The following is a 58423-nucleotide window of genomic DNA, read 5'->3' as shown; positions in this document are numbered from 1 at the left end:
TCGGCCTAGGGAGCGGTCAGCCAGCAGGCCCCTCTCGCGAGCTTTCCTGGGCTCTCTGCAGACCGAGGACACATCTTCTAAGGAAATGAGATGATTTTTCGTTTTTGATTTTTAAATCTAATATTTATTCAGAAGGAGGCATGTGTAACTGCATGTGTAACATCTTCACAAACGTACCCGATCTTGCAACCAACACGAAGATCAAGAAAGCATCTAACCAGCCCCCGAGGGCCCCGGCCGGCCCCACCAGGAAGGCTCCTCCCTTTCCTGCCTCCCTTCTCTCCTGCCTGGCTCGCGAGCCCTGGGCTTTGTGCGCCGAGGTTCAGCTGTGGCTGCCCCGAGCACAAAGCTTTCATTTTTCGCAGCTGTGTAGGGCTCTGGGGTGGGGGCGCCTTCCTTTCAGTCTTGTGCTGTGCCCCAGGCTGTGGGCTGTGGTGGGATCCCCCCTCCAACCCCCCCCCCACCTCACGGCCTGGGAGGCGACTCCCCGCCTTGGGGTGCACACTACAGGCCGCTGCCAGGCCGTGCCCATCAGGTCCACACCTCAGCGATGGGTCTTGCGCCATGGCACCATCACCTGCGCCAGGTGGGGGTTTCTTTGAAAAAGAAATGTATGCACGGCTCCCCCAGACTGCCTCAGCCTCGGCCACCCCGGCCGGGACGCTGCGAGCCCTCCTGGGCCCCCCAGAGTCCTGCAGGGCCAGGCCCTGCCAGGGACACCCCCGGGCCAGCCCCACCCGCTGACCCCTGGACTCCGGGGGCCGGACTGGGGCTGTGACGAGGCCCGGCCCGCGGGAGCTCCCGTGGTGGACTCGATCCGGTTCCGGATCCCCCCCAAAAGGCGCCCCTGGGGACCCCGGTGTCACCCGCGCCCCCCCCCTCCCCAGCTCAAAGGAAAACCCGAGACCCAGCCCGCCCTGCCGCGGGTGGGGCGGGGCGGGTTTCGCCCGCGGGGGGCTGCCGGGGGAGAGGCGCGTCGCCCCGAGTGTGACCTCCCCCCCCTTCAGGGAGAGGTTTGGGGGCCTCGCCCACTCCCAGCGAGCGCCTGCGCGCCGCCCCCACCCGGGCCGAGGGGCCAGCGGGGGCGCCCGGAGCCCGGGCAGGGGGCCGGGCCGGGCCGAGCGGGGGGGGGGGGGGGGGGGGGGGGGGGGGGGGGGGGGGGCCGGGCGGGGAGTCGGGCGGGGGGGCCGGGCGCCCGCGGCCCCGCCCCCGCCGCGCCCCCCTCGGGGCGGGATAATTGAACCGCGCGCCCGGCCCAGCGTCTGCCGCGGAGCGGGGGGACCCGGAGCCCGCGCCGCCCGCCGGAGCCGCCGACCCCGCGCCCCGAGCCGAGCCCGCGCCTTTGTCGCCCCGCCGCCCCATGGAGCGCCCCGCGCCCCGCCGCGCCCCGCTGCTGCCGCTGCTGCTCGGCGGCCTCGCGCTGCTGGCGGCCCCAGGTAGGGCCCCGCGGGGCGCCCCCAGACCCGCCGCCCCCAGACCCGCCGCCCGCGCGCCCCGCCTCGGCCCCCACGGCCCCGGCCTGCACCCCTCCCTTAGCCCGGGCCGGTCCCCGCGCTCACCTGGGGCTGCCTAGAAGGGCCCCCGCCCCCCCTGCCGCCCCCCACATCCTCCTGAGGCCGCCGGTGCCACCCGCCGGGCGGTTGGGGGCGCAGCGCCCCCGGAGGAGCCGGGGTGCCCAGCCCGCGGCCGCACCCTTGCCCGGTGGGCGCCCCCGCATCTGGTCGAACCCCCCCACTTCCTCCCCTCTGTGGGGGATGGGGTACCCGCTAACTGATGGAGAACTGAGCCTGGGGGTCTGGGCCGGGGTGGAGGCAGGGGTGGGAATGCCCGGGGTTCGCGGGGGCGAGCCCTGCCTGCCCTCCTGGGTCCGGGCCTGGCCGCGGCTCCATGCCCAGGGGGCTGGGCCGGGCGGGGACCTGACCCCCACCCACCCGCGGGGTCTCCCCGGGGCTCCCCAGGGCGGGGGTCTCCCCGGGCTCCCCAGGGCCCACACAGCCGGCCCCGCCTCCGGCTCCCTGAACCCTCAAGGCCCAGCCCCGCCCGGGGAGGCCCGGGAGGCTGCTCAGAACCTTAACCTCTGACCTCTCCACTGACCAGGGTTCATCCAGATAAGTGTCCCCCACCCTTGGAATGCAGGTCTTTATCTCTGGCTTAGTTTAGTTTCTTTTCAGCTCCCCGTGACCCCCCCTTGGCCAAAAGTTCGCCTGTCCCGGCTAATCCTGCAGAGGCCTTGGGGGTGGGGTGGGTAGGGAGACCCTGCCGGCTCCTTGGCTCCCCCCTGCAGCAGACTTTCCCGGAGCCTCCTGACTGCTCTGGGCACTGACTGTCCCGGGCATGCCCGTGGGGATGGCATGGGGCTCGGTGTTGGCTGCCAGGGCCATCCTGCCCCCTGGGGCTCTGAGAACTTTAACCCCTGGTGGCCCGGCTGGGAGTCACAGGGCTTGGGTAGGAGCTGGCCAGGCCCCTGGGACATTTGGGTGATGCTGCTGGAGTGGCCGCCCAGAGGGGGCTCCGATGCGGGGCGACACAAGACTCCTGTGGGGAATTGGGGGGACCCCAGAGCCGCCTGTATTTTGCAGCCAAGGGCAGTGAGGCCCAGAGAGCAGGCGCCGTTGAACTTTCAGGAGTCTGCCCCGGGGATCCTGAGTTGCTGGTCTTCTCTGCCGCTTATGCAGGAAGGGACCCCGCAGCTGGCAGTGTCTAGCTTGGCGTGAACCCCAGGACTTGCTTGGCTGAGTTCCAGGTTCACTGGAGGGTTGCAGCCACCCTCCTTCACGGAGAAGGCTCTGCCTTGAGCAGTGTGGGAGGACTCTCGGGGCTGCCTGCGTCCTGCAACATCTGCAGTGTCCCGGGCCCTTTGTTTCTTTTGGGGAGCTCTCTCTCTCAGTTTCAACAACTCTGGCAAGATTTGGGGTGGGGAAGTTAGAAGACTATCTGGTTCCTCCCCGCAGATGCAAATTGGAAGCTGCGAGGTTCCCTGAGGCTCTCGGGCTGGGGTGGCGCTGTCCCCCACCTCCGGAGAGTCTCGGGGTCCGCCAGGAGGCATGCAATTAAAGAGTCACAGGAAAGGCCACAGGAGGGTGAGCCCGCCAGCTCGTCTGCTGGCTCCCGAGCAGAAGGCTCTGATCTCGCGCCAAGGGATCTGTCCCGAGTCTGTCTGTCCTTTGGGCGCATGAGAGCTGGGGTGGGCGGGAAGGGAGGGTGTTGGGAAGGCACTTATGTTTTCTCCAAGACTTTCTTGGTCTCTGGCTCGGTTTCTGACTGATTACAGAGAGAGTTGCTGGGAGGGAGGAGGAACAAAGGCGAGCGAGGACTTGGCTTGGAGACATGTGGCCCGCGCTGCAGCTTCTTCTGGAAGTTTCCCAGGCCGGAGGCGGGAGGGCAGACAGGCTCAGGGGCTGCTACAGCTCCCAGTGCATGAGAATGAGACTGAGGGACAGAGCCGGGGCCTCTCCAGTAGCCCTGCCCCCCCTCTGGCACTGCCCGAGCCCCCACCCCGGGGCTGCTTAGACTCTGGACTATGATGGAGGGTGGGGAGCAAGGCTCACTCTCTTGGGGTCCCAGCAGCTGGGGAGCATCTCTGTATCGCAGATGTCTTTCCACGCCACCCGCAGCACAGGGGCGGCTGGCTTGGTGGTTTTCACATCTGCAAAATGGAGAGGGCAGAGGCCGGTGTCTTTGGTCGCCTTGGGGCTGGGGCAGGACACAGACCCGTGTTGGGAGCTCGGCCACTGTCACTTGTGGGCCCCTTTCCTGGGACTGGAGCACATCTGTCCCCCAGGGTTGCTCTGAAAGCTCTCCTATGGAATTTCCCCGGCAGGCCCGAGCCGGCAGCCAAGGTTGTCCAGGGGGGCCTCAGCTGGCCCGCTTAAGTGGCCCTTCCTCCCACGGGGTCACACCTCCCCACTGGGGCAATCCAGAAAATAGAGCAGATAATTACAAACCAACCTGACAGTCAGGGAGCCAGGAGGACTTCCCGAAGGGAGCAGCATGCAGCTGGGATGTGAAGAAGGGGGCTTAGCTAGGATTGTGGGGCCGGGAGGATGGGGGATGGGCGTTCCAGGCCGAGGGAGCAGCAGGGCATGGCCCAGGGTGCTGCTGGGAGTCCTGCCCCCCAGTGCCTAGGTGTGGCTGCGGTGGCTCCCCTCCCCCACCCCCACCCCCCCTTCAAAGGCCAGGCACTATGAGCTGCTGGCGCCCCCCCCCCTGCAGGTCAGGTTTTCAAGAAAACAGCTCTGCGGGGAGGCTGGTGGTTTCTGTTATAGTGACTGGGTGATCAGCAGCTCGCGGACCCCGTGGGGGGTCCAGTCTCCTGTGATGATCCCAGATGTGGCTGCGGAACTGTGTGGGTGGCAGGAACACCCACGAGGCCTCCTTCCCGGGGTCAGCGCCCTTAGCTGGGACGGGAGCTGGGCCTGGAGAGGTGAGGCCAGTTAAGCTCTGCCCTGTGCGGTGGGGGGGGGGGCGGGGGGGCGGGGGGGCTACAAGCCTGCAAAAGCCCAGAGAGTTCAGTGCTTGCCCGGCCCAGCGGACCCTGCACCTGCTCCCTCCACCGCCTGGCCTTGATCTTCAGGAGGGCGTGGAGACAGGCTGGCGGCACTTCCACCCCATCAGGAGAGCAGGGCGCTCGAGAGGCACCCTAGGAAGAGGGGTGTTTTCCCATTTGGGGAAGACCACAGCATCAGGAGCCACGGCCTGGGCCCCTGCGGGGCACCCAGCTGACCTGACAGGAGGTGACCCAAGGTGACGAGCCTGTCCTGTGCCAGTGGGGAGGCCTGGTGTGGCCCGACCTCTGGGACCCTGCCTCTAGGGTGGGGCTCAGGAGTCCCCCAGGGGACCTGGACTGGCAGTGTCCCCCTGTAGTTGGGGAGACGGTTTCTGGGGTGGTTGGTTTTGATTGCGGGACTGGCCATGGTCTGAGAGTGTGTGCTCGGGAGAGCTCCTGGCGCCTCTGCCCAGGAAAGCGTCCTGGCCGTCCCGCGTCCCGGCGCTGCGGGTGGCCGAGATCTGCAGAGGGCGGCCTGGAGATGGTTTAGGTCAAGTGCCTGCTGATCCCGCAGGATTCTGCGCCCGGCCTTGCCACGTGATCCTGCCGGAGGCCTGTGCCGGCCTGGCGGCTGGGGACGGGGCTCCGTGCTGGAGATTTCTTCGGGTCCTGCCCTTGGGGTGCTCTGGGGTCTGTGACTGCCGGCTGGGGTGGTTGCTGGGACTGTCCCTTGCTGTGGAACCCTGGGTACCAGCAAGGTGTGGGTGTCGCCAGGTTTTTTCCTTGCTCCCCTTTGGCAGCCTGGCCACACGCCCTGCGCGAGAGTGGGGCCCCCGCCGGGGAGCTCCGTTCTCACCCCCTTCCACCCGCAGCTCGGGGATCCCAGTGGGGGGTGGGGAGGTGGCGCTGGATAGGGCTCCTCTCCGTCCTCTCCAAAGCCCTCCCACCTTCCCTGGGGTTGGGGCTAGCCCCCCTCTGCTCCACGGCCCTGCCCCGCTCTGGGCGATCACCCTCCACGGTGATGGCCACTGGCCGCCGCCGCTTCCCCTGGTTCTGCGGCTGCTGGGGAGGGCGGGTGGGGGGGGCGAGCAGGCAGAGCAGGTGAGAGGCGCCGCCGGGTCCTCAGCCCCCAGCCCGGGGGGCCAGGCGGGAAGCTCTGGCCGAGCGCTGACCTGACCTGTCCCCGCGGTGGGGGCGGGGGTGGCGCCGGAGCAGGAGGCCGGAGCCCAGAGCCGGGTGGGCTGACCACAGGCCCCGCCTCCTCCTCTGTCCCGGCCCCGCCGGCTGCAGCCCCGTGGGAGAGTGTGGCCCGCGGTGGTGGTTATTTTTTTTACTTTTCAGTCACCTTTATTTTCTCGCGAAGCCGCAGTTGGCTCTGCTGCTGAGCGTCTTACCTGCCCGCTCCGCGGTGTCCGGGTGTGGCGTGGGACGCGTTGGGCAAGAGCAGGTTCCCGAGACAGTCGCCAGGCCGGGGGATCGGGCTGGGCCTCGCGGCTGCCAGGGGACTGGGGCGGGCGGGCGCCCAGCACGACGGAGGCGACGGCTGGCGGGGAAGGGCCGCAGCCCAGAGGGGGCCCGCGGCGGGGGTGCAGCCGTCCTGGCTGGTGTGAGGTGGACACGGCTGTCCAGGGGGACGCGACCCTCACGTGACCCAGTGCCATCTTGTCTCCTGTGTTCCGTGCTCGGCCAGGGAGAGACGGTGGTGACGGAGCACGCGGCTCCCAGGGGGCTTGACTTTGTTTTTGTTTTTTTTTAAAGATTTATTTATTTATACAAGCACTGGGGTACAGGCCAGAGGCGTGGGGGTGGTGAGAGGATTCACCAGAGCCAGAGCGGGGAGCAGAGCAGGCAGAAGGACCGAAGACACTGCTGAGGGGAGCAGCGGGGAGACAGGAGGGGTCTGCTGCGCCATGTGGAATCGAACCCGCGGTGCGGAGGCTGCGGACAGCTTCACGGCTCTGCGCTCAACCCGCTGCGCCAGCGGAGAGGCCCCGTTTTTAATTTTTTATTCTCTCCCCTTAAACCCGTCTGCCCTCTCTGCTCCCCCAACCCCCTTAGCCTCAGAAACCTCATTTCATTCATTAGTGTCTCTTGCCTTGTGGACTCGTCTGCTGGCTGAGTGTCCAGCGCTCCTGTCCTCTGACGCGCGGCCCCTCCGCGTGGCTGTAGGGGCGGGTCTGGTCTCCCCCGGGGGGAGCCGGCTCCCCGGGGTGGACAGTGCGTCTCCTTGGTCCCCGCCGCGGGCCCCTGGGCGGCCCCGTGGCCTCACTGCTGTAACCGGCGCCGCCGTGACCACGGTGGACACGCAGCCTCCCGAGCCGGCGGCTCCGCGTTCTCTGGGTGATGCCCGAGGGCGGGGGTGCGGGTCCTGCGGTGTTTCCCGTTCCAGTTTTCTAAGGCCGGTCGGATCCTGCCCCTCACGGCTGCAGCGGCTGAGCTCCCCGCCGGGGCTGCCGCCGCCCGGGCCTGTTTGGCGTCCTTCCGACGTGTGGTAGAGGACGCTTTACAGCCCGTGGCTCATGGCCGTGCTCTGTCTCCTCTGGCTGTGTGACCCTGGGCGGGTGATTGGCCTCTCTGATTCTCAGTCACTTGGTCTGTGACGCAGAGTGCAGTCCTGCCTCGCAGCTCTGGACAGTAAATGACCGGACAGTAAATGACCGGACAGTAAAATGAGCCGAACTTTGCTCCCGGCGCAGGGTACGCACTCAAGAAGCGCCATCTGTTACTACTTTTACTATTGTTGATGTTGCTGCCAAAAAAAAAAAAAAAAACTAAAATAAGTAATGTTAAAAAATTGTGCTAAAGGGCCTCCCCGGTGGCGCAGCGGTTGAGCGCTGGGTTGCGAAGCTGCCCGCGGCCTCTGCGGCGCCGGTTCGATCCCCGGCTGCTCCCCGGCCACCGGAGGAGGGTCCCCCATGGCGCGCGGACCTCTCCTGCCGCCCGCTGCTCCCCTCAGCAGTGTCCTTCGGTCCTTCTGCCTGCTCTGCTCCCCGCTCTGGCTCTGGTGAATTCTCTCACCCTCCCGCGCTTCTGACTGTACCCAATGCATGTATAATCAAACAAACAAACAAATAAATAAATACATAAATAAAAATACATGCCTCTTTAAAAAAAAAAAAAAATTGTGCTAAAAAGTGAGGATGCTGGGACCGAAGCCCGAATCGTCTGGGTCCAGAATGAAGACATGGAACCGTGAGGTTTTTGGAAAGGGGCGGCACCACCCTCGGTCCCCGCGTTTCCCAGGCTCGGTGCTCGCCATGCGATTTCCTCGTGGGTCCCGGGGCCCTGGGGGCTGCCGCCACGGCAGTGTGAGGCGTGTGGCTCGGGGTTGGGAGGAACAGAAGCAGGGGCGCTCACAAGAACCCCATGGTTTGGTGGTCCAAGCTCCGCTCACAGGAGGTGCAGACGGACAGTGAGCCGCAGCGCTCAGACGCTGCCTGGGCCGAGGCTGCCCCCACTCCCACCCCGGGGCCCCTGGAGCTGCCCCACACATTTCAGAGGCACCTGCACAGGCCGAGCGCCCTCTGACTTTAATCTGGGCACCCAGCTCGCTGGCCGTGACCAGAAGCCCATCAACTCTGGCCGGCCGCCCCTCAGCAAGGCCCTCAGCCTAACAACCCCCTGTCCTGCTGCCCCAACCCCCCTGTTCTTGGTAGCCGAGTGGCTTGTTGTAGCCGAGGCCCCCAGGCATGTCTTCCCCATCCTTGGCTGGCCCGCGTTGGGGTACCAGCCCTCCCAGCCACCAGTCTCCCCACCCCTGCTCTTCAGGGACACAAACCATCTCTGACCCCCTGTGGGATGGGCAGCGCGTGTCCTGGACACTCTGACCACTGAGATGGACGGCAGCTTAGCCTCGCCTCAGTCAGCCACTCCCGTATCTCCTGCCCTCGGGACCAAGAAGGCAGGACCCCTCAGGGCAGGGCCCATTGGAGTTGCTGCATGTGCCTCCACAGGGCCTGGGTGCTGAGCTGAGCTGGGAGGAAGTAGTGGAGGCCCCAGGCCTTCCAGGAAGGAGGACGGGTCACTCCCGGCCCCATTCAGCAGTCTCAGTGCGTGTGTGTTGAGCGACTAAAGGAACCCTGTGGGAGCCACAGCCCTTTCGGGCCTGCTGCCGGGGCAGGGACCTTGGGACACAAAACGTGGCTGGGAGGGAGGTCCTGGCCGCCCCAAGAAGACTGGGGGACAGGGACCTGGTGTGGGGTGAATGGGGTCGCCCGCTACCAGCCCCTCCGTCTCCTCCTTGCATAGCGGGTGCAGACGTCCCGATGGAGACCTGCTGTGCTGACGGACACCGGATGGCCACGCAGCAGAGGGACTGCTCACAGCCGGACCCCTCGGGCTCCAGGGAGTGCAGGTGCGTGTGCGGGCCCGCCACAGCCGGGCGTCTGTCTCCCCACATCCTTCGTCTTCTGGGGACGCTGCCCCTGGGGGCTGCGGGGTGTCGAGCACACGCCGCTGCCTGCCAGCACGGCGGGGGACGTACATCCCAATTTACGAAATTCTTAGAAAGTCCAAAGCATCATCGGACAGAGAAGGGGGAACAGGAAGGTCGGTGGTTTGAGTTGCCCGGGAGACTCCACGGGGTTTCGGGAGATCTGGGGAGCGTTGGGAGAACTTTGGTCCCCAGCGTGGCCCCAGCAGCTTGTGGGCAAGGCTGGGCCTCGGGCGCGAGGGCAGCAGACTGACAGTCACCACTCCCAGCCCTTGGCCCCCTGCTGCCCACTGCCCCCTCCTGCCTCCCCTGCACGCTGTGCTGGTGCTCAGCTAAGGTGGGGGTCGGGATCCCTGCGGTCAGAGACCAAGCCTCTCCCATGGGCTCAGAGCGAGACCAAGTTCCTAACAGCCCAGGCAGGGTTCAGCCCGCGAGTCCCTCCTTCCCTCCCGGCCCCAGGGACCCTCTCCCTCGTGGAACACGGCTCCTCCGGGGCCTCGCGCAGGAGCTCGCCAGGGTTTGCCCTCTTGTGCCGGCTCGTGTCCCGCGATGCCCGCACGTCCAGCCACGTGGCCACGGGCTCAGAGCTCCGTTCTCAAGGCTGAATGATATTCTGGGGCGTGGCTGTGCCTGTCCAGGCCTCCGTGGGGGACGCCGGCCCCCACCTTGCAGCTGCCGTGGCTCACGCCGTGTCTGTGGGTGGAAAGGGGACGCACAGCGGCACGGGCCCCCGTCTTCCTGGGGCTGCTGCGCCCGGGTCTGTGTCCCCCCAACGAATCCCCCCTGAAGGCCTGTGACCTTGACCCGCGGCCTCTCCCGCAGGATGGTCCGGGAGCAGTGCTGCCACAACCAGCTGGAGGAGCTGCACTGCGCCACGGGCATCAACCTGGCCAGCGAGCAGGAGAGCTGCGACCCCACCCCTGGCGGCCAGGCCGGCCTCGAGGCCGTGTATGTGAAGGTGAGGACTCAGCCGCGCCCAGCCGGCAGCCGGGGCCTGTCCCCGCACCCCCTGCCCGGGGCCACCATCCCTGTCCCGCCGCACAGACGGGCGCCCACCCAGCACGGGGAGGGCGTCTCCTCCGGTGCAGTGGGCGGCTCTGGAGGTGGCCAGTCCAGCACGGGAGACGTGGCGGGCTCGGCCTTGCTCTGAGGACCCCCACCCCGTGGCTTTAAGCCAGGGCTCAGAGGTCAGAGCTGGGGTTCTGTGGGCTCTTCCCTCTCAAGGTAGACGCCCCCACTCCACCTGGGGGGCCTCGAGTGTCTGCTCTTCAGACCTAGTCGGAGGCCGGAGCTTAGGTGGCCACACTCCAGAGCTTCAGAGAGGCCACACTCCAAGGTGGCCGCTGGCACCAGCAGGGGAGGGGCCTGGAGGGCGGCTGAGGGTGGGGTCCGTGGGCCTGGGGGACGGCTCTGAAGGGGTGCCCTGGGCAGATGTGGTCACTCTGGTCTGAAAGACCAGGTCTTTCAGGGCCTCCAGCCCGGCAGCTGCCTGTGGTGGGGGTGTGCCGGGGCTCCCGGGGCTGCCAGCCCAGCCAGAGGGCTCAGGCTTGGAGGGGTAACCTGTGCAGGGGTTCCCGCCAGGGTACTGGGGTACAGAGGTGAGGTCCCTGGAAGGATTTCCCGTTTCTGCTTAGGAGAGCAGGGGAGGCTTTCAGGGAGCAGGAAGCAGAGCACAGTCCGGATTCTGGGAGGGGTGCAGGGGTTCCTCCCTGAGGGTTCACCCTCCACACAGATCGGGACCTGGAGAGAGAGATCACATAGAGGAACTGGGGGTCCAGAGCCCCTCCCCGACCCGGCCGCTCTGGGCTTTCAGGGCGGGATGTGGATGGGCTGGCGTGTCGGGTGCCGGGACCCAGGACTCGGTGCCCACGGTCTGCCATGTCCCTGGACTTGAGGGAGAGGGACGGGAACCTTCCGTGGGGTGGGACCTATGACGTTAGCAGAGCAAGGCCTGCACCCGGAGTGGCACTCACGGCCGCCCAGCGCTCCCGCCCCGCCGCACGAGGTCGTAGACTGCGCGGGCTGCCAAATCCCGGCCTGGCCACACCTCTCAGAGCCAGAGTGGACGCTGATTCGGGTGCAACTTTGGGGAATGTGGTGTCCAGGGGACTCGAGGCCCTGAGGACACAGATCGCTTCTTGCTGCCCATCGCCCTGACCCTGGCGGGGAGAAGTGCGGCGAGCAGGCCCATCCCGGTGGCCGTGGGCGGGCCCCAGGGAGCCGCTGGTGACCCCGCGAGGGCCTCAGGCCCCTTTCCCAGAAGAGGGAGCTGAGCTGCCCACGTCCTCGCCGTCGGGCAGGGGAATGTGGGACTCGGGCCTGCACAGCCATGGTGCCCACCGGCTTCTCCATCCCGCCCGCCTGTGTCTGCAGAGGTGCTGCCACTGCTGCCTGCTGGGCAGGGCGGCCCAGGCGCAGGGCCGGAGCTGCGAGTACAGCCTCATGGTCGGCTACCAGTGCGGGCTGGTCTTCCGGGCGTGCTGCGTCAAGGGCCAGGAGACGGCGGACTTTGCCCCTGGGGATGTTGGGGTGCCCCAGGAAACAGGTAATGTGCCCTCTCCTCCCTCTTGGGCAGCGTACTCCAGGGTGTACGTGTGTGTGTAGCTGTGTGTATAGACGCACGTGTGCACGGCCCATGCATATGTCTGCATGCATGTATATGTGCACACATGCATGTTGTGCAGACACTAGGATACAAGCGTGGATGTGTGCACGCATGCATGTCTGCACATGCACCCATAAACGCGCACACACGAACATGTGTGTGCATCTACATATGTCTCCAGAGCTGCCGGTGCACACACGTGTGGACACGTGTGACAGGGAAAGGGGCCTGCATCCCACCCGGATGCCTCTGCCCCTCTGAGCCCAGCATGGCACAGGGGCCTCTTCTGTGTGAGAGCCGACCCCACAGCTCGCGGGTGGCCCTGTGGCTGGTGTCCAGTGCTGCTTTGGCACAAACTGCAGGAAATAAAACCGTCTTTTCCTGGGGCTGCCAGACAGCATCCCCCAGTCTGGGGCCTGGGCAGGGGACTGGTGTCTCGTGGGCCGGAAGTCTGATGAGAGGGTGTTGGCAGGACAGTGGCACAGACTCTGTCCCCGGTCTCTGGAGCCTTGGGTGACTTTGGCTGCCGATGGCCGGCTTCCCCCTCCCGCCCCGTGCCTTCCCAGCACTCCCTCCCGCCTTTGCCTCTGTGTCCACTTCCCCTTACTATAAGGACACGGTCCTAGAAACACCAATCACCTTACCTGACCGTCTTCAAAGCCCCTCTCTGGAGTAGGCCACACTCACAGGCCCTGGGGGTCTGCGGCATCTTTGGGGGGCACCATTCAGCCCAGTTGGTTAGCTTGCACCAGGTGCGTAGTTTCAGGTTTGGGGGTGCAGCTTGGTTTAGAGCAGGGCATGACGGTGCTGGCTGGAATATTCCTGCAATTCGGACGACACGCAGCTCCAGCACAAAGCTGTGTGTCTGGGCCTCGTGCCAGTGCTCTTTGCTATGAGGGACCTTTCCCCTGGGATCAGCGCCTCACGAGGGGGGTCTGCTTCAGGGCTGTGAGGACGCCGCTGCGGGAGGCTGGCCGGTGGGCCTGGCCGCTGGCGTTATGGAGGGTGAGCCCCCGGGTTGTGTCCGCTGCTGGAGCGCTGGGTCTGGATAAATGTGTCTATCTCTTCCCTTAGCCAAGGTGTCCGAGCTGGAGGAGGAGCCAGAGGACCCGTACCTGAATGACCGCTGCCGAGGTGTGTGTAAGGCCCCCAGAGGGGGTCAGCGGGGCCTCGTGGGGCTGAGCTCGGTTTTGCTCAGGTCCACCTGGGAGGCCGGGAGTGGCTGGACGGTCCATCTCCAGCCTCCACTCCTTCCCTCTCTCCTCTGAGCTGGGGCCAGGGGGTACGGAGAGGGGGAGCTTAAGGAGAGGGGCCTCAAGGAAGCCTTCCCAGCATGGCATATGCCTGGCCACGTCCCAGCTCATGGCTTTGTGACCCTGAGCAAGTCCCCCTCAGGCCAGGAGCCCTAAGGAAGGGTGAACCCCACTATTCTGGGGCCTCTCTGTTGTCTGCTTTTGACTCACAAGTGAGACATTAGCAAATTTAAAGTAGGCCCTTACAGGTTTGTTTTCTATATGATAAAACTGTTTCTGTTTCCTGGAACCTCCCGGCATGTCTAAACTGGCAGGTTGCCTCCACAAGTTCACCCAGTGGCTGGCCCTGTGGTTGGGGTGCTAATGAGGGGGTGGGTTTGGTCACAGCATGATGTGGTCGGGGACAGTGACCGCTGGCACAGAGGCCTAGAGCCCCAGAAAGCCACACAGTCCTCTGGGGGGCATGAGCATGGATGAGCTGGGTTTGCAGGCCAGTGACGCTGACTGGGGCCTGGGCCACAGGGGTGGAGACGTGACCCTGGTGCCCTGGCGGGGTGGACTGGTGGAGGGATAGAGAAAGAGGCTGGAGAGCTGGGCAGGGCCCTGCAGACCCTGGGCAGCAGTTGGGGTCTGGACCTGGTAGGGGTCTGTCCCGATAAGATTAGCTCTGGTGGGGTGGTGCCAGGGCTGCCCAGGGAGCCAGGTGGGCGGATGGCCGCAGCTGAGGCCAGGGCATTGGGAATAGGGCAGCAGGCCGGCCTGGGAGAAAGGGGTGGTCAGTTCAGGTCATCCTGGGGGGCATGTTCCCTTGGTGTTCGTGCCGAGCACGGGTCTGCCTGCCCCTTTAGTTCTGCTGGAACATCCAGAGGCCGCTGGGCCTGCTTCCAGTCGGTCAGCAGCAGCCTGGGCTGTTTAGACCAGAGTCCCGGGGCTACCTCATGGGGCAGGCATCTGGGGAGCCTGCTTTTCTGTGTCAGTCCCCCAAGGGCATTTGCTCGAGTCCAGAACAGGCCAGCCCAGAGTTCTGGGTGTGCAGCTGCCCGCTCATGTCCACTCCCTCCAGGTGGCGGGCCCTGCAGGCAGCAGTGCCGGGACACGGGGGAGGAGGTGGTCTGCTCTTGCTTCGTGGGCTACCAGCTGATGCCCGACGGCGTCTCCTGTGAAGGTGAGTCCTGGGGCTCAGCGTGGTGGGTCACTGGGCGGAGCCTCTCTCCTCCCAGCTGGTCTGTTTCCATCTTGCTGGCGGTCGAAGGACAGAGCAGGACTAGCCTGGCGTGCCTGGCGCTTGCTGCTCTGGCTTCCAGCCAGGCCCCATCCTGCAGGGTGTAAACACTGTGCTGGGGAGGAGGGTTTAGGTTCTGACCAGTCTCTGAAATCAGTGTCTGCTGGTTGAGTGGCCCCGGGCCTGTCCCTTGGCCCCCTCGGCCCCTCATCTGTCCAGGGGCACACGGAGGAAGTGACCGCCCAGGACTCCAGGTCAGGGCCCAGCACGGGCTCAGCAGGCACTGGGCAGTCCATGTCAGACGTAGCTGGAGAGAAACTGGCTTCTGGTGAATGTGGGGGGCAAAGGGTGGGGGGGAAGGGCCGCGGTTCCCTCTGGTCACTGCGCCCGTCTCCCCTAGATGTGAACGAGTGCATCACGGGCCGCCATGCCTGCCGGCTGGGCGAGTCCTGCATCAACACAGCCGGCTCCTTCCGCTGCCAGCGGGACAGCAGCTGCGGGACGGGCTACGAGCTCACCGAGAACAATGACTGCAAAGGTAGGCCTGGCTGCCGCAGACTCCCCTGGGGGCAGTGCAGGGGTGGGGGGTTGCTGGGCACCCGCTGGGCTCGTGGAGCTGGCCCGCGGCCGCTGGGGCAAGTCTGGGCAGGGACTGACCCTCTCTGCTGTACGTGACAATGGCAGTGGCCAGTGTGGGTTTCAGAACAGGCTCAGGGCATGGTCATTGGAAAACAAGGCCAGGGGACTTCAGGCGCCCACACGTGCTGTGGAGGGGAAAGAATCTTGTACACAATGGCTGCCTCCACCTGGCTCCAGGCCTCCTTGAAGTTCAAAGCTTGTTCCCTGGGGCCTCGCTCCATGCCTGGGATGTTGCTCGGCAGATAGGGCCCCAGGGCTGATCTGCCCGGATGTAGTTCTTGGCTGAGGCCTTCGAGCCTTCAGAATAACAAAAACACTGGGGTGAACACCTGGGTGGAGTAGGAGGGTGACCCCAAGCCACGCGCCCCTGCCATGGAGGGCCTCTGCTGGGCCTGGGCACCTGCCCTGTGGCCGCTGGGGGTCATGCAGCCCAAGGGCCCGCCAGCTGAGTATACAGGATAGAACACACAGCCTTGAACTTCAAGGGCAGGGCAGCCCACGCGTCCTGACAATGGCCTCTGCTCACGTCTGGACTTTGTGACAGCTTCCCGTGAGCCGGTGTAGGGGCCGTGGCTTTGTTTCATCCAAGCCACGTTGATGAGCTTTGTGCATATTTCTTCACAAGCTCTTTTGGATATGTACAAATCTGTAATGTTATCTATGAACATTTTCTTCAAAATCATAAATACAGATTGATCACTCACTACGAAACTTGAATTGTGCTTAAGCATGAATAAATGACAAAATTTTTTTTTTGTACTGACATGCTACTGATTTAATATTTGATGCAGGGGGCCTTGTGCTATGTGAGTCTTGTATTACGGTCACTGCTTTAGGACTAAAATGAAATGAGAAAGTGAGAAAAAAACCTGAAATGAGAAAAAAAACCCCTATATATCTGCCAGGAAAATGTCTGGGTTATTTATTATATAGCAGAGAAGTCGCCTCTCAGAGCCCAGGGCTGGAGGCAGCGGGGAGGCACGTCCGGAGACCTTGGCAATGGGGGCCTGTTTGGCTAACCACGGCCCTCAGTGTGTGACCTCATTATTACAGCATTTTGGGGGTGGTCTGAGTAATGAACATTAGAAGAAAACGTTCTTGTGATTTTAAAGTGTTGTAACATGCTCTGGGAGGACTCTTGCTAACCATTTCCTTTTTTTATGATGTACCAGATATTGACGAATGTGAGAGTGGTATTCATAACTGCCTCCCCGATTTTATCTGTCAGAATACTCTGGGATCCTTCCGCTGCAGACCCAAGCTACAGTGCAAGAGCGGCTTTATACAAGATGCTCTAGGCAACTGTATTGGTAAGACTCAGCCGCCAGGCTCACAGTCACTAGGCGGGGCGGTGACCCGCGAGGAGCTGTGTCTAGGATTTGGGGGCTACCAGTATACAGAAATGGGACCAGGCAGCCTTGGCCACAGAGGGCGGCTGTTTTAGGCAAGCTGGGCTTTGCCTAAAGCTTGTTTTAGGCAAGCTGGGTCCCTTGTTGCCTCCGCTGAGCTCTGCCACTGCAGCTGGAGAAAGCAGCCGGGGGTGGTGTGTGAACACAAGGCAGGGGCCAGACGGCAATAAAACTTTATTTACAAAAGCAGACACAGGCTGGGTTTGGCCCGTGGTTTAGGTGAAAGCCTGAGTTTTGGAATCGGGGACACCTGGCTTTGAACTGATTGACCCAAGGTGATTTACTTCCTCTAAGCCTGTTTCCTCCTCTGTGAATGGGGAGGAATTGGAATATTTGACTTACAGGCTTGAGGTGAGGACTAAACACGGGGATTGTGAAGTGCTTGGTGTAGTGAAAATACTCTGTGTTGCTGCTGGTCAAAGTCATGGAGACAGAGAGGAGAATGGTGGGGCCGGGGGCCAGGGCTGGGGTGTCAGTGTCCACGGGCAGCTTTCAGTGGGGAAAGTGAGATACTCAGTGAATGGCGGAGGCCACAGTCCACGTCTGCGTGACAGCACCGGTGCCGCTCGTCTGTTCTTAGAAACGATTGAAATGACACACTTTGTGTCACGTGGATTTCACCACCATGAAAAGAGTATTATTAATGTCAGAGGAAGGTTGAGGTGAAGCCGAAGAAAATCCCATGTGATGTCGTGGAAGCAGGAGGTCTAGGCAGGGCTGCTGGCGCAGGAGAAGCTGGTGGATGGGGGCCACGGGCGGAGGCAGCTGGATGAGGCCCTGGTCTCCGGAGGTCGCCCGGGTTAACCCCCTGATTCAGTCCCTGTTTCCGGTTGCAGATGAGTCCAGATCTGTTGCCTGCCCTGACCCGCTGCTCAGCAGAACCTTCTGGGTCCTGCCTTTGAGGTCAGGAAGACTTCTCCCCTGATCTGAGCTGCAGACCCCCTAGACACCCCTAGAGACCGTGCATCACCCCCGCCTTAAGGCAGCACCACCCAAGCAAGGGGCTGAGAGTCTATCTTGTTCTGTCCAGGCCCCTCTGGGGGAGGCTGTGCTGACCCGAATCTTGCTTCTCCCCATGTGGCAACGTGCGCTTGACGTTGGTGCCCTTATGTCTTTGATCAAGCGGCTGCCTTACCCAGGGTAGTTCTTTACAAGGAGAACGTAGCTAGACAGGGTGGGAGCGATCTTTGTGTCTGCAGGCGAAGGCGGGTCCCTCGTCCGCTGCCTCCCTCCGGCCTCCTCGCTCCCACAGCCCGGCCCTTGGGTCTCGGGACTTTCACAGGCCCCCCCAGGCAGAAGCGAGTCCGGGCTCACTGGGTTAAACAAATGAATAGGGCCTCTGGTGGCCGCATTTCCCAGGCTTTCCCACGCATGCTCCTGAGGGAGGGACTGTGGAGCGGTTCCCTCTCCTATCTGTCCATTCACCAGGGGTCGCCCGGCCCCTGCTCGTGGTGCCCATGGGCTGGAGCACCCCTCCCCGTGGAGCACATGATGTCTTGAGGCGCCCGTGTTCCGAGGGCCAGGGTTTGGGAACTAGATGGGTTGCAGAGCCCGGGGCGCAGAGGGGAGTTACCAGTTACCAGTTACCCCAATTGTGTGCTTCTTCTGGGCACAAGGAAGAGCCGCCACGCGCTCGGCCGTGTGCCAGTGGGAATGTTCTTCCAAGCCCAGGTCACAGGCGGGACTTGGCCAGCAGGCTGTTAGCTGATCCCCAATAAAGGCTGTCATGCTGGCTGGGGGGCTGGCTGGCCGGCGTGGGGAGCATCCTGTCTGTAAGGTGCAGGCAGCCTGTGGCGCCTCCTGGCGGGCTGCAGCGGACAAGGCAGCCATGGACGCGGCGCGTCTGTAGCTGTGAGTGCTGTGCCGGTTGGAGGGGCGTCCCAGGAGGTGGGCTGGCTGCGAGGCAGAAGGGGGCCTCAGCTTGGGGTCTCCCGCCTCCACTCCTGCCCTGCCCCAGGTGCTCTGTGTCAGAACAAAGTGATCCGTAAGAACGCAGGTGTGTTCAGAGACTCCCTCCCGTTCAGCCTGCTGCTCCACGAGGACAGGCGGGGACGTTCTCCAGGCATTTTTTTGGCTCACATGTGCGTTCACCAAAAGCAGAAGGCCACTGTCCCCACCTCAGAGGTCTGTCCGGTCCAGGAGGATGCCCTTGTGCTGTGAGCTTAGGGTAGGCAGCCTGCCCAGCCAGGCCCAAGGCTGCACAGGCCCTTCGAGCCCAGAGGGGGCACAGGCAGGAATGTCCAGGGAGGAGGTTGCTGGGCAGTAAAAGAGGCATGTTTACCAGGCCGATGAGGGAGCGGGATTCCCAGGCAGGGGGTGTGTGAGAAAGGCACAGTAGTAGGATGCTGCCTGGTGCCACAGGTGGGCTATCCAGGTGCCACAGGTATGCCAGGTGCTGCAGGTGCGCTAACCAGGTACTGCCGGGGCGCTAGCCAGGTGCTGCAGGTGTGCTAGCCAGGTACTGCCGGGGCACTAGCCAGGTGCTGCAGGTGCGCTAACCAGGTACTGCCGGGGCGCTAGCCAGGTGCTGCAGGTGTGCTAGCCAGGTACTGCCGGGGCACTAGCCAGGTGCTGCAGGTGTGCTAGCCAGGTACTGCCGGGGCGCTAGCCAGGTGCTGCAGGTGTGCTAGCCAGGTACTACCGGGGTGCTAGCCAGGTGCTGCAGGTGCGCTAGCCAGGTACTGCCGGGGCGCTAGCCAGGTGCCACAGGTGTGCTAGCCAGGTAATGCAGGTGCGCTAGCCAGGTACTGCCGGGGCGCTAGCCAGGTGCCGCAGGTGTGCTAGCCAGGTAATGCAGGTGCGCTAGCCAGGTACTGCCGGGGTGTTAGCCAGGTGCCGCAGGTGCGCTAGCCAGGTAATGCAGGTGCGCTAGCCAGGTACTGCCGGGGTGTTAGCCAGGTGCCGCAGGTGCGCTAGCCAGGTATTGCCGGGGTGTTAGCCAGGTGCCGCAGGTGTGCTATATACAGGTGCTGCCGATGAGGCTGTTGCTGGGCTCGAGCGTGGGCTGTTGGAGAGACCGGTCGCAGGTGCCTGGGGAGCCAGTGGGCTGGGCAGGCCCTGGAGGAGCCAGGAGTCTTGCAGGAGCAGGCAAGGAAGACGCGGCCTCTGGCCAGAGGCAGGAGCGCTGATGCCACCAAGCCAGCCTGGCTGCCCACACGCAGACACTGAACCATGGCGTCAGGTGTTGAGAACAGAAAACAAGCTTTACTGCAAGTCAGTTGGCCAGGAGGAAGGAGATAAAGTCAAGCTCACCTCCCTGGTTAGGAAAGGGAATGAAGGTCTGTAGGTTTTGAGGTCTGGGACGGAGAGCGCAGGCATCTCTTCTGGCTGGCTCGGGAGTACGCCGAGGGCGAGAAATGTGCATGTGGCTGGGCTCACTCGCTGGGTCCGGGGCGCTTCTTAGGCGGAGACGTGTTTTCTGGGGAGAACTGAAGATGGGACTTTCGGCTGGTGGCCGCTCCCCGCGGGGCTCCGCTCCCCTGCGCGCAGTCTCCCGGCTCCAGCTGGCCCAGGGGCTTGGCTCACGGTTAATGAGCCCCCGGACTCTGCTGTGTCTGCGAAAGCAAGTCTCCCGGGAGAGTCTGAGGTTTTTCTTTCATGCTTTAGCGTCTGAGAGCAGTTGAGCCACTCAACACGGGTTACAGTCCCAGGCTGGCGCCGCGCCCAGTGGGGCTGGGGGGGCCCTTGGAGACCGTGGAGGGGGACTGAGAGCCGGGTGGCAGCTTCGGATCCAGGGCCGGGGACGAGGGAGTGCCGAAGGCTTGGGGCGGACGGCGGCGGCGAGGTGGTGTGAGCTGGTGGGGTCTGGGAGCTAATCAGGAGGCTGTGCGTGGCCTGAGGGAGGGCTCCGGCGTGCTTCTCACTTGTTTTGCAAAGAGGAGGGACGCGGGCTTTCTGCGGAGATGCGCGGCTGGGGTCGGAGGCCCGTGGCTCACCGTGTTCTCCTCATCTTCCCTGCTGCAGACATCAACGAGTGTTTAAGTATCAGTGCCCCGTGCCCGGCTGGGCAGACTTGCATCAACACGGAGGGCTCCTACACGTGCCAGAAGAATGTGCCCAACTGTGGCCGTGGCTACCATCTCAATGAGGAGGGAACCCGCTGTGTTGGTTGGTGATGAAAAAGAAAACCAAGCTGAACCGGGCTCCCCGTCCGCTGCAGCCCGCCCCCCCGGTGGAAGGGGAGAGCGTGTCCCCCAAGAGGAGCCCTTTGGCCTGTCCTTCCACTCCCTTGCTGGCCTCTCTTGGCTGTTGCCTGGACTGGTGCAGTAGCACGCCAGCCACCCAGTACCCAGCTCTGTCTCCTTCAATCCGTTCATCCTGAGCCGAAAGCTCGCCCACCCCTCTCTGCTCACAGCACCCTTGGAGACAGCGCCCCGTGGTGTCCGTCAAGGACAGAGCCCCAGGCTCCCACCTCAGCCCCAGCCTCACACCCTTGTAATCCAGATGAGACAGGTCTTGCTGCTCCCCACAGAAGCCTCTGCTTCCCCGTGTTTTTCCCTACATCATTCCCTTTGCCCCCTGCGCCTCTTGGCCTAGGGCGAGGGTGCATGCCCGGCTGCCCGGAGTCCACAGGGGTCTCCTGCCTGTAACTCCCAGAGCCCTTCCTCAGTGTCCCGGGCACTTTCTGCCTGAACCAGGGCCCTGCAGGCTGCTCAGAGCAGCGTCCCAGAGGGTGGGGCTGCATGTCCGCCCAGCACTGGCCCGGGCAGGCGCTCTGTGGACACGCGGAGAATGACACTGGGCTGCCTTGTCAATGCGCATTTTGTTCTTCTGTCCCAGCCAGAGTCTGTGTCTTTAGTTGGTTGGTCCCAGGTCAGCGTGAGCTGCATGCCCCAGCGGCCACTCCACCTCCCTCCCTGGTCGGGGCCACCCTCCCCGTCTGTGTGCATTTCAGTTTGCTCCTTTCTGGCCACCTTTGGGGGCTGCTCACCAACGCTTTGCCATGTCTCTCCCCTTTGCAAGATGTGGACGAGTGTTCGCCGCCCTCCGAGCCCTGCGGGCCGGGGCACCGCTGCGTGAACTCCCCTGGAAGCTTCCGCTGCGAGTGTGAGGCTGGTTACTATTTTGACGGCATCAGCAGGACGTGTGTGGGTATGTGGTGTCCCCGCTGGCCTAGGAGGCCCAGCCAGAGCTAGGACCTGTGGAATCCCCAAGGGGCCGCAGGCTACACCTCACCCAGAAGCACCAAGTGCAGGCAGGCCCAGAGAAAAGACCCCCTAGTTGGGAGTCCCCTTCTGTTCTAGGCCTGCGGGCCCTGCAGGTGCGTGGCCGTTTTCTTACCTGAAGAGCAGGTGTTCGGCCTGACCCCAGACTTCCAAGCGCTTATGGGAATGCAGCCCATGGGGCAAATGCCCAGATGAGTTAGTAATCTCCCAGCTGCTCACCAGTGGCCTGCAGAGTGGCAGGTCTGCGCTGTGTGCCCAGCCCAGGGCAGGGAGACCCCGGGCTGGCCCAGCAGCCTGACCACCAGGAGCTGCACAGACCCTGCCGCTGGCCCTGCTAACACCCAGCCAGGGCACTCAGGGGTAGCTGGCACCTCCCCTCTGGTTAGATCCCCACCGACCCTCCTTCAGGCGCCAACTGGCGGTTGGCGCGTGCCTCTGGGAAAGAACGTGAGGCTGGCCTGGAGGGCAGAGCTGCTGGAGTGGGGTCCCAGCCCCCCTCCTTTGTCATGTACAGGACAAGTCACTTTACCTCTGGTGGAGGAATGAGTCTGAAGGAGGTGGGGACGCAGGGTGTGGGTGCCCCCCTTGAAGGAAGGCGAGTGGAGGGTTGTTGGGGTGCACGTTGCCCTGAGCCGCCCGCCCTACTGTCTTGCAGACATCAACGAGTGTCGCCGCTACCCGGGGCGGCTGTGCAGCCACAAGTGTGAGAACACACTCGGCTCCTACCGCTGTAGCTGCTCCGCGGGCTTCCGGCTGGCTGCTGACGGCCGGTCCTGCGAAGGTGAGGGGCAGGGCTGGCCAGGTGCTCCTGCAGGTCATCTCTCTGTCCCCCGGGCTGCCTACCTCCCAGGAAAGCTGTGGGAAGCTGCTCCTGCAGACATTTGGGGTGACGTTCAGCTCACGTTCAGCAGCTGTAGAGCATGGTGGATGCATGGTCACATGTCAATAAAACTTTATTGACACACTGTGAGCGGTGGGCCAGGTGCCTGCATCCCTGCTCTGGGCAGAGGAAACTGCCCAGAGCTGCAGGGCACAGAACTGCTGAGCGACCTAGTGAGGATTAATGTGGTCGTGTCGGCCGATCTCAGAGGACCTCCCTCGGCTGTGTCATCTGGGAGGTGACGCTGGGAGGACATGGTCAGATTTCCACTGGAGAGCTGGGGCTGACTCCCGCGGCCCCTAGAGCCCGACGGGGGGAGATTCTCCCTGCCTTCCTGGCGGGAGACGTGTGGCTGAATCAGGCAGGGTGGAGAGGGTCCAGATCCATCAGCCATGGGGACAGGAGTTGGGGGACATCTCCCTTGGGGCGACCCCCTGCTCGTCAGCTGGAGGGAGGCGTTGTGTTGGCAGCGGGTGCGGCTGTGCTGAGCCGGGGCCCCCGGGACCCCTCTCTTGCAGATGTGAATGAATGCAGCAGCAGCCCCTGCAGCCAGGAGTGTGCCAACGTCTACGGCTCCTACCAGTGCTACTGCCGGCGCGGCTACCAGCTCAGCGACGTGGACGGGGTCACCTGCGAGGGTGAGGCCGGGTGTCCCCCCCGCCCCACGTCACACCTTTCTGGCAGGCCTCTGGGCTGAGATGTGTTGGAGCCGCCTCACCTGTTGGAAGGGAGGAGCCCACTCCCGGGATTTGGCTTTAGTGGACACGGGCAGCCCTGGCTGCTCGGTAACCCGGGTCAGCCCAGCCCTACCAGGCTGTCGAGGGCAAAGTGGGTGACGAGTTAAAAGCACCTTGCATAGGGCCTGGCACCCAGAGGTGCTCCACGGCAGCCGTTAGGGAGGTGACTGGCTGCCCGTTAGGGGGTGCAGGCTGTGGCCGTCAGCCTCAGGAAGCGCCTACAGCCCACAGGCATGTCCTGCGTGTCCTGGGCCGTGCCCCCCTGCCTGCCACATACGTGTTCGCGCCTTGAACCTGCTGTGGTTCTCGGCTCGGCCTTCCCCTCTGGGCCTCGGTGTCCCCTTAGAGTCCTGGCATTTTGAGGTGCCCCTGTCCACCCATGTGACTGCCCGCGCGGTCCTGGTCCGGCCCTGGGGACGGGCCGGCAGGGTCCATGTGGGTGCTGAGGGGACTCTGCTGTCACAGACATCGACGAATGCGCCCTGCCCACGGGTGGCCACATCTGCTCCTACCGTTGCATCAACATCCCCGGCAGTTTCCAGTGCAGCTGCCCTGCGTCTGGGTACCGGCTGGCCCCCAACGGCCGCAACTGCCAAGGTGAGCAGCTGCAGCCCGGGCCTCCTGGTTGGGGGCTCCGCGTGGCAGGGTCAGGCCGTCCGTCCCACTGCAGGGAGTGCGTTTGGGGGATTTCCCATGGTCCACGGACACCCCAAAGCCTACACCTGAACCCCAGTATACCTGTCCTGGGGTTCCCAGCCTTCCTGTCCAGCCTCCGGAGCAGGAGGGAGCTGACCACGTTTCGGAAGATGTCCGCGGGGAGGAGATCTCCATTCTATCCCTCTGTCTGTGGGGTCCTTCAGCCTCTTGCTGCGCGCCGGGCCTTCCAGGCGGTTGGGCAGGAACCCTCTGCCCCAAGGGCCGGTCTGTGCCCAGCAGGGACTGGGTGTGCTCTGGGTACTTGACAGCCGTGTTGATGGACACGTTGGCTGTGAGTGTCCCGCTGGGACTGGGCCAGCTCCAGGGTGGGGCGAACGGGCCCAGTGTCTGCCTGTTTGTGTGATCCTGTGCCTGTAACCGCCCCTTTGGTCGCTGAGGAGGTGCTGAGCAGACACGGTAAATGAGCCATCCCGTAGGGGACATTGTCCCGCCTTGGAGCAGCCAGAGGCTGAATCACAGTGGTGCCCGGCCCCTTCCTCCGAGCTCCCTTGGGGCTGGCGGCCCCGAGCCCCAGGCCCAGTTCTGTGCTGTGCTTCACCGTCACGGAGGAGGCCACCTGATCCAAGGGGCCAGGTGGGCGTTTCCCGGGGGCACCCAGGTGGCCCTTGCAGGCTGGGAATCCAAGTCGCTCTGCTTTCGACTTTCTGACGTAGCAGATGAGTCTCCTGCCCCTGCCTGGGCGCCCTCACGAAGCCCAGGGATTGCCCAGGCCCAGAACAGTGGGTGGGGGGTTGCCACTCTTCACGGGTGTCTCCAGGCCCCACCTTTTGGCTGCTCTGGAGTCATGGTGGGAAAGGGCAGGCCCCCTGCGTCCAGGCCCCCTGCATCCAGGGCTCTCATGGCAGCGCCCCAGGCCTGCTTCCAGGCAGGTGGTCACTGACCTGGGACACTGGGCCAGGCGTCGGATGTCTTTAGGCCTCGGTTTTCTCATCTGTGACGTGGGCCAGTAGCTGCTGCTGTGTCCCTCCTGTCACGAGTCCCAGTGAGGTAAGGGGGTGGGCCTCGGGGGAGAGAGGTGCAGGCTGGTCAGCACGCCACCCATGTCCACCCCGTACAAGGCGTGTGGCCTGAGTTAGGCAAGGCCCATAACCTCCATGAGCTCCTCCCGAGTGAGGCTCGCAGTACTGGCCTCGCTGAGCGGTTAGTCAGGTGAGCTTTCTGAGGATGCTTCTGGGGCTGTCAGAGCGTTTGCTGCTGTCGTTACGTCCCTTCCGGGGACTGCGAGTCACTAGTAAATGCGCTCTAGAGGCGAGGAGCCTGTCGTCAAGGCATCTGGCACAGGGCCCGCTCCTGCAGCAGCCGCGGAGGGCAAGGACGGCCCGACCCCCACCCCGACCCTGCTGACCCTGCTCGTGGGAGGTCGGCCGTCGGCGGATGGGGCGCCCGGGCCGGGCCCTCACGCTGCCGCCTGGGGTCTCTCGCAGACATTGACGAGTGTGTGACCGGCGTCCACAACTGCTCCATCAACGAGACCTGCTTCAACATCCAGGGCGGCTTCCGCTGCCTGGCCTTCGAGTGCCCTGAGAACTACCGCCGCTCCGCAGACACGTAAGTCCTCGGCCCGAGCACGTCTGCCTGCGCCGGCTCCGGGGGGCCCGAATGGACCCGGTGGGCGGTAGAGAGCCGTGTCCTCCCACGAGGTCTGGGAGAAACTCCAGGACGCCAGGTTTCTGGGCCACAGCGCCGGCCAGTGAGACTGGCTGCAGGAAGCCACGGTCATGTGCAGAGCCTCGGGGTGTGGGGGCGGCGCTCTGGGCCTCAGCGTCCTCACCTATGAGATGCAGACATCAGAGCCTCCTCAGACCCAGATCAAGGCAGCAGGGACTCCACGTGAGCCAATGTGACTTGTTGGGGTGTTGTTATCAAGCACCCCCACTTGAAAGACAGATTCTGTTCAGGCCAGTGAATATGTGGGAGCAGCAGAGGTTTTGTGTCTCACTCGTGAAGCCGAGTGTCCCTTTGCAGGAGTGTGCAGGGCCCGGGGAAGCCTTCCCCGTCCCACCCCTGCTTCCTTTTTTTTTTTTTAACGATTTATTTATTTATGCTTACAAGAACTGGGGTGCAGGCCAGAGGTGTAGGGGGTGAGAGGATTCACCAGAGACAAGAGTGGGGAGCAGAACAGGCAGATCCACTGAGATACACTGCTGAGGGGAGCAGCGGGGAGACAAGAGAGGTCTGCTGCACCATGGGGGTAGCTCCCAGGCTGGGGATTGAACTGGTGTTGCAGGGGCTGCAGATAGCTTCACAGTGCTGTGCTTAACCCCTTGTGCCACCAGGGAGGCCCTCCCACCCCTGCTTCTACTGTCACAAGTGTCCCTCAGTGAGTGCCGCCATCAGTGCTTTCAGAGACCTTCCCGGGGGACCCGTCACAGCCCCAGCATGGGGAGGTGTAACCCTTGCAGCCCCAGCATCACGCAGAGCCAGCTCGCAGCAGGGCTGACTCAGTTTCCCAGGCTCGGCCTCTTCACCTTGAGCCCACTGCTCCCACCGAGGGAGATGTTCTTGGATAACGTCCACTTGCTGGGCCTGTGGGGTGGCCACTCCGGCTTGGGGTCCTAGGCTCCAGTTTGTAGAGTTCCAGAGCTGGAGCCACTCAGACGCCTGTCTCCCGCAGCCCCTTCTGTCCTTTCTGGCTCCGGGGCCTGCCCACTGGCCTCGCCACCCCGCCAGGCCTCTGCTCTTGGAAACCCATCACCTCGCTTCCCGTGCCCAGTGAGGGGAAGGCCCCCAGGCCGAGGTGGGTGGGTGAGCAGCACTCCAGAGAGTGGAGGTTGCACCAGCGGGTGCTGAGGAGCAGGGGCCTCCATGTGGCCAGGGGCAGCTGTGGGGGGACGGGTCGGCGGTGCTTGAATGAAGGGGGACGGAGGAGCTGAGTCCGGCAAAAAGGGAGGAGGTTGGGGGGTGGATGGAGCTGGGGTGACCTCCAGGTTTGGTTTGCCCCCACTTGTGGGCTCGTCCGCTCCCTGGGTCTGTCGGGAGGAGCGCTGTCATTTTCTGTAAGAACCAGAAGTAAAGACAAGTGGGGGGGTGGGTGAGGCCCCAGGTGGCCCTTCCAGAATGGAAGGCCCCCCAAATTAACACACGTTCTCTTGGGCCTGCTCCCTCCAGCTGCCAGAGCAGAGACTGGGGGCGGGGATGGAGCTGGGATGGGGGAGCCTCCAGGCTAAGGGGCCTGGCTGAGGACGGCCTGGCTGAGCACAGTGACCGGGCCTGGTGAGGACACGGTGGCAACTGGACAGATCCCAGCTTGAGTCAGGCTGGCTGGGCTGCCTCTCGGCTCTGTCTACTCCAGCCCTGGCCCCATATGCGAGCAGGTCCCCCCTTCTCTGAGTCTCATGGTCTCGTGGTAAAGGGGTGTGGTGCTCCGGTGGTCAGCAGGGGCCTAAGTGGGCAGTGGACCAGGGGGATGCAGGACCAGTCACTCTCGGATGCTGTAACTCGGCACCTGCCCCTACTCGGCCAGGCCAGTGTGGTGCTTTCAATAATCTGATCGTGCGTCTGTGCGGACCTTGGGGTTTCTGATCAAGCTTGCTGTGCTGCAGGGCCTGGTTGTCTCTGGCCTGCAGGTGGCGTGTGGCCGGGGCCGGCGTCTGTGTCTGCCGCAGGCTCAGTGCCCACAGCTCCTCCACGGACGGGCTGGCTGGCAGGTGTGGGTGCCCCCAGCCCGACAAGAGGGCTCCTGCCCAGGGTTGGGGCTTCCGGGCAGTCTCGGGAAGTTTGGGGTGTAGCGTTTAAGAGCTTGGGCTGGGTGACGCATCAGGGGTGCTGAGCCCCTGGGCTGCTGGGGGGACAGAGCGCAGGCTCCTGGGGTGCGTTGGCTGCAGGCTCTGTGCAGGACACCACACACACTTCACGCGTCCTGCCTGCTGTCCCCGTGTGCCGGACGCTGCTCCCACGGCTGCCTCCACCAGGTGCTGCCCTACAACGCGGGTGCACCCGGCGCACAGGAGGGGACTCTAGTGCCACCTGCTGGCCATGCCCACCAGGCCCGTCCTGGAGCAGCAGGGCTTTGGGTGCGTGCCTTTGTGTGTGTGTGTGTGTGTGTGTGTGTGTGTGTGTGTGTGTGTACATGCGTGTGCTGCAGTGAGACAGGCTGACTTTGAAACCCAAACCTGCCACCTCCTGCAGACCATGGCATCGGGACAAGTTGCTCGTCTCCCGAGCGTCAGCTGGTGGGGAGAAGGGCGTGGAGCGTGACGTGAGCTAGTGGAAGAGCCCTGCGGCTCCGCGGTGACGCCCCAGAGACCCCGTCACCTCCTCCACTCCCCACGGCCGCAGAGGCTTTGGGGGCTCCAAGTCACCTGGACCTGGGTGTCTCCGGGGCTGGCCTGGCCCCGGCAGCGGCACCCTCCTCGCCTCCCCCCTGCCCCTCTGCCTCTGCGCCCCTCCTCCCTTCGGGGCCCCTGTGCTCACAGCGGCAGTACTTGGGGGCCCTTGCAAGGGCCCAGGTTGGCGGGCACCTGAGCAGACAGACGCCTGTCTGGACATAGGACGTAAAGCGAGATGCGCGGCGAAGGCCACGGGCACTCCCAGGCCACGGGACCCGGCGCAAGACGCGGGCGTGTAAAAGCCCGGAAGGGGGTGTGCTGGTGACTGCATGCTCGGGTGGTGCGCCCGCCCGTCAAGGCGGCGGTCTCCCGGCACCGCCCCGCTGTGTCCACGGTTCCACCTCAGCTCTGGGGTTTTTAGGTAGCGGCCGCCAGGCTGGCGTTCGGGGCGGAGGTCGACCCTGCCCCACGTCTGCTCCCGGATTCAGCTGGGGAGCAGAGCCCGGCACACATGTAGGGGCCCGGGGCTGAGCTCACTGGCCCGGTGGTGACCCCTCCCACCTGGCATCCTCGCCCGCTCTGTGGCCTGCGAAGGCCTCGGACGACCAGCCTCCCTGTCTGCACTTGGCGCCTGCCTGGTTGGGTGCAGGCACAGCAAGGGCAGCCCGGAGAGCCCGCACTCGCCAGATGGCAGCAGCGTGGCTGCTCGTGGCGGAGATGCCCTCCAGGTCGTCCTGAGACGCACCTGTGCACCCAGGGGCAGCCCTGACACTGTCGGGGTGCGGGCCGGGAACCCGGAGACAGTCGGGGCAGGTGTGCCGGGGAGCGCGGCCTGGGGCGGGGCTCTGCTGGGCGAAGGGGCACCCCTTCTCGGGGCACACGCAGCGCCCCGCGGGTGTTGGAAGAGGCTAGTGCCGGAGTCGGCGGCCTGGAGGCCCACGGCACCCCCCGCAGGTGAGTGAGGGAGGCTCTTCTGTTGGCTGCGCTGGCCAGAGGGGCGGCGGGACCGCGAGCCCCGCCCCTGCTGCTGCTTCTCCCCCGCTGGGGCTGCCCTGACCGCCTCCCTTCTCTCTGTCCACTTTTCTTGCAGCCGCTGCGAGCGCTTGCCTTGCCACGAGAACGTGGAATGTTCCAAGCTGCCCCTGAGAATAACCTCCTACCACCTCTCTTTCCCCACCAACATCCAAGTGCCCGCCGTGGTCTTCCGCATGGGCCCCTCCAGCGCCGTGCCCGGGGACAGCATGGAGCTGACCATCACCGGCGGCAACGAGGAGGGCTTTTTTACCACCCGGAAGGTGAGCCACCACAGCGGCGTGGTGGCCCTCACCAAGCCGGTCCCCGAGCCCCGGGACTTGCTCCTGACCGTCAAGATGGACCTCTACCGCCGCGGCGCCGCCAGCTCCTTTGTGGCCAGGCTTTACATCTTTGTGTCCGCGGAGCTGTGAGCGCGCTTGGGGCCGGGGCTCCTCTGTTGCTTTCTCGTCCCCCTGCGGGGTTCAATAAAGTCCTGGCGGGCCGCCCCTCAGCACGCCTCTCGTGCCGTGTCTTATTCGGCGCGCTGGAGTCTGTCCCGTTCGTCACGGGGGCGCCGGGGGCGGGGGAGCGCCTGCCCCTGTGGCCCGGGTGACCAGGGCGCTTCCCACCGGGGGGTGCCGGGGCCCTGACTGTGCCGATGGCTGGGGAGCCCCAGCTGGGGGAGCCAGATGGGGACGGGGATTGTCCTCTCCCCACCTTGAGCCTGCGGGAGAAGCCGCGCTGTGAGTGAGCCGTGTCCTCGCATGTGGAAACTGTGGAAACAGGCCCGGGGGTGGGGGGCACTGGCCTGCTCGTGGCGGAGCCGCCTGGCCCGGCTCGGTTTCCTTGCCGTGTCGCCCGAGCTGGGCATTCAGAGGATGACGTGAGCGTCTTAGTGTCCCGAGGAGAAGCCCATGCTCGTGCTGACGCGCCCCAGCAGGGTCCCTGCACCCCGCTCAGCGCCTGGCCCTGCCCGAACGGGGCAAAGCAGAGCACAGAGCGCCGCTCGTGGGAGCTCTGGGCACCCCAGTCCTTCCCTGCCTGGGGCGGGGTGTGGTCCCCGGGGCGTCAGAAAGAGGCAGTGATTTGCCCAAACCACACAGCCCCCTGGCTTGCTGACGCCACGCCCCGTCCCAAAAGCACCACGGGGGGCCTCGACCCGCCTGCCTTTCCCAGTCTCCTCCCCGGGAATCCTGCCAAGCACCACCCCAGCCCCGGTGCCCTCAAGGCCCCGCGTAAGTCAGTCCATGCGTGCGCCACAGCCCGGCCTCAAACAGCCCTCCCCTCGCTCAGCTCCTGAGCCGCTCTGGCCAACGCTGCTGCCTCGGGGCCTTTGCACGTGCTCTGCTTGCTGGGCCGGAGCCGTTAAGCCGCAGTGTCTTTCCTCCTGAGGCCTTCCCTGGCGCCCTGTTTCTCCGTCACTCCCTCCCAGCTCGGTCCCTTGGCGGCCTTTTTCCCAGCTGGCTGTCCCCACTCACCTGTGGCCCCCCATTCATCACCCATCTCCCAGGTTTGGGAAGGTGGCAGGGACCAAGTCTGTCTCACCAGCGCCGCGGCCCCAGCTCCTGACAGGCGCCTGCACAGTCATGCTTGCTCAGGGAGCAGAGGCCTTTGTGCCCACGCTGCCCGGGGTCTCGGGCATTTCTGTAACCGTCACGGCCACTGCTGCTTCTAAGCAGAAGCGTGAAGTCGAGAGCAAAACGCCAGGGCGGCATCAAGACAGGGCTGCGGGGCCCCTAGGCCTCTCCCATGCTTGCACGGACGGGAGGGGGTACCCCTGCGCTGTCTGGCCTCAGAACGGGGACCAGGTCACCTGGCCAGCCTGCCCCCCGGCTTCTGGCCCCCGCACCAAGCCTCCCGGCGGCCGCCACGCTGTCTCTGAGCCTCCTGGCCTGGAGCAGTCTCCCGTCCCAAGTGGCCGCCACAGCCCCGCTAAGGCCAGTGCAGTCTGCCCCTCTCTGAGCACCTGCTCTGGCTCGTCTTACCAGCAGGTGGAGTTGAGCTCCTGGGAGGCATTCAAGACCCTCCCTGCCGGGCCTCTGCGGCCCCCATGCCGCCGCCCTCCCCAGCCCAGCCCGCCACGCTCGCCGCGCCCGGGACCTTGTCGCTGGGGTCCTTGTCACGCTCCAGGCCTGACTGCAGCACTACTCGTCTCGGAGACTGCGCCCAGGTCACCTTCCCAGGGGGCTCCCCCAGTCCTGGGCGCACCCCCCAAGCATTCCCTGCCACTTTGCTGTCCCATGCATTGGGGCTTTTTAGAGGCAGGGTTTGTTTCTGGTTAATTTCTGTGTTCTCTTCACCTTCAGAGTGTTTGGTCTGGAGGAGCTCAGTAAGTGTCCAAGTGGACGTGTGTGGATGGGTGGCGGGCGGGAGGAGGGACAGGTGGGCAGGTAGGTGGGAAAGGAAGGATCAGCCTTTGCTCTGGGGAGAAAACCTGTAGTTCAGAGGACTTCGCGGCATGGCAGGAGGCGCAGCCTCAGAGCGTGTCGCTGGTGTGAAGACGCTCAGGACGGACGGATGGGTGGGTGGGTGGGTGGATCAGTGCGCGGGTAGATGGATGGATGGATGGATGGATGGTGTGGATGGATGGATAAATGATGACTTTTGGGATGATGGGTTGAGGGGGCAACATTTTCAAGGCTTCATTCAAGTATCACCACCTCTGTGACGCAGCAGGGGTCAGCAGGGGCTCAGCCATTGTAGTCAGTTCTTTTGTTTATTTGAAAGACTTATTTTTTATTTGTGCATACAAGAACCGGGGTGCAGGCCAGAGGTGCAGGGTGGGGTGAGAGGAGTCACCAGAGACAGAGTGGGGAACAGAACAGGCAGACTGACTGAAATCCACTGCTGAAGGGAGCAGCGGGAGACAGGAGAGGTCTGCTGCGCCCTGTGGGTCACTCCCTGGCCAGGGATCGAACTCATGCTGCAGCCTGATAGCTGAGACTAACCCCTGCACCCCAGAGAGGCCCCGTATTCAGTTCTGGCATCGTGCTCCAGATCCCTCGGGCCAGAAGGAGCACTTGTCCATGTCCATGGGAGCGGCAAGGAGGGAGGGGCCCGGGGTGATGAGGGGCAGAGAGCCCGTGATGACAGACGGGCCCCGGGGTAGGTCAGATCTGCGCCCATGGCAGAGCCCACGAGAAGCATGGAGAAAGTGGCAGGGAAGGGTCTGTCAGAATTGAGAAAACCCCAGGAAGCGGGTGAGAGAACGGAGGAAATAATCTAAGGTGAAGCAGAAGCTGTTTCACTCTGGTTTTTGAAAAGATCGTGGACCCTCCGGGTGCCGCAGGAGAGCAGCCGGTCACCCGAGAGCCTCGTCTTACCCGGCGAGCTGGAGTCTGCCGTTCGTCACGGGGGCGCCGGGGCGGAGCAGCGGCCTGGCTTCCGCCTCCGTCCAGCTCCTGGTGTGCCGCTGGCCTGGGAGGGCAGCATCTCTGCAGAAATCCTCCCGCGCATCTGTGGGAAAGGAAGGATCAGCCTTTGCGCAGGGGAGAAAACCTGTAGTTCAGAGGACTTCGCGGCATGGCAGGAGACGCGGCCTCAGGGCGTGTCCGGGGCCGCGCTGGTGTGTCGCGCTGTGAAGACGCTCAGGGAGGGACGGCGGGAGTCGGACGGGGACTCTGGGGATGCCAGGGGTGGCATGGCCCGGGACCCACGGGGGCTGGGGGGCGGTGAAGATCTTTCCTGAGCTGGGCGGCCACTCGAGGCCTATTCGCCGTCCCGTGCTCCCCGACTGTGGGCTGCGTGCGGCCCTCGTGCTTATGTTTCATTTCACCATCGGGAGGTTTGCACCACCCGGCACGGCGGCAGACGCAGGCCTGCGGCACCCCCACCTCCGCCTCCCCACCTGTCCCGGACACGGCACACGGGCCCTCCTGACCCAGCACCCGGGGCCCGGGAAGGCAGGAGCAGCCCCGCTGGACCCTGGGCGGTCCCCCCAGGTGCCACTATCCTGGCCAGTGAGGATAGTGCAGGAGGGAAGCTCAGCTCAGAGCTGGCGAACAGCAATGCGCCGCTCCCACCTCCTAGGCAGCTGGGGTGTGTCTCTGGTGTCTGGGTCCCGGCCTGGTTGCAGGAAGGTCCACAAAGCACCTCTACTGGGCGGCCAAGGCGGTACCTGGCAGAGCCGACTCCAGGCCAGGCGCCCCTGCCAGCTGCCCGCTCCCCTCCCTGGCCACGGCCATGTGGGTGCCAAGGTCTGACATCCTGTCTCCTCTGTGCCGTGTCCCCAGGCCCCGCCAGGAGAGGACGGATGCCGTCCGCTGCATCAAGTCCTGCCGACCGGGCGACGTGGCCTGCATGCTGGACCCGGTACACACCGTCTCCCACACCGTTGTCTCGCTGCCCACCTTCCGCGAGTTCACCCGCCCTGAGGGTGAGTGAGCCCATGAACGCACAGGGGCCCAGCATCCCGGGGTGCTGCGGAGGCAGCCCCCCCCGGTCCTCACAATCCGTGAGCTGAGAGCTTGGCCCCAAGGAGCCGTTCCCTGGCTCGACATGAGTTTAGGGCTTGAAATGCAGGCCTCTCCTGGTCTGCTTTGCCTCATGTCACACAGCAGACACACAGCAGCATCCTGGCGCCCTGCTCTCGGTCCAGGGGTCTCTCCTTACTGGGAACAGTCATGCAGCAAATAGCTGTTAAGCGCTGATTCTGTGCCATCTGCTGAAGAATCAGGGAGGGCTTCCAGGAGGAAGTGACTTCTACGCTGGGACCTGAGTAGCCAATAGGAGAGAGTCTGGTGACAGTGAGGAGCAGGGACAGAGGAGGCTGCCAAGCAGATCAGAAGACACCTGGGAATGTCCAGCGGTGGGGAAGAGGCGTGTGGGCATTTGAGGAATTTCAGTATTTTGGGCTGGAGTGGTTGAAGATTGGCAAGGTGGCTGAGAGGGGGAGGGAGGGTCTGAACATGGAGTTGGGGCTTCAACTCCTAGTCTTTGGGGGCCAAGAGCTGCACCTGACAATATTAGCGTATGGGAACATCACCCTGGAGGCCAGGGGCAGGTGGCCTGGAGGGGCCCGTTGGGTCTTGGAGCCCAGGAGTGACACGGAGTGCTCCCCTGAGCCCTGCAGGGAGCACCTGCCCTGGGAAGACCTGCAACCCCAGTACCCGGTCCCTGGGGTGGGGCAAGGCTTTCAGCCACCCTCTTCCCCTGCGGAGGTCCATCCCTGGCTTTTGGAGGAGCTGACCTTTGTTGATTCACTCAGCAAACATGGGCCCCAGTGTGCCAGGCTCCGGGCTGGGGGCTAGGATGCCGTGATCGGGCTCAGACTCGGTTTCCCCAGTGACACGGAGCTAGGCTGTGCTCTCTGGCTCTGGGGCCCCTCCACGCTCCCCATGGACCTCCTGCTGGGTTCTCTTCATGGGTGGGGTGACTTTTGGGGGCTGGGCCGCTCTCATGCCAACCTCTCCTGGCAGAGATCATCTTTCTCCGGACCATCACACCCTTGTACCCCACCAGCCAAGCCGACATCATCTTCTACATCACGGAGGGCAACCTGCGGGAGTCCTTCGACATCACCAAGCGCTACGTGGACGGCATGACCGTGGGTGAGTGTGGACGCGCCCTTGGCCCCAGCCTGCGGCTCAGTGCCCACTGATACCTCCCACCCACCTCCGGGCCCAGCTGGAGGCCCCGCGGGGCAGTGCCCACGTGAGGAGGGCTTGGGCACCGGCACTCCCTGTGGCCTCGGTCTCCCCACCTGTAAGCGGCGGGTGCGCTGGCTGTCTGCTTCCCAGCTGAGTCCCGGGTAAAGAGTGGGTGAGGCCCCGGGCCGGGCGCGGACCCCTGACACAGGCTGTTACCTTGAGCGGTCGGCGACCAGCCAGTCGGCCCCGTGCCAGCCCCTGCCCGCCCGGCAGCAGGGAGGAGGCCGGCGTCTGGTCCCAGCGCACACGTGCACACGGCCCTGGAGTGTCCCTTCCCGGGGATGCAGCGCCGTGAGCATGGAGAGGGCTGGGCGCGGGACGACAGTTGAGGAAGCTCCTGTGGGGGGAGAGCGGGGTAAGAGGAAGGGTGAGGCCCAGGGCTAGGCGGGCATCAGGGAGCCGAGTGTCTGCCTGGAGGGCCCACAGAGGCTGCTGGGGCGTCACCGTCCTCCCTGGCACCTCCCGGGAGCCGCCGGGTCGGGAAGAGTTTAAATTCATGGACGGTGAAATTGATCCCAGGCCATCTGGGGGGGACGTCTCCGAGCAGCTGCAAGGCCGCGGGACCCGGTGGGACCCGGTGCCCCGCGGGGCCTCACTGGGCCTGGGTTCCCGGCGCCGCTGGCGCTGCGGGGTCTTGGCCGGAGCCAGCGCGGGTGCGCGTCGGGAGCGGGCCGCTAGGTGGCACCAGCGCCCCGGGCCGCGCCGCCCAGCCCGACGGTTGTGGAACTGGCAGCTGCAGCGGCGTCGTTATTTCCCGGCTGCCAAAGAGCCATTTATAGCGACTTTACAAGCTCTTAAATGGGTTTGCATGTTGTAAACATGGCTGAGTCATTTGGGGGCTGCCCACCTCTGCCTCCTCCGCTGCTTGGCAGCAGGAATAATTAGTTAATTACAATTAATGGCTCGCGGCTCTCGCGGCGCTGGGGGCGTCAGGCCTGTCGCAGCCATGGCCGCCGCCTGCCCTGCAGCCGCTGCCCTCTCTGGGCCTCCCTGCCCAGGGCTGATGCGGAGCCGCAGGGGCTCCGGGCGCAGGAGGAGGGCAGCCGGGGCCTGTCCTGCCCGGGAGTGGGGAGCACCTGAGGGGGCACCGGACCCTGCGCCTTGTGCTGGGCCCACAGGGGCTGCCCTCGCTGGCCCCCAGGGCTGGAGTCCACCGTTGCTGCGCTCTCCCTGGCCCCATCCTTGTGGGGTCCTTCGTCGGGGATCGCGGACGCACAGCTGCACGATACCATTCCGCTGCCCCGGGGCTGCATTCCAGCGGAGGGGGCGTCCCGTAAACGCGGCGTCAGAGTATAGGGCCGAGGCGGGCAGAGGCGGCGAGAAGCCCCGGGTTGCGAGGCGCCCTCAGAGGTGGTTCCTGGGCTGAACCTTCCCAGGGCGCCTGGAGCCCACGGGCGCGTTTCTCTCCCCGAGTCCACGCTCCAAACGGGACGACCTGGGAGCTGGACTCCTGGCTCCCCAGCCCCTGGACAGAAAACCCCACAGGGCCTCGCTGGAGGCTCCTGGAGACCCACCGTCCCCTCCAGCTCCGGCAGTGCGCGGGGAAGCCGAGGCCGGCTGGGCGTGGGCTCGCCCGTGCTCTCGCCGTGACTGGGGGGGGTGCGCCCGCCTGCACCTGAGTGTGCCTCCTGGGGTGTGGACGTGGGCCCGGCCTCCCTCACAGATGGCCGGTGCTGACTTGGGAAACTGCTGAGTTTAGGGGGTGCCAGGAAAAGAACTGGCGGACGAACCCCAGAACCCTGACACCGCGAGCTCGTTCTTCCCCCGAAGGACAGAGCAGAAGTGCCCGAGCGGACTGAGGGCCTGAGAGGGTCTGGTCCTGCCCCGGCGTAGCTTCCAGAGCCAGCCTCGCAGCGGGCCCAGCCTGCTGTCCTCGTAAGACCCCCCCTACACACACACACACACGCGGCGTCCCTCCTCAGCGGCGGTGAAAAATGAAGAATGCGCCTTCTCCGTGCACAGGTGCCCCTCGGGCCATGACAGAGCCTTCCTCCTCCGGCTCGGGGCCCCTCCTCACCCCGCGGGGCCAGCTGTAGCCAGGGGCTGCTCCTAGACAGCCTCTCAGCGGCCCCTCCCAGCTGACCGCTTCCTCCACCTCTCCCCTAAGGAGGGGCAGTGGGTGTGTGGAGATGGGCTTTGCCGAGTGTCTGCTCACACCCCCAAACCAGGGGGGCCGGAGAACGGAGCTGAGGTGGCTTTCTAGGCCCGCCGGGGAACTTTGCCCCCGGCCCCGGCCCTGGCTGGCGTGGCGGCCGACTGGGCCCACATAGCTGCTCGTGCAAGTTGGCGCCTCCTGTCCCCACAGGTGACATGGGCCGGGCGTGCGACCCTCCCCCACGGCCACCCAGAATGCCCACATTTCAGATCACCTCCTCGATCTCATCCGTGCGCGTGTACAGATTTTTTAAATGCATGTCAAGGTTTTCTGCTTGGAAAACAGCCCTGGCTGGAGGCCCTTGGACCACAAAACGCAGTGGCATCCCTGGCCACGGCCCCGGCGCTGACCTCAGCTGAGACGTCCTGGGCTGGACTCTGGGCTGTTTCTGGCTGGTGGCCACGGGTGGGTTACACGGCCTCTCTGAGCCTCACGTCTCCCTCAGCAAAGCTGCCCTCATGGTGTCCGCCTGGCTGGGTGGTGTGCGGAGGGAATGTGTGTGTTGATGGAGCCTGGTGGGTTGTCAGGGGCCTAAATGTGCCGCTGAGGGGGGAGCCGCCCGGGGCTGGGGAGCTGGTGAGGGACAGGAGGGTAAGGCGAGGCGGCCGGGACCTCAGCCCTCAGGGGCCCCGGTCACGAGTGGGCCAGGGAGTCGGGCGAGGCTGGCGGGGGCCCTGCCTCCCGAGTCACCCTCCCTTGAATGTCTTGTTCATCCGACGAGAGCTTCCCGGGTTCCCGCCGAGCCCTGCGCTGGGTGCTGGGGAGCAGATGGCACCCCAGCCGGGTCCTGCTTCGAGAAGCTGCCTGCCAGCGTGCCGGTCATCCTGCTGAGCTGTGGCTGGAAATGCCACTGTCAGCAGCGGCCGGCGCCTGGCCACGTCCCGGAGGGGGAGCACAGGGCCGCTGGCGGCTCGTGCACCACAGGTCCCGGCGTACCAGCGCCCGGCTGGGCCCAGCTGCCCCAGGCGAGAGTTTGGGAGGGAAGGTCCTCGTCCAGCTCCCTGGCCGGGCCAGGCCGGGTTTAGACACGGAGCTTGTGACCCCGTCCCGCCGCCTGAGTTGCAGGCTTGCCAGGGCCAGCACACGGCACGGAGGAGGCTCAGAAATTCCGCCTGAAACAACAGGGCGCCGGCCCTGCGCTGCTGAGTCGGGCCTGGCCCCTCCACCCAGATCCCGGGATTAGGGCTTTCTCCACTCGGGAGGTACAGCCCCTCTGGGGGCCACGCCCTGGCCAGCAGCCAAGTTGTTTTCCAGGGTGACAGCCCAGCCGCCTCCAGGCCTGGGACGGGCTGCCGCCTGACTTTACCTTGGGGATGGCCGTGCCACCGCAGGCTGAGGGGTGGGGGCGGCAGCGGGGGTTGGGGGCCTCTGAGGGGGTCGAGCTTGTGCCCGACTCCCTGCTGGCCCCACTGAGCAGAGAGGGGGGCGGCGGCGGCAGGCCCAGGTTGGACTGACCCTGGAGCTGTTCTGTTATCCCGCCAAAGACCCGCAGGAGGGCTGCCTGCCTCCAGCTTCATAGGTGAGGAACTCCCAACGGTCACCCCACCCCCCGCCGTCTTAGAGCATGGCCCCCGGAGGGAGGCACCCCCCAGTTTCAAGCTGGTCTCTCAGAAGACCCAGTGGGGCTCAGGGGACACAGCCTCTGCCTCTGAGCCCGCCTGAGTGAGGCACACGGGAGCCCTGGGGAGCAGCATGGACACTCCTGCTCCTGCCCTGGGCAGTCTGAGGGCCGAGCCGGAACCCCGTGGGGTGAATGGTGCTGGCCAGGGCGGGGCCTCGGCTGAGGAGGGAGGCGGCCCGCCCCGCCTGGCCCGGCTTCCTGCCCAAGTCTCCAGCCCCAGCCCAGGGCTGGGCCAGGGAGGCCAGGGCCTGGGGACAGGCTTTGGGACGTGTCTCCGGTGAGCGGAGGCGGAGGACAGGGCAGACGAGACGGCTGTGCGTGTGCGTGTGCGTGTGGCGGTCCAGCAGGCGGGGCGACAGGGGACTCCGGGCACAGCTGAAGGTGCTGCTTGGTTTTGCTGATAAGCTGGATGTGAGTCGAGGATGGCCCCACGGCTCCGGCCCAGCCAGAAGGCGGGTCCCCATCACTGTGACGTGGCAGGTCTCTGGGAGGTCAGTAGTGGACTCTGGATGTTGGAGTTTTTGGACACACTGGTTACATACCCTGGGGAGGCCCATGAGGACAGGTGAGTGTGGAGACACTCGCCCCGGCCAGGGGAGATGGCCAGGGAGTGTGGACAGGGAGGAGAGGCCAGGGAAGTGGGCAGCAGCCTCCGTGCGCAGAGCCGTGGGGAGGGGCCCAGGGGGATGGGTGGGCCTGGCCCTGCTGTCCCGGGATGTATATCCAGGACACCCTTGTCTACGCCGCTGAGCTGGGTCAGATGAGGATCAGGATGCAGCGACACCCGGGCTACTGATGACCTTGACATGGCACGGGCAGAGCAGGGTGGAGGGACATGGTGGTCGAGGGGCGTGGCCTGGAGCGGGGGCTGGCGGGTCTGGGGGCTTCTAGAAGACAGGCGGTGAAGGGGAGCAAGGAACATGGTGCTGGGGGAGCCCTGGCATTGGGGGTTTGGGGCTTGAATTTCTCCTCCACCAATTGTGCGCGTACAAGGGGTTCATTGGTGCCGTGCCCCCCAGTCACCCCGTCTCTCCTGCACACCCACAGGTGCATGCACTTGGCCAGCCCCAGGCCCGGCACCCGCAGGCTGTGGGCCACGCGCGCACCTGCTGACTCCCAGGGCTGGGGGGGCACCAGCCCTGCGTACCCTCCCCCCAGCTCTTCTGGGTGGTCTGTGACCAGCTGGGGTGACCCCCGATCCCTGGCTGTGGGTTGTGCTGGCCTGCGAAAAACCCTTGGTAGTGCCGGGCGCATCATCAATTATTCTTTTTGTAAAAACAGTTTCGTAGAGTTTCAGCCAAACAGCCGCGCAGGCGCCTTTGCAGAATTAGACAAAAGGAGCTGAAGGCCGGGGCTTCCCACGCCTCCCCGACCGCAGACACACGGAGGACGGCGACGCCCGCGGTCCCCTCGGCCAGGAGCCATCCCTGCCGCCGCCACCTCGGGGCTCAGACGACTCTCCCGGGAGCCCCAGGGGCGGGCGCCGCTGATGGCTGGCCGCATCAGGCGCGGCCCCTGGACAGGCCCCAGGAAGGAACGGGGCGGCCGAGCCACCCCCGAGCCACCCCCGGCTCTGGGAAAGGGCTCCTCGCTGCTGCTGGCCCCTGCTCCTTGGTCCTTGCCCCTGAGCGCGCCCCCCGCTCCTGGCGCGCACTGTGTCCCTCTGCGCGAGCCCTGCCCGCGGCCAGGACGTCGTGTCCTCAAGGCCCAGCCGGAGGCCGACTCTGAGCGCCCAGCGCCCGGTCCAGGGCAAATGCCTCCCCAGCTCCTCCGAAGCGCCCGCGCTCAGCCTGCCCCCTGCCCTGCTCCATTTGTGTCTGCTCCCCGCGGGCCGAGGCTCCATGGGGACCCACACCCCAAATAAAGAACGGGGGCGCTCTGCTCCAGCTGGAGGTGCAGGGTTCGAGGTGCCCACCTGTGCTCGCCAGGCAGCCTCTGGAGAAGGGGCGGCGTGGAGAGAAGGCTGGTCTGGCCTCTGGAGTCTCGGTCTGGCGTCAGCTGGCGAGGCTTGTGCTTGTCCTGCCCCTCTGGGCCTTTGGTCAGCGAGGGGGCTCTGGGGGCCGGGCGTGGCTGGAGCACGGCGTGTAGAGACGTCAGCTGGACAGGGCAGCAACGGCGCGGACGGAGCTTCCAGGAGCTGGCTCTGGCGGCAGCGGGAGGGTGTGCAGGCAAGGGGGAGGCATCGTAAACCTCTGGATAGAAATCTTGGGGCCTGGTTTGCCATAGAGTGGGGTGCAGGCGGAGCAGAGAGGAGGGCCTAGAGCCTCTTGAGCACCCCAGCCCTAGCTGCCTTTGAGCAAGAGGCAGACGCCAGGTCCGGCCGGTGGCGGACGGCTGGCTGGGGGCCGGGTCGCGTGGGAGCTGCCCAGCAGGGGTGTCCGGAGAGGTTTGTGTGGGGGCAGGAGTTGGGGTCCGGGCGGGGAGGAGGCCCAGGAGGCAGGTGACGGGGGCTGACCCGGGGGTGGACACAGAGGTGGACACACCCTCCCCTCGCTGTCCCGTTTTGCCAGCTGGGTGGCAGCGGTGCTTGGGGGCCCTCCTGGGAAGTGCGTCTCCTCCTTGGAGAGGCTAAGCTCGGGGCAAAGGGCAGGGCCCCCTCCCAGGCTCAGGGCTGGTTTGCTGCTTTGGACCCAGCCGTTTGGCACTGACCCCCCACAGAGTCCGGTTACCCCATGAAGCAGGGGTGAGACCCTCGCGGTGGCTGGGATGACGGGGAGGAGACACAGAGGGGGGTCTTCCTCCGACTGTGCCATGGGGTGTCAGCCCCACGACAGGGAAGGCGGCCGCGAGGTCTGGGGCGAGCTGACGTTTCTCGCCCTGCGTCTCCCCGAGGGGAGGGGCTGTGGGTGCTCTCCCTGCAGCTGCCCCGTCACACGGTCCAGCGGGGCTCAGGAGCCCCTCGGAGGGGGCTCATCTATAATAATAATCGAGACACGGGGCGAGCTCTGCCGGGACATGCTGAGCAGCGGGACTATGTCAGGTATGCAGCCGCCAGCCGCCGCCCCCCGGCTCTCCTGGGTCCTCAGGACCAGCAGAGCGGTCTGGGCTCGGCGCACTGGCCGCATGGTGGCCACTGGCAGGACGCTCCATGTGCCCAGGCAGCGTGTTCTGGAACTTTCCTCCGTGTCACGTGGCACTGTGAGGGAGAGACAGGGCTGCGGGGCTGTCCTGTCTGGGACACCTCCCTTGGAGCCGCAGTCCCCTGGTGAGGGGGATTCCTGTCCCCAGCCCCCTGGTGAGGGCTGGGGCTGCAGGGCGAGGCGGCGTCCAGGCGTCCATTCCAGGCCTCTGCCCTCCCCCCCCCCATCTAGCCTCCTCTCTGCTTGGTCGGCTCTCAGGGGACTTGACCTTCCTCTTGCCCTCGGTCTGTGCTGCTCGTCTGGGCTGGGGCTTGCGCCTCCGTCGGGGAGTAGCTGGGGCCGTGATGCTCGCCTCTCTCTGGTCCATCCTGCTCGCGCTTGGCAAGGCCACGTGGTGTCCCCTGAGCTTCCACCGTCTCTGTTCCAGCACCTTGTCCACACGGGCCCATGACCCCCTCCTCCTGCCGTGGCTCTCGAGCGCCCGCCGTGGTCAGCCCTGGGGCCAGGCGGGCGAGGCCTGAAGCTCAACGGCCGCAGGTCACGGCCCTTGTCCCGGTGCCCCTCAGGTGGTGAGGTCCGATGTCACGACTTGTGCCCAGGGCTGTGTCTGCAGTGTGCACCCCATCAACCGCCTGAGGGCCAAGGCCCCTGTGCTCCCAGACCAGAAATGCAAGCACCCCAGAACCCCCCAGAGCTCCAGAGCCCCCAGAACCCCCGAAAACCCTCCTGAGCTCCCCAGAGCCCTCGAGAGCCCCCAAGAGCCACATGCCCTTGGCCCCAACAGACACGGCTGGGGGCGGGGGCTGAGGAAACAGGCTGGAGGAGGGGGGAGCTTCTCCTTTCTATGGTGTTCGCACTGACTCTTACCTCGGCCTTCTCCGACTCAAATCTCCATCTTCTCCGAGAAGAGGAGAGAAGACTCAAACGCCCCCCAGCATCCCTTAGCCCCCCTCCAAACCTCGGTCCTAGCCGCCCCGCCCCCCCCAGTCACCCCAACCGGTCGTCAGCATCCGTGGTTTCTTTTCCCTGTGGGTCCCTCGGCGTTGCTCCTCGCTCCCCAAGACGCAGGCCGCCAGCGCACGTCTCCCTGGCTAAGCCCGCGTGCACGGCCCCCCAGGCCCCCCACGCCCGGCCTCTCGGGCAGTCCTCGGTGGGGACAAGCCCCGCGCTCTGTGGGGCACCAGGGTCAGGCGGCTGAGCGACTTCCCGGCCTGTCTCCTGGGGCAGGTGCCCGCAGCGGGGGGCCGCCGACCGTGGGGAGCTCCGCCTTTCAGGTGCCCCTCCAGACGCACCCCATCCAGATTCGCTGTCTTGTTGGTGAAATCCCTGGGACCCAGCACCCGGCCCTCGCTCGCCACCCGGCCTCGGGGACCCTGCGCTGGACGCCCGCAGCTACACGAGGCCACACGGGCTGGTGAGGGGGCGGCGCGGGACCCGCAGACTCAGGCCCAAGCCCCAGACCGGCCTCCCTGCCTCCAGCCGCCGCGGCCAGGCCTGCCCCTCCAGAGCGGGCGGGGGCGGCTCTGGGCCAGGAATGTGGCCCGCGGTGCCGAGAGGCCACGGAGGTCCCCCGGGGCCCGCGCTCGAGCTCAGGCTCCGGGACCCCGGCCTTCGGGGAGCACAGGCGAGACATGAAGGTGAAGGCCCGAGGGGACCTACATTTTTCAAAGAGAAAAAAAGGGCTTAATTATATCTTCAAGAGGCACAGACACGCCGAGGAGGCCGCGCGTCTGAGACCCCGAGCAGAAATGCCGAGGATGGGGATTTGGGAGATTAGCGGCTGGACTGGCGCGGGGCCTCTCCCTCCCTGGGGTTTTGGGGAGGTGGGGAGGTGCACCCCCACAGTACGAGGGGGAGCGCGCCTCTGCCTTGGCCTATGAGTATTGCTGAAGCTCCTTTTGCATGGAGTTGAGTTTAATCAGTTACGCGGTGTCCGGGGCCCCCTTCTATTCAGGACAAAGGCTGGCCCCGTCCCAAGCTGCGGGGGCTCCGGGGCCGCCATCCCCCTGCCCCCCTCCCTCCTCCCCGTGCTCTCTCCGCCTTCTGTCTCCGCCGCCGCCCGCTCGGTCACCACGGCCCTCCTGCTGGCCCTGCCCAGGCCCTGGCGGGGTCGGGGGACGGAGGGGCAGGACCAGGCCTCGGCTGGCAGGCGGCGGGCCGGCCGGGCTGGCGGGTGTGGGTGATGGTCCACGGCTGGTTGAACGGCTGGGTCTGTGGGTGGACGGTGGGGGGTGGGTGGGGGGTGGTAGGAAACTTGCGAAGAAACGAGCGGGACGTGGAGGGAAGGATGAGGCCGGGGGAGCGCGGGCTGTCTTGGGGAGAGGGGCACAGGGCGGGGGTCTGCCCCAGGCTTCCCTCGGATGCAAGCTCATCTCTGCAGCGGGGTCGCGTTTACACAGCAGTGACGCGTGTGCGAGACCCCAGGGCTAACTGTGAATCAGACACCGCGCGCTAGAAAATACGTGCACTGAAATATAGTTCCCTTGGGAAGAGTGTATTTGTGTATTTAATGAATTTACGTGTTTGATTGATAGTACAACAAACATTTGTTATTCAGTTACATGTAATGTGTATCATGGAATCTATCACCTATTTTAAATCTCTGTAAATATACACTTCCAGAGGTTTACGTGGATACATGAAACGGGTCATTTATATGTTGATAGATAAACCATGTGTCCTGTAAATTTACCCATGAAGTGAAAATACTATCGAGCAAGTGGGGTCCCTCACGCACTTAAGTGGGTCCCTCATGGCACGTGCTGGGGCGAGTGTCCCCGTGCAGACCCACGGGTGGCCGGTGCCCCTCACAGTGCGCAGAGCCGGCCCGGGGGAGGCTGCTGGGGCAGCGAGCTCACTGTGCTGGGCCCTGGACATGCAGAGTCCAGGGCGGCCATGTGGGGGGCCACACGCAGGGGACCCGAACCTCTGGCTCCGAGCGGGACTAGGTGAGGTCTCAGTCGCCTCCGGCTGTGACAGGCCCCGAGGGGAGCCACGCCGCGGGTGCCCACGGGCCCGGGTCCCTGTGACTTCCCGCCCTCTGCTCTCTCCCCAGGTGTCGTGCGCCAGGTGCGGCCCATCGTGGGCCCGTTCCACACCGTCCTGAAGCTGGAGATGAACTACGTGGTCGGGGGTGTGATGTCCCAGCGGAATGTCGTGCACGTCCATGTCTTCGTGTCCGAGTACTGGTTCTGAGCGCCACGGTGCAGCCAAGCCCGTGCCCCAGGCCAAGTCATTGCTGCCAGTGGCGATGCCCTGTCCCTGTTCTTGCCACACAGACGTGTCTTCACTTTATGTACTGGTGTGTAGTGTTAGGCTGGGCCATGGGAGTACGTCCCTCTGACGTCTCATGGTGTCTAATGAGTCCAATTACTCAACTGTTGGGTTGGAAACCTTGGCTTATTTTTCAATGCAAAGATTATATTTTCCTCCCCTTCTCTGCCGGGGGTGGGCATAGCTAAGGACCAAGGAAAGAAAGATAATTTTCAGGGGTCAGCCAGTCCACAAGCCGAGAAAAACCAGTTCTTGCCCTGATTGTGTGAAACCCGGCACCCGATTCCAAGGATGCGGCTGCTGCGGAACAGCTTCTGCAGCGCGCTCTGCCCGGGGGCACTGGGCCCGCGGAGCCGTTCGAAGGCAAATGGCGGTTGTGTCAAAACAGAAAAGCCTTGGTATAAACACAGCCTCAGCTCTGAGGCCCCCACCCCGCGTCTGTCCGCCAGGGAACGGCTGGGCTCCTCGGCCGCGGCACCAGCTTTCTTGTGGTCCTGGGAAAATAAACAGCGTCGAGATCCTCCTGATGACTGTGCACGGCCGTGTTTCACGAAGGGGGCGTCCCACTCATGAAGGGTCTGGGACTGTCCCCCGAGACCTCAGAGGCTCTCCTGCCTCCCCATATTCTAGAGGCCCTGGGGTATGTACTGGGGGAGCCCCACCCCCGTCATTTCAGGCACCATGCCCTCCCCCGTGACGCGGCTCACTCAGCCCCAGGCTCTGTGGCGTCCTGGCCCCTCAGACGGTCATCAGGGGGTGACGCTCTCTGCGCAGGAAGGAGAGAGGACCCGTGAGCACCGTGCCTGGGCTGGGGTGCTTCACCTGTTCCTCTGCAGCCCAGCCAGGTGGGGTGATCACGCTCACTTAGAGTTGAGCAAACCGGGTGCAGAGAGAACTCAACGGGCTGACGTGGCTCGACTTTTTAGACACAGAGAAGGGGTCAAGCCCCATTCCTCTAAAACCCTGTGTCAGAAGAGACATGGGCCGACTGGATTTATGGGGTGTTCTGTCAGCAAACTCAGCAGGGTGGTGGGCCAGGTGCCTCTACACCCCGAGTCCCCTGCGCCCACGTGGCTCAGCAGCCAGGGTCGGCACGCCTGGCTCCATCCCACTGTGCGGGCCCCGAGCCCGGAGTCGCGCTCCTGCTGGGCCTCATCTCAGCAGCTGGGACCCTCTGCGGCACCGGCTGAGCTGTCCCCAGGCGTCACCCTCTATGGGACTCCCATATTCGCCCCAGCACCTCCGACCCTGCGGCACTGGCCTCCGGCCCCCTCTCGGAGCTCCCCAGGCCCCTGGGGTCACTCGTCACAGGCGATGGCCCTTCAAGCCAGGCCGGCCAGCGGGCAGAGGGCCTGCAGGGGTGGGGTGGGCAGGGCACCTCAGCTGGTGGGAAGAGGAAGGACGGGTTTGGAGCTAAGAGCTGTGTCCGGGGACGAGCAGAGCACCGGGCACATCTCAGCAGCTCTTGATGCCAGTGAATTCGGGTCTGGCAGGGAAGTGGGGGGCAAGGTGGGGCAGGCTGGTGTCTGATCACAGAAACAGGCCTTGGGATAAGGGGAAAGCGATAGGGGTGGGGGTCAGGGAGCTGCCGGCTTGAGCGGCAGAGGGGAAGAGCGGCGCAGTCCTCGCTCGCAGAGTTGGAGACGCCGGGTCCCGCCTCGGCAGGGGCCGCCATCCGCCACGCCTCGGGTCCCCGTCTGCACGAGGGAGCAAGGAACCTCCTCCCCGCGGCCATGCCCGGGCAGGGAGGGGCACCCTGGGCCCTGCCGCTGTGCCCGCTCTCCTGTGAGCTCATCCTCCACCTTTGCCGGGAAGCCTGCAGGGGAGGGGGTGGCAGGGGCTGCACTGCCGGTCCAGCATCTTTTTGAGTCTGCGTTTCCTTTTCTTAGTCACCCCTGAGGGCCTCAAGCGTGCCCCACGCGCCCACCGACTGTCCCATTTCATGTGGTCCCGGCTGGGCCCCCCGCAGTGCCCCGGTGTTCTTGCGAAGTGGTTACTGTCAGACCCAGGGTCAGCTGCATTGGGACCCCTCAAGGGAGCCAGCACAGCCTGCGCCCCGAGGGCCGTGAGCCCCTCGTCACTGCTGCCGGACGAAGCCGCGGAGGGAGCCGCTGAGGGAAGAGCCGCTCACGGAGGGGCGGGGGCTGGACGCCACGCGGGCTCGTTTCGGGTCAGGCGGCAGGAGGAACGGGCGCGAGTCCAGGTCTCCTGCTGAAATGTTTGCTTCGAACCACGGGGACCTGCGCTCGAGGTCGGAGGCGCCCCGGTGTCAGCAGGGAGGCCCGGGTCACCGGTGCGGGGGGCCAGCGCGAGGGCGACAGCCCCGGCCGCCACCTGGGCCCCAGGTCAGTCCCATCGAGGTTCTCAGACTCGTTCAGGTTCGCTCGCCTGGAAGTCACGCTGCCCTTGCTCCTTCCCCGAAACTTCATGATGAAGCGTCCTCGCGCGCAGGGCTGAGGGGGTGACCGTGAAGGCCGGCCCGGCCCACTCGCGCCACGGGACCGGCTTGTGTTCAGAAGAAAGGATGGCTCGACGAGATGCCACACGTGACGTTAGAAGCCGGGTCTTGCAGGCTCGCGCTCCGACCCAACCTCTTCCCCGGCTGTGCGCCGTGAGGAGAACAGGGTTAATCGGGCTTCTCCCCCCACCAGCCTCTAGGGCTGCCGCCTGCGGCCTCGCACGCCCTGGGGCTCAGTGCTCACACGCGATGTTGCGTTGGTGCAAAGAGCGCTCGGGGGCGTGAGCACGAGACACACGTGGACACCCGGGGCGGAGAGTGTGAGCACAGGGCACACGCGCCTGTGATTACAGACCCCGGGCCGAGAGGCCTGAGATGAGGCGTGACAGGTAAATGCGGACACCTGGGGGGCGACTGCCTGACCCCCCAGAGCGCTGGAGAGAGTGGGCATGGGTGCGGGGATCCGCGGGGGCTGGGAGGCTGGGCAGCCCCCTGCTTCGGCCCCAGTCCCCTCCCACCTGCCTCCCTCCCCTGCCTGCCCCCCGCATCTCGCCCCCCGAATGGCGTGATTTGGCAAGACTCCACACAGCACAGGACTGTGGCTTTGGGCTGTCACTTAGCATCTCACGCCCTCATTCTCCTCTGCTACAACACGAGACTAGCCGTACGTGGGGTGAAGGGGCGGCTCAGGAACTCGTGCCCGGGAGGGCCTGGGCCCCGGTAAGCGGCGGCGTCGCTCCAAGTGCAGGTGATGGGACATTCTTTATTCAGGGAGACGCCGCATTCAAGTTTTGAGGGGACACGCCATCGTGGCAGTGACTCGCCAGCGGGGCCTATCAAGGAATAACCTAAGGGGCTTTGTGGGACGTGGTTTCTGGGGGGTTGGGGACACCTGGGCTCAGGAATCCCTGCCCGAGGGGCACAGGCACTAATTCATGTCAGCACACCTGGCTGATGAAACCGTGCACCAGGGGGGCAGCGAGTGGCCAGAGGGAGGGGGCAGGGGCAGCCCACCTAGGGGCCAGCGGTGACTCTCGTGCCCTCTGCAGGCCAGAGCCAGGCGAGTTACCAGGGGCGAGGGGCCTGCGCGTGGAGGGCTGTCATGTCTCACGCAGCCGGCGTGCCAGCGCGCAGCAGAGCCCGCCGGGGGGAGGCTGGCATAGCAATAGTTTCTGTCATGCGTGGAACCACGTGTGGACAGGCTGACCCACGCCGGTGATTATGGGAACCCTTCGGACCTCCCAGGCTCGGTCATCTTGCCAAGAAATGGGCTCTGGCCTGTTCCCCTGTGTTCTGTGCTCTGGTTCAAGGGGCTGCCTCGGAGGGTGTGTTCGGTGCCATGTGAGGTAAACCCTGATCTCTTCCCCTCTGGAACTGGCCGACCAGCCAGCCTGCCCTGCTCCGGCCGCCTGCCCCAGGCCCTGCCCCCACCTGGAAAGCGTGGGGCCTGCTCTGGAGGCCACTCACAGGCTGGGAAGGAGGCTCCCAGCAGCAGCCGTTCCTGGCGTCTGCCCTGGCCGTCTGCCTCCGGAACCGTGAGCAGTAACCGTCCACGGTGTTTGCCACGGAAGCCTGAGTGGACCAAGCTGTGGTGACCAAGACGGGCTGTGAGGGCAGGAGTGCAGGCGCCGCACTCAGGGCCGAGCGGGAGGGAGAGGAAGGTGGCCTGCTGGGCCGTGGGTCAGCAGAGCGGGGAGGGGCTCTTCTGACAGACGGGCCGGGGCTGAGAGTGGTGGAGGTGCCGGTGGGGGTGGTTGGGGGCCTGTTGAAAGAACAAAGTCTGGTTTAGGAGCCGTTCCCCTATGCCCAGCACGCAAAGCGCTGAGTCCAGTGGCATCCAGGACGAGACCAGGGCTGGAGCCGGGAGCAGAGGTGGCGTGGCCCCCCAAACCCGAGCGTCCCTGGGTGGGGAGCAGAGTCCCCCAACATCGTGCCTGCATCAGATCCCGGGAAGCCAGTGGGCGGGGGTGACAGGAGCCCAGCCAAGGCCCAGGTGTGGACCGTGGGGCAGGATGGAGAGCGAGGGAGGTGGACTCGCTTTCCAGAAGTGTCTCGGGAAGCCAAAGGGACACTGGCCAGAGCCCGGGGGCGCGCCTGACTCTGCAGCCTCAAGGCGAGGAGACACCTTCCCTGCGACCCCTCACAGCGCCTCGTGCCGAGGAGCGGCCTGGCCTGGCCTGGCAGGGCCACGGCTCCTGCTGGAGCTGCCCCGTTGTCAGCTGTGAGCGTGGCGGCCCCGCCCAGACCTGGCATGGCCCAGAGCCTGGCGCCGCTCCAGAGGCGTGGGTGTCGGGCTCCACGCTCCGAACAACCACCTTCTTGGGGCGAGTTACCTGCGTGCAATCAATTATGCAATTACCTGGGCTGGGCTGAGGAGAGCAAGCACCAGGTGGTCAAGATGGGCCTTGGGATACTATCGCTTCCTCCTGCAGAGGAGGGCGCCCCTCCCCATCAGCATCCTCCTGGCTCCGGGCTGCCCAGCTCGGCGCGCAGTGACCGCTTGGGACCCTGACCGGAGTGGCCGCCACATGGTGACATACAGCACGGCCGTGTGGGTGCTCGGGGCTGGCGTGTGGCGCTGAAGGGACGTGGCAGTCAGGGCTCAGCCAGAGGCTGGGGTCGAGGCGGGTGGGAGAAGCTGAATTTCGGGCCTTTGCTTGGCGCAGACGCACCAGTGCCCCAGGCTGATTTGGGGCGCATGTGAGCTTGGGTCTTGCACATGGGGTGCCTTGTGAATGGCGTTTCCCGGGAGAGGCTGCAGCGTAGGAGGAGAGGGGAGGCGCCACAGCACCTGTTCTCAAAAGGTCCAAAAGCTGCCTGGAAACGCTTGGCTCTCCTCCTGCTCCCTCGGCCGCTGCAGGACGTTCTGGGGCAAAACCTGTGACCTTGGTGTGGACAGCTTGTGACCGTGTAGGGCAAATGGTTGTCAGGCTTTTCTGCTCTCCCGCCGTTAGGGCTGATGATGGACCCTGCGGTCCTGAATGCATGTCTGATGGCGGGCACCTGGAGTAGGGGGTGGGCCTAGGTAGGTGGCACACCTGGGTGAGACTGAGCTTATAAGGACGGTGTCACGGCTCGTGAGTGTGTCCGTCCCATCATCGTTGACCTGGCCAGGATCTACAGTTGTGTTCCCCATTTCACGCTGCCGGGTCAGTAGAGGAAAGAAAAGACGCTTTTTTCCCATTCTGTGCCACAAAAATGTGGCAATAAGTGTCACGGTGTGTCACGAGAAAGCCCGAGGGCCGTGTGCAGCCTCCGGCTCCTTGTGGGCTGGGAACGGGGCCAGCTCCCCGCACACAGCGCTTTGTGGGGTCTTTGCAGCTGGAAGGAAGGCCGCCGGGTAGTTAGCACCCTGGGCTGGGAGAGGCCAGCACCCCTGGTCCCAGGGCTGCCAGGAAGAGATGAACAATAAATAATGAGAATCACCCTGACATTTTTAACTTAATTGTATCTCCCACCTTGTATCCAATCTCCATTTCCTTCCTCCATATCCTTCCAAAGCATGTTTTTGCAGGGAAGTAATTTCTATGCTTTAAAAAAAATGAAGCATAAATTAGAAATAATTTTGTAGAAGATAAAGATAAAATCGGGCCTCCCTGGTGGCGCAGGGGTTGAGGACAGCTATCAAGTTATCCGTAGCCACCGCAGCACGAGTTTGAACCCCGGCCAGGGAGCTGCAGACCTGTCCTGTCTCCCCGCTGCTCCCCTCGGCAGTGTATTTCAGTCTGTCTGCCTGTTCTGCTCCCCACTCTGCTTCTGGTGAATTCTCTCACCGCCCCACACACCTCTGGCCTGTACCCCAGCTCTTGTATGCATAAATAAAAAATAAATGTTTAAAAAAAAACAAAGCGTGGAAGCAGCCAAGTGTCCCCAGGGGAGGGGGGAGCCGCGCAGTGGAATATTACTCAGGCTTCAGCAGGAAGGAAGCCCCGACACGGCGACAGCAAGGGCCAGCCTGGAGGACGTGACGCCGGGTGAGACGGAGTATAGTCTGCTAAGAGCAGTGCTGCCGCTGGTCTCAGGTTCCCAAGGGCCAGACTCACAGACACGGAGCGCGGAGTGGGGTGGCCGCGGGGAGGGAGTGAGGGAGGAGTTTGCTGGGACAACGAGGAATGTCCCCGTGGCCGCTCGTGTGTATATGTGCTCACGGCCACCGCACGGTGGCGACTCTGATGCTACGTGTGTCTTCACAGTTTTTTTTTTTTAAGATTTATTTATTTATGCATACAAGAGCTGGGGTACAGGCCAGAGGTGTGGGGGTGAGAGGATCCACCAGAGACAGAGTGGGGAGCAGAACAGGCAGATTGTGAAATCCACTGCTGAGGGGAGCAGCGGGGAGACAGGAGAGGTCTGCGGCGCCCTGTGGGTAGCTCCCTGGCCGGGGATGGAACTCGTGCTGCAGAGGCTGTGGACAGCTTCACAGTGCGGTGCTTACCCCCTTGAGCCACCAGGGAGGCCCTTCACAATTTTTGAAAACATGATGAATGAAGGGCGAAATCGCCTGAAAACGCACGTTGGAAAGCTGAGCCGGGTGGAGCGCGCCCAGGCCGGCTTCTCCTCCCGCGCAGGGCGACGGCGCGGCCTCCACATTCTGATCCCTCCCCCGCCCCATGTTATCGTGCTCGAGGCCTCTCCGAGGCGGCACCCGAAGGACTTGCTGCTGACTGGGGAGCGCGGGGCCGCTGTGACCCCGTGAGGGAGCAGCTGGCGCCCCGTCCCCCCGCGCCCCTCCCCGGCCGGTGGGAGCCGCCCGTCAAGGCGAACGTTGTCTTTCAGCAGCGGCCCTGACTGTCATCACCACTTTATTTTATCTCTGGCCCGCGGCTATTCACACTGCTCCCCCGTTATTAGTCATGTTATATCATCAGCCACAATTTTGCTTGTCAACCAGGTCGGGGAGGGAGGACGTGGTGATCCCGGGCTGGGGAGAGCAGCAGGCCCCTCTGGAACGCGGGGCAGAGGGGCGCCGGTGACAGACGGGGCCTGGGGCCTGGGGCCTGCAGAAGGGCTCCCGGCCGGGACCTCGTGGGCACCCACAGTCTCCTGCCAGGCCCCTGGGGGCCCGTTCCACTAAAGGCAGGCAGAGTCCAGGTCACCCCACTGGCTGGCGCCTCCCCCAGAGCCCCAGGTGCCGCAGCCCACCGAGGCCGGGCTGGACGGTCTCTTGGCAATGGGCTCCGGCAGCCGGGTGCTGTGGGGAAGGGCCCGGACTCGCAGCCAGTGGCCCGGGGGTGGGTCCTGGCTCGTCCAGGACGTGCCGTGTGATGGGGGCCGGGGCTGGCCCTCCACAGACGGCGCTGGGACCACGAGGCTGCCCGTGAGGACCTGGGGTCCATCACCAGCCAAACATCGTTGAGGCCGCATGACCGCGATGCGAGGGCCTCGTCTGCTCCACACGTTCCCCGCGCTGGCTTCGCCCCTCGTGGGCGCTTTCGCCATGCTTGCGGGCCACTGGCTTTGATTTCCTCAGCCTCTGCAAGTCGTGCCTCATCGTGGTTTTAACGTGACTGGTTTGTATGCCTGGTGATGAATTCCTTTTATTGTCGGGCTCTGGGCTGAGATGTGCCCGCAGGCCTAGTGCCGGTTTTTAATCATGCTGCTGTCTTTTTCCTGTTGGCTCGTAATGGTCCTTTCCATAGTGTGCACCTGAGTCCTCTGTGGGACATGAGCCGTGTAAGCGTCTCCTCCCAGCCTGCCGGGGGCGTTTCTGTGAGTCTCGGTTTCCCTTAATGAACAAAAGTTCTTACTTCTGATCAAGTCCAATTTATCAATGTTTTCATGAGTATTGGGTTTGTGTTCTGTTTGAGAAGGTCTTGCTGATTGGATAATCATGAAGACATTCCCTGGATATTGTTCTGGAAGCTTGTGTTACCTTTCTCCTTAGGAATATAGTTCTTGAATCTGTATTTGTGTGTGCTCTGGGGACACCTGGTCAAGATTTACTTTTTTTCCATATGGAGAACCCATTCAGCATCATTTGTGGACAAGACTATCCTTTCCTCTATGTCTGGCTTAAGTAACTTTATGGTAAATGAAGTGTGAGTGTGTGTGTGTGCGTGTGTGTGTGTGACCCCTCTCTTCTCTTCCATGGTCTACGTCCGCTTACTTGCAATGTCTTTGCTTAGTTGTGGTTGCTCTGCAGCAGTTCTTGATATCCATGAGGGTCAGTCTTTCGGCTTCCTTGTTCTTCAAATTGTCCTGATGATTCTAGATTTTTTGCAATTCATATAGATCAGTTTGTCAATATCCACTACAAAATCTTGAGAGTAATTTGGGACTTGACATTATCACCACACCCTTGACATCATGCAGGTCTTTCATCCCTGTTAGAAATGCTGTATAGTGTTCAGCATTTTTCCAAGGGGTATTTTATGTTTCTAGGCTATTAGGAATTGTTTTAAATTTCATTTTCTCACAGCGTGTAGAAATAAACTCATTTCATAAATTGACATTTTATCCAGGGATCTTGCCATGTTCATTTATTAATTTGAATAGTTGTAGATTCTTTGTATTTTCTATGTACATATTATGTCATCTGAAAATAAAGTCATACTTCCCTCCTTTTGAATCTTTATACTTTTTTCTTTTTCTTGCTTTATTCCCTGGCTAAGACTTCCAGCACCGTGTCGGACAGAAATGGTGAAGGTGGACACAAGCAAAGTCTCGTTTCCTTCTGAAACTTTGAAAATACTTTCATACACCTCAACAGTGGGGTGTTTACCCTTTATCAGTAAAAAGAAGTTTTAAAAAATTCTTAATCAATGAACAGTTTTTATCATGATTCCTGTCGAATTTTATCAAATGGTTTTCTACATGAATGAGCCTGATCCTGTTTTTCCCCTTTGCTCTGAGTCTGTGGCAGATCACACTGACTGGCACATGTCTCACCAACCTCGGCTTCTGGAGTAAACTCTCTTTGGTCAGGCAGTACTGTTCTTTCGGTGTATCTCCTGATTTGATTTACCAATGCTTTGTTTACGATCTTTTCTCTATTCATGGGAGATGGAAGCCTATAAATTTCTTTTGTTGCAATGTTGTTATCAGGTTTTAATACCAGGGTCATGCTGGCCCCACAAAATGAGTTGGAAAATGCTCTTGATTTTTTGGTTTCTGTAAGATGGGAATGGTTGCTTCCTTGAATCTTTGGGTGATTTCCAGCGCAGCCAACTGAGTCTGGAGTTTTATCTGTGAAAGAGTTTTTAATTACAAACTTGTTATTAACAGTATAGCATTCTTTAGATGCTCTATTTCTTCTTATATTTGTTTTACTGAAATTGTGTGTTTTTTTTTTCTAAAGATTTATTTATTTATACAAGAGCCGGGGTACAGTCAGAGGCGTGGGAGGATGAGAGAATTCACCAGAGACAGAGCGGGGAGCAGAACAGGCAGACTGACGAAGTACACTGCTGAGGGGAGCAGCGGGTGAGGCAGGAGAGGTCTGCCGCGCCATGTGGGACTCTCCCTGGCTCGCCGGGAATCGAACCCGCGCTGCAGAGTCTGCGGACAGCTTCACAGCATGGCGCTCAACCCGCTGTGCCACCGGGGAGGCCCATGAAATTGTGGTTCTTGAAGAATATTTCATCCAGGTTAACCCTTTTTTTGGTAGAGAGTTGTTCGTAAGATCCTGTTATTACATTTTAAACATCGTTGGAATCTGTAGTGATGGCCTCTTTTTGTTTCAGATATTGCATGGAGAAATTGTGTTTGCTATTTTTTTTTTCTATTTTTGCCTCCATCTGTCCTAACAAGACTGTCCATTTTCTCTCCATCTTTTCAAAGAGCTATCTTTTTTGATTGCACATGTGTTCACTCGTTCAAGGACTTCTGCCTTTACCTCGATGACATTCTTCTTTCTACTTCAAGTTAAACTAACTGGAGTTTCTCTCGTTTCATGAGACAGAAGCTTACATCACCAGTTTTTCAACCTTCTTATTTTCTAGTTCATGCATTCAAAACTAAAACTTTCCACTTAGGCACTTCTTGAACTGCTTTTCACAAGTTTCAATGTGTTTATTTTCATTATCATTCAGTTCAAAGTATTTGCTAATTTCCATTGTGATTTCTTCTCTGACCCATGGGTTATTAAGACGTGTGTTGCTTAATTTCCAAACTCGTGGGGATTTTCCAATTATCTTTCTGCTATTAATCTCTTGTTTAATTGCACTGTGGTCGGACAACACGCTCTGTGTGATTTCAGCCTTTTGAAATCTGTTGAGACGTGCCGCAGGGCCCAGCCTCCCGTCTGCTCTGGTAGATCTCCCAGCGCTGCACCTACCTCGCCCTCCCCGTGCCAGGGAGAGACGTGATGTGTTTCAGCATTTAGTCATTTATTATTGCTGTAAATAGTTAATATGTTGTCTATTAACCCAAGATTTACCCTCTCTGGGGTTCTTCATTCCGCTGCAGTTCCCGCTTCCATCTGGGTCACTTTCCTTCAAGGAGATCCCCTTCCCCTGGGGTTCTGCTGACTCATCCTCGGAGCTTTTGTTGGAGGACAGTTTCATTTAACCTTCACTTCGGAAGACTTCCTCCACAGGCTGGAGGGTTTGAGTTTCTTTCAGCAATTCAAGGGACTTTTCCCATGGTCTCCCGAAGTGCAGAGGGGTGAAATGCTTGCAGCTGTGCATGTCCCTGTTGGGTGCCTGTCCAAGGCGCCCCCACCCTGTCCACCACCCCCCCACCTCCCGCCGCTGCCTCCCGTCCTGCCCACCACCCCATGGTCGCTGCAGCTTTCATCTCGGCACCGCCAAAGCAAGCTTGTGACATGGTTTTGGGAGCAGGTATTTCATCCTTTAAATTGAATTCAAACAACCTTTCCTTGCAGCTTCTCTGCTATTTCCCTTCTCTAAACGAGGAGCAGGCAGAGCCCCCACACGCCAGGGGTTTGGCTGGGTCTGGGTTTCCAAAAGGGTCTAACCGAGGACGCTGAGGCCTGAGGAAGGTGCCACGCTAGGGGCCCCTTCATTCGGACACGGGGCCGCAAGTCCGGGTGAGGGGCGGGTATGTGGGACAGGGATGCCGCTTCCACTCTGTGTCCCCAGGTGTGCCAAGCGGCCAGCTGGGACCAGGTGCAGGTGGTCACTGAGCAGGCTTGGAAAGCAGGGCCAGCTCCTGTCCCCTCACGGTGCCCCACAGGGCAGTTGTTGAAGCAGGAGAATATACTTTACACGTGTGTGAAACCACAGCGCAGCCGCCTTCCCCCTGGCTCAGCTGTCGGCTATGTTGCCCCCTTCTTGGCTCCTCAAACTCCCAGGCGCTTCCTCCCCAGAGCTGTGCGCGTGGATCCTGGCGAGGCGCTGTCCCGGTGACTTGCGGCCCGCAGCGCTCAGCTTACACCTTTCTCGCAAGGTCTCCATGGTGGCTTCTCCTGACTTCAGTCAGGCCCCCTTCTAGACTTTCATCAAGCCCTTTTACTTCTTTCTTTCTAGAACTTTCTAGGGCTTACCTACTTTGTGTCCCATGCGGTCCTGGGCTGTCTCGCCGGGACTTGAACGAGGGGCGCGTCACTACGGCTTTGCAAACTGTGAATTGGCATCGAACATCTTCAAGTTAGGGCCCTTCTCTGCAAAGCGCTGACTGGAGCCAGTGCAGGCCGCTCTGCTGGGCGTCTCTGTGGCCCTGGTCCCGCTCTCTGGTCAAGGGCAGGGCAGGTGGCTCACGGCCAGGGGGTGGTGTGGGAGGCTGCGCCTGTCCAGGTAGGTCTCACCTGGAGCCCCTTTTCCGGAGCTGTGGTAATCAAGACAGAGCCCAGCCTCTGTGAGACTCGGCCTGCAGGCCGGGGGGGGGGGGGGGGGGGGGGGGGCGCGCCAGGCGCTCACTCCTGGAGGAACTTTCCGGCTGTGCGGCGGGCTGGGCCGTGGCTCTTCCTCGCTGAGACTCACCTGGGCGGAGCTCACCTGGACAGTGAGGGTGCCCCGTACACTGGCTGCAGCAGCTCGCCTTGTGGCCCACGTGAGCTGCTCACGTCAGGCGGCGCAGGCGCCGGGACATGCAAGCAGCAGAACTGGACGCGTCGGGGGCTGCAGCGGCGAGGTCCTTCCCACGGCTTCCGGGCCAGCCCCGGCCCAGCTCTGAGGACTCTCTGCCTTCTGGAAAGGTCCTCTTCTTTTTTCCCTTTTCTGGTGACGCTGGCATAGCTGCGAGGGCGCGGGGAGGGGGGCAAGGTCATGCTCTATGGGGGAGAAGACACAAGGCCTTGGGGATGGCTGAGCCGGAGAGCTCCCTGCCCCCTCCCTGCCCCCTCCCTGCCCCCTCCCTGCCCCCTCCCTCAGGCCGCCCCTCTCCTTCTTCTCCCCTCTCTCCCTTCTCTCTCTCTCTCTCTGTTCCCGCCTCCTTTCTGAAGGTGACCTTCCAAAGTGATGGGCCTGAGGGGGAGACGCGTCCAACCACACCCACCCTCCCCTACCACACCCATTGGGAGGGCCCCCCGCCCCCTCCCTCCATGTCCTTCTGCCAGGCCAGGCTGATGTGAGGTTCTGGGCGGTCACCCTGCAGGCCACCTCCAGTTTGCACGGGGGGCAGGGTGCCAGGAGCTCGCACCTGACCTGGAACCGCTGCCCCTGGGGCCTCCGCTGTGCTCATGTGTGGCCGGTGCCTCCTTGAGGGTCTGCGGGGACGCCCAGCCCCGGCTCTTTAATGGCCAAGGGGAAAGCCGGGCCATAGCTCAGAGTGGCCGGGGCTCCCCGACGGTCTTGCTGACCACAGCTGATCTCGGTTAAGCTCTGCGGTCGCCTCAGAATTCACGTCTGTGATGGGGGCGGACAGGGGAGGGTCATCCCTGGACTGACACACCACGCGGCGCGGCATGAACCAGGGATGGTGATGAAGCCGCACCCAACTGGATCCACCCGAGGCCCAGGCCGCAGCGTGCTCTCAACAGGCAGCAGGGGGTGGAGGAGAGGGAGCCGTGGTGTCCACTGGCTGGGCAGAGGGCGGGCTGACCGGGCAGCGTGGGTGGTGGCGCGGGCAGAGCCGGGAGCCAGCTGAGGCGCCATGACTGGCTCCTGGTGCAGGTGGCCCTGGGGCGTGAGGAGTGACCGCCCCAGGGTTACCTGCGCCTGCTGCATTTGGCGTCATAAGACCCCAGGGTGGCCAGCTGAGGGCTCGGGGCATGGGGGGAGGGACACACGCCTGGGAAGTGGTGGAGGTGGGGTGTAGAGTGAGGTAAAAAGTATCAGGCTTTTCTGCCCTCCCGCCATCAGGATAGGTGAGGGAACCCTGTGGTCCTGAATGCGTGCCTGATGGCGGCACCTGCAGTGGGTACACCTGGGCTGAGAGACTGGGTTTATAAGGGCGGCATCACGGGGACGCCAGCAGAAGCCAAGAACAAACAGAAGCCGAGAGAACGTGAGAGAAGGCTGG

At 63.5% G+C, this 58423-nt stretch overlaps 1 protein-coding gene across 2 annotated transcripts; it reads left to right on the top strand.

The window, feature by feature from the left end:
* The first annotated feature begins 1334 nt into the window (after positions 1-1334).
* On the top strand, positions 1335-45150 carry FBLN1 (fibulin 1). 2 transcript variants are annotated; one of them, XM_037513385.2, is made up of 17 exons: positions 1356-1436; positions 8735-8840; positions 9741-9876; positions 11292-11463; positions 12598-12657; positions 13840-13941; positions 14399-14536; positions 15810-15947; positions 20010-20153; positions 21009-21137; positions 21867-21992; positions 22610-22729; positions 23294-23425; positions 24970-25093; positions 33060-33202; positions 34245-34376; positions 44387-45150. In XM_037513385.2, exons 1-17 carry the CDS (start codon positions 1361-1363, stop codon positions 44524-44526), a joined length of 2118 nt encoding a protein of 705 aa, XP_037369282.1. In that variant the 5' UTR covers positions 1356-1360; the 3' UTR covers positions 44527-45150. The 2 variants fall into 2 exon arrangements, with proteins under 2 accessions (XP_037369283.1, XP_037369282.1); XM_037513386.2 differs by lacking the exons at positions 33060-33202; positions 34245-34376; positions 44387-45150 and adding an exon at positions 28904-29340 and having other exon boundaries at positions 1335-1436.
* Positions 45151-58423: the final 13273 nt, after the last annotated feature.

Source organism: Talpa occidentalis, unplaced genomic scaffold (genome assembly GCF_014898055.3).
Source record: "Talpa occidentalis isolate TD23 unplaced genomic scaffold, MPIMG_talOcc4v2.1 talOcc4.16, whole genome shotgun sequence".
NCBI classification, from domain to species: Eukaryota; Metazoa; Chordata; class Mammalia; order Eulipotyphla; family Talpidae; genus Talpa; species Talpa occidentalis.
This window is presented reverse-complemented; position numbering and strand designations above follow the sequence as displayed.

Coding starts and splice junctions, on each gene's coding strand:
- FBLN1 (XM_037513385.2), top strand. CDS start 1,361: ATGGAGCGCCCCGCGCCCCGCCGCGCCCCGCTGCTGCCGCTGCTGCTC. Junction 1,437..8,734: donor CGCGCTGCTGGCGGCCCCAG/GTAGGGCCCCGC, acceptor CTCCTTGCATAG/CGGGTGCAGACGTCCCGATG. Junction 22,730..23,293: donor GGACGGGGTCACCTGCGAGG/GTGAGGCCGGGT, acceptor CTGCTGTCACAG/ACATCGACGAATGCGCCCTG.